This window comes from Cervus elaphus, chromosome 12, assembly GCF_910594005.1.
Source record: "Cervus elaphus chromosome 12, mCerEla1.1, whole genome shotgun sequence".
NCBI classification, from domain to species: Eukaryota; Metazoa; Chordata; class Mammalia; order Artiodactyla; family Cervidae; genus Cervus; species Cervus elaphus.
Genome location: NC_057826.1, coordinates 80,801,969 through 80,863,679, shown reverse-complemented (window position 1 = coordinate 80,863,679; position 61,711 = coordinate 80,801,969). Strand labels below are relative to the sequence as shown.

Sequence of the window (61,711 nt, the reverse complement as noted above, 5' to 3'; positions counted from 1 at the left end):
ACGTAGAACACACCTGGAACTAACACAACATTGTAAATCAACTCTTCTTCAATAAAGTTAAAAAATCAAAGTCAGGAAGCATTAAAAAAAAAAAAAGAGAGCCTTATACAAAAGGACTAAATATTGTGTTTCCATTTCTAAGAAGTTCCAGAACAGACAAAACAATTTATGGTGAAAAAGATTATGATGTGTGCTTCGGGGGTCAGGGCTGAGGCTAACCTGGAAGTGGCCTGACGGATCTATGTGGGTGATGGAAACGTTCTGTATCTGGACAGGCACTCAGGTTAGATACGTATATAGATTTCCCAAAACTTACCATGTGGACTTGAAATTTCTACAGTTTCATTGTTTGAATGAAAATCTTTACCTAAAAAAAGATCAAAAAATGTGAAATGATCACTGTGGTAGTGTTTCAGTGATTTTCAATTATTTCTAAGGAGACCCAGGAAATGGCCTGTTCTGTTGTAACTGACAGTTACCCAACTTTTAAATACGTGCCACATACTGTGCTAATATTTTGCTTGGCATTCCTTTTTAATTAAAAACACTATGAGGGTAAGGACCATTACAGGTCTTTACAGATGAGGAAAGATGAGGCTCAGCAAGGGCACCAACATCACATGACACTTGCCATCTCAAGCCCTGCGGAGAATTCAGATTTCTTCTGCTGATGAATAATTACCCCACTCAAACTTGACAGAGTAAGAGCATGGAAACTGAATCTGCACAGTAAATATTACTGATTTTCGGTTGAATTTTTATGTCTCCTAACAGTGTTCTGTGTGCTGCAGCTTTTCCCTGAACACTAAATCAGTTTTAAGGGAATGCAAGAGTGAGTGTTAGAAGTTTTTTTAGGAAGGATCTTTTTTCACCAGGCATCCTTTCTAGTCCAGGGGATTTTCAAACTATTCTTCTTCATACAAAATCATACATGGAAACCTTTGTAAAATACAGATCAAAGCCATGGGGCTAGCAGCTCCATCTCTTCAGTTTCTCCAGTCCTTCCAACTCACTTCTGCATCATCTGTCCATCCTCGGTGACAGAGCCCAGTTAGTCTTCCCCCCCAAAGCTTAATGTGCTTGTAGAAAGGTGGGACGTTCACAGAGGGATGCATGTACATTCATACCTACATACACACACTCAAGGATATAGTTTTATAAACAATACTTAATTTTCTTATAATGTATGATGCATTTTGATACTTTATAACCAAGTTGATTTAGTGATGATTAATAGTTCAAAACCCACCTTTTGAAAAACGCCGCTGTCCACACCTCCTGATCATCTTCCTTGACATCACCAGTGAGAACTGGAGAACTTGTTGAGAGTGTACTTAAGGACGAGGGCTGCCTGTAGGAAAAAGGTCACACAGAGAGCATTGCCGCTTAGGGTTAGAACACAGATGATGAGTTATTCTGACTTTTCCTGGGAAAACAGAAATTTCTTCTCACTGAAGCTTTTCTAATAAAAACAGAAGATTGTTGAATTATTTTTAATTGCGCTTTGAGGCAGACTGATGAGGTAGCAGCCAGAGATTTCCTTAATAAACTACTTGGCTTTGAATTTCAGCCTGCATAGTTCTCTAGCCTTAAGTTGTCTTCAAAGGAGTAATCAAGCTGTTCCTTCTCAGCCAAACCAGGCAGGAAGGTCAAAAATTGAGAACGTGAGGTGGCTTTGAGATTCCAGAAGCTGCTGCTGTGAGCCCAGCGTGAATGATTACCCCTGACCCAAGAAGGCCTGCCACCAGTTGACCCGTGTCCCCACTGCTCTCTGAACAAATCGAGAAGGCTCTTCACACACATTTTCAAATTACTGGGTCATATTGGCTTGACTGCTTGCAACTAGTATCATGTCACTTTAAACCAAAGGACAGACCTATAGCTCCGACTCAATGTGATGGGGAAGACAAGATAATCAAACACCTCAACAGCAGAGGAACGTGTAAGTCACAAGTCAAGATCGAAATGATTTACATTTTATCTGGCTCCAGAATCATGGTAGAAATGCAATCAATCACAGACAGACTTAGGATTTCTGAAATGTAAGTTGTTTTTAATATATTTAAAAGCACGCTGAAGTCTCCTTGATTTATAAAAATAAATACATAATATGACAAATTTATTTATGATCCTGGGGCTCTTAGGAGGTCGAAGTCTTTAACAGATGTGATGTATCAATGTAAAACATACATGATCTGTTATACACCCAGAAGCAGATTCCAGTTGTAAAAGTAAAATTCCTTCAAGGATCAGAATGAACACAGATCAGTCTTTTGCTATAGAAAGCATGTCCAGAGCTGGGCAGTGAGGGTGGGCCCAGGCACAGCAGCCTCTGACCAGCCAGTCTACAGTTAAGGAGCCAGGGCAGGAAGGTGCAGCCCTTCAGCTCACAGCGCCACCCTGCAGGACAGCCAGGCCCCTAACTGCAGAGTGACTCGCTCCCTCAAGGGCTCCATGAGGCACCCAGCCTCTGCTGTGTCTCTGAAGCACAGGAGGGCTATTTTGTCCTTACCTGTGGCTCTGTCTTAATTTGGGAGCAGAAAACTGAGAAGGCGTACTCACTGAATATTGTCATTATAACAGTGAATGGAAATTATGATCCTGTCATGGGCACTGAGCTGAGAGGATGCAAGAACTCACACTGGGCTTTCAGAGACGGGGAGGACGGGTGAGTGAGCATGCACATCTGACGGGCAAGAAGGGAGTGCTTTCTCCAACCGACATGCTCTTATGGGCAAAGGAGTCTGGCCTAAAATACCTGAAAAGGGGGTTGGAGAATCAAGTTTTTACCCCTGCAACACACAACATAAAAATAAACGAGAACAAAAATCCAGTCTTGTTAGTAGATAGCTGAATTGCGATTAAAACCTGAAATGTTTCTGTGTAATTGTCAAAAGGCTGGAATGTATCTGGTACAGTTTAATCTGCTGTTGTTTCTTTGGCTGTCTTTCAGTTCGATCAACAGAAATGGTTTTTGACACTCTCAATCCTATTTCCCAGACCACTGAATTCCTGTCATTTTTAGGTTGGCTAGTTTTCCTTCATCAGAAAAATGACCCCAACGACCTTCCTACAAGTGAGGGTGTACTTCTGAATAGAAGAGTCCTTCGGCTGAGATGGCATCTCCAAGGCCCACAGTTCGAACAGGATCTTTACACACTAACACGGGTGTGAAGTGGAAGGACACGCCCTCCCTGTGCCATGCGACCACTGGCTCACTTGGGTTTAACACAACCTTGGAGCCGGCCTCCAAACGGGAGGTCATGAACTCGTGGGGTGCCTTCAGAGACACTCGGCGGGTGTCTATGGTTTCCGTTGCGCAGGCCTGTGTCCCAGCCACGCGGGCTCCTGCAGCCACGGCTGCCAGCTGGTTGGCCCAGTGTCCATCCACAGTCGCCAGGATGTGGTAGGCCAGCGTGTGGAAATGGATCCTGCTGAGGTCTGAGGCTCTGCTTTCACTTTTCCCATGTTCCTTCAAGATCCAAAAGAGGATGTCGCTGACCACGCCCACGTCAGGAACACCATTCCAGGAAGAAAGAGAAGAGTGAGGTCCAGATGCCGACTGGCTGAGAAATAACAGCTCCTGTTCATTCAGCCCCAGGGAAGTCACGGCAGGAAAGACCTGCTAACAGAAACAAAATGGGGGTCTCTTTCTGATGGACACCTAGCTCCTAACTCTCCTAGGACGTGGCCAGTGATGGAAGGCAGGGCCAGAGGACTTCCCTGCCCCTGAGGTCACCAAGTGACGGACCAAGGTCACTGTCCTGGCTCTCACACCTCTATCCCCACTCGCAGTATCAAGCGCAGTCACGGGGAAGGCGCAGTGATGCTGTATTAGAGCCAGCCTCCGGGTACACGCTGAGGACAAAGCAGTGTGCCCAGCCTCTGCTCTGGCACGGGCAGCAGAGCCTCTCACCACTGACGGGGCCTGACTCAGCTCCCGAACACCAGCAGGTGTTACACACGCACAGTGGAGAAGAGCCCACCCCTCGGCCAGGGTTGCGAGGAGAGTGCCCCGTGTCAGATCTAAGTTTTTTGAGCAGGTGTGGGTTAGGAAGACCGTTACGCGATAACAACACTGTGGGAAACGGCACCGAACAGGAGCCAGGTCTTCTACCTTGAGGGGAACCATGATGTCCACCTCACTCTCTGTCTGTCTTAGCACTTCCTTTCTCAGAGCAGGGACCTGCAGAAAGTGAGTGTCTTTGCAGAGAGAGGAGCCCTGTGTGTGTTTATATAAAAACCAGGGGTGCTAATGTAACAGCACTTCCATTTGCCGCATGGTCTATGTCAGATGCCAAGCTAACGGCTCTATTTCACTCACTTCTTGCTGTAACACTCTGAAGGAAGGAGGGGTTGCCTCCACCTTACAGATAAGGGGACAGAGGCTTAGAAAGGTTAGGTAGATAGCAATGCAGAAAATGAAACAAACATGGCTTTTTAAAGAAGTGAAAAAATAACCTCAAGAAGAGAAATACATGAATAAAAATCATACTGAAAAGCACCAGGCGTGAACCCTGATGTAAACTATGGACTCTACATGATGACGACTTAGTGTTGGTTCACTGACTGTGACAAATGTCCCATCTGCGGACGGGGGAGGCTGTGGCTGGGGGCGGGGGGTGCAAGAGCTATGTGGGAACCTACATCCTGCTCACTTCTGCTGTGAGCCTAAAACTGCCCTAAGCACGTTTCACATGTCAGACGGGTAAGAAAGCACATTTAAAAATCATGTTTCAGCGGCAAAGATATGAGGAAAAGAGCACTGTAAAGAATTCTAGTAGAAGTAAACCTGTGCTGTGCTCATGGATGCCAGCTTTGCAGGATCAAACTGACAAATGCTTTTTATGCCCCAATCTAGCAGTTCAACTTCTGAGAACGTATCATCCACGTGTACCTGGTCATGGGTCAAGTTAAACTCATGTAAAAGGTTATTCACTGTAGGAGCAGAAAAGGGCAGTGAGCCCAACACTCGGCTCTGGCTGGCACTAAAGACCCTGTGTGCACCACTGCTGCTTCTACCCACGTGGCGGTGGGGAGGCTGATGACAGAGAAAACATCTCCAAAATGCATCCAGTGGAAAAAAGCAAAGTGTACAACAGTCTATGCAGTGTGCCGTGCTATCTGTTGGGATAAAGAGGGATGAAATAATAAGGCTGTATTCCCTATTTGCTTACATATGCACACAATGACTCTGGAGGGATGAGACAAAACTCTTAAGGAGGTTACTAACAGTGGGTACAAGGGCAGGAGGGAGATTTCATTGTGCATCTTTTAATATTTTGTGAATTCTGAACCATATGTTACCCATGAAAGATGTTAAAAAACAAGAGGTTAACTAACCTGCCTAAGTTCACAGAGCTAGAGAGTGGCAGGCAAAGCTGGCATTCCAATCCTGGTTTTCAAAATCTGTGCTCTCAAACATCCCACTCTTGGACTTATCTGATCATTGTTACTGTCCAAAGGCTGAACACCTGGGGGCCTGACGACGAGGGAGTGTAGCGTCCCCCAGACTTCCTTTCTCTGAGCTTCCTGAAGTTCAGCTGAAAGCACTGGGGTTGGGTTTTTGGTTTTCTCCTTTGGGTTCCACTGCAAAAGGCATTCACTTCCAACCTCCACATGCTGGAAGGAAAAAGACACACTACGAACCCGCTGGTAACACGCCCGTGAAACACATCAGTAACTCCGCCAACATCAGACTGATTATATTCTTTGCAGTCAAAGATGGAGAAGCTGTATACAGTCGGCAAAAACAAGACTGGGAGCTGACCATGGCTTAGATCATGAACTAATTGCATAATTCAGACTTAAATCGAAGAAAGTAGGCAAAACCACCAGACCATTCAGGTATGACCTAAATCAAATTCCTTATGATTATACAGTGGAAGTGACAAATAGATTCAAGGGATTAGATCTGATAGAGTGCCTGAAGAACTATGGACAGAGAGGTTCGTGACATTGTACAGGAGGCTGTGATCAAAACCACTCCCAAGAAAAAGAAATGCAGAAAGGCAAAATGGTTGTCTGAGGAGGCCTTACAAATAGCTGTGAAAAGAAGAGAAGTGAAAGGCAAAGAAAAGGAAAGATATATCCATCTAAAGACAGAGTTCCAAAGAATAGCAAGGAGAGAGAAGAAAACCTTCTTAAGTAATCAATGCAAAGAAATAGAGGAAAACAATAGAACGGGAAAGACTAGAGATCTTTCCAAGAAAATTTGAAATACCAAAGAAACATTTCATGCAAAGGTGGGCACAATAAAGGACAGAAATAGTATGGACCTAACAGAAGCAGAAGATATTAAGAAGAGGTGACAAGAATACACAGAAGAACTGTACAAAAAAGATGTTAAGGACCCAGATAAACATGATGGTGTGATCACTCACCTAGAGCCAGACATCCTGGAATGTGAAGTCAAGTGGGCCTTAGGGAGCATCACTACGCACAAAGCTAGTGGAGGTGATGGAATTCCAGCTGACCTATTTCAAATCCTAAAAGATGATGCTGTGAAAGTGCTGCACTCAATACGCCAGCAGATTTGGAAAACTCAGCAGTGGCCACAGGACTGGAAAAGGTCGGTTTTCATTCTAATTCCAAAGAAAGGCAATGTCAAAGAATGTTCAAACTACTGCACAAATGCACTCATCTCACACGCTAGCAAAGTAATGCTCAAAATTTTCCAAGCGAGGCTTCAACAGTATGTGAACCGAGAACTTCCAGTTAAAGTTGGATTTAGATACGGCAGAGGAACCAGAGATCAAATTGCCAACATCCATTAGATCATAGAAAAAGCAAGAGAGTTCCAGAAAAGCATCTACTTCTGCTTTATTGCCCACGCCAAAGCCTTTGAGTGTGTGGATCACAGTAAACTGTGGAAAATTCTTAAAGAGATGGGAATACAAGACCACCTTACCTGCCTCCTGAGAAATCTGTATGCAGGTCAAGAAGCAACAGTTAGAACCAGATATGGAACAACAGACTGGTTCCAAATTGGGAAAGAAGCACGTCAAGGCTGTATACTGTCACCCTGCTTATTTAACTTCTGTGTAGAGTACATCATGAGAAATGCTGGGCTGGATGAAGCACAAGCTGGGATCAAGATTGCCGGGAGAAATATCAATAACCTCAGATATGCAGATGACACCACCCTTATGGCAGAAAACAAAGAGGAACTTAAGAGCTTCTTGATGAAGGTTAAAGAGGAGAGTGAAAAAGCTGGCTTAAAACTCAACACTCAAAAAACTAAGATCATGGCATCTGGTCCCATCACTTCATGGCAAATAGAGGGGGAAACAATGAAAACAGTGACAGACTTTGTTTTCTTGGGCTCCAAAATCACTGCAGATGCTAACTGCAGCCATGAAATTAAAAGATGCTTGCTCCTTGGAAGAAAAGCTATGACCTACCTGGACAGCATATTAAAAAGCAGAGACCTTACTTTGCCAACAAAGGTCTGTCTAGTCAAAGCTATGGTTTTTCCAGTAGTCATGTATGGATGTGGGAGTTGGACCATAAAGAAAGCTGAGCGCTAAAGAATTGATACTTTTGAACTGTGGTGTTGGAGAAGACTCTTCAGAGTCCCTTGGACTGCAAGGAGATCGAAACAGTCAATCCTGAAGGAAATCCATCCTGAATACTCACTGTAAGGATTGAAGCTGAAGCTCCAATACTTTGGCCACCTGATGTGAAGAAATGACTCCTTGGAAAAGACCCTGATGCTGAGAAAGACTGAAGGCAGGAGGAGAAGGGGACGACATAGGATGAGATAGTTGGATGGCTTCACCGACTCGGACATGAGTTTGAGTAAGTTCTGGGAGTTGGTGATGGACAGGGAAGCCTGGTGTGCTGCAGTCCATGGGGTAGCAGAGAGTCAGACATGACTTTTTAGTTTAGTTGGCTAAACTGAACTAAACGAACCCATCAGTAACTCTGCCGTCTTCCTAACTCAGCAGGAGATGCTGCTCCAGGGCAGTCCTGGCTCCTGACTTGGATCTCGTGGACCAGATCGGGGTGAGATGACACCCACGGCACCTGAGCCCCGAGTGTGGCCAGTGGGTTACCTGGTGCACGATGTTGCTCATGAGCTCCTTGTTGGTCATGCTGGCCAGCTCCAGGTGAACTGGAACACCCATAGGGATGTCAGAAAGGGAGGTCACGACCTGCAGAGACAAGAGGGGACCACTGCCATCAGAAACAAGGAGTCAGGCAAGAGGGAAGGATGGGTCCAAGAGGCAGTGCAGCCTCATGAGAGCTCCTGGCTATGTGGGCGACCACAGTCTCTGTGGACAAGGGACGCTTTGCCCAACAGGGACAACTAGGTTCTGCTGGGAGGCGCTGGGGTTAAGGACTTGGAATGCACCAGGAATCCCCCCTAAACGTTCACACAGCCAGCTTCTTCCTAGTGACCTAAACTGAGCAATCGGCTTCAACTGCTGTGTGAATCTGCAGCACAGCTGATGTGAATGAGATGATACGGAAAACATGAAGGACACAGACCACAAACACTGCAGCCATGTTTGGTTCAGCACAGGAAGCAGAGGCTCGGGCAAGATGATGTTCTGACCTGTCCTACTCAAGCTGCCGCCTGCGCCTGAAAGAACACCGTGAGGCGCCTCGCTGCAGTGGGAGGCAGGCTTCTTGGCTACCACGACCCATCCCGGGAGGCTGGGACCTAGGTCAAGGCAGTGCAGGCTGCAGAGGCCGAGAGAGGCGGGAATCCGAAGGAAAACATGAGCTGCGATCTGTGAAATTCTGTAACAGTGCCGCCATTACCTCCAAGAGCCTCTTCCTCTGGAACTCCTTGCTCTGTCCCTCCATCATGTGCAATCCAGAGAGGACCACCAGGTCTGGCTGAAACTCCTCCAGGCTAGACACAAAGACCTCCAGCATATTCATGGCCCCGTTGGAGAGGTCGTGGGAGAAGATGAACCGGTTGGCATGGGGAGCTTTTAACTGGTCCCACTCCTCCCCTAGAAAAGCCCAGTCAACACAACGGGAAGAAAAGGAAGAGGCTTTGAGTCTCCGAGATGTGTGGGGACGGCAGGGCGTCACTGGAGCCTTGGCTCGGGGCAGGCGGGCTTCTGGTTGAGTGAATCCCAGCTGCCACAGCCTAAGGGGAGCGCGGCCGTGGCCAGGACGGGGGTCAGCAATGAACCAGAAACCCCAACCCCTCAAAAACACAGTATGGGTGCTAGTGCTATGTGCCTTTGTCAAGGGCTGGCAGGGTCACGCCCCTCGAGTCTCGGCAAAGGTCTCCTGTCCCCTCAGTTCTCATACCCAGGAGCCCGTGTCCCTCCCCACACAGATCGTGACTCCCAAACACCAGTGTGCAGTATACCATGTGGGCCCTGAATGCAGGACAGGCTGCCTTTCCTGAAGCAACTTCCGCCTCTCAGGAGCGCCCTAGCATCTGTTATTTCATTGGGACCTAAGGAGGCTGGAATTCCAAGAGCCAGGCTGACCACACCCGGCCCCCAGCCTTGCTGCCCACTGGTGATTTCTGGGCATTTGATCTGGAAGCTAAGAGTAAATGGCTGCTCTAGCCTCTTGTGAGCAAGCTGCTGTGGAATAATGACTGTAATAAGGAATAAAGGCTCTGTTCACATGCTATTTCCTCCCTAAATGGTTGAGTGTAGCTGGCAGCCCCCCTGTAGATCCCGATGTGCAGTTAGGTGGTGAAGTACCAGTTAAGACGCCTCCCCCCGCCCCCCAATACACAAGCTGCCAAGCCCTCGAGGGGAGGGTGCTAGTGCCTGAGTCCTCAGGGAGGGGGTGGTGTGGGGGCAAGAGGCTTTTCCAAGCTCATTCTGCACCATACCATGCGGATCCCACACTCCTCAAAGTCTTGAAAATCTCAAAACTCAGCCTAAGGGCTGCCTAGGCAATTCCTTAGAGGCCAGGGCCCCCTGAGCACCAGGGGGAAGCAGTCACCCCCAGCCTGGGGTGCTGCCAGAAACTGGCATGATTTATGACCCGGGTTTACACAGCTTTCCTTCCATGTGAAGCATCTGTCCCATTTACAAAAGTGAAGTCCATATGATGGAACCTAGTTTTTCATTGGTTTCATCATTTACTGGCTCTTCCTTCAGAAAGTTTTTCCCCAAGGCAGACTAACCCTGGAGGAGGATCTGCATGCTGCAGGCTGATCTGTCCCCTGGGTCAGCGCCCCATTTCCTTCCTTCCTCCACTGGGCCTCTTGTTTTTTTTTTTTGGGGGGGGGGGGGCGGTGGCAGCCACCCTCCCCTTGCTCTGAGTTCAGCTTTACTGAATCCATTCCTCTGAAAAACATTTTATATGTGGGACATGTGTACAAAAATCTATGAAAGCAGGAAAGAAAACATCACCAATTTCCTAAAACCTGATGTAATGGTTGTATTTGTTAAAACACCACATTCCTTTCTTAACTCCTAACCCATATCTTATTATTTGTCCAAAGAAAATGCCCCATGGTGATCCACAGAGCTGATGGCAGCAGCCCCCTCTGCTTCATCTCTGAAGACCCAATGCAGGGGGGCCTCACTGAACTGTCAACCTCCGAGCAGACACAATTCCGGTACCTTCTTCCCTGGGCCACTGCTGTATTAGAGGACTTGGCATGTGACTGTGCAATCATTTATTCAAGAGTCCACCTCCTGTAGTGATGTGTGGGCTGAGGAAAGGGCCTGTGTCTTCTTTTACCAACACACTTCTACTGCCTCACACCACACCTGGCATTTAGCCACAAGACGGAATCAGCAAAGGAACAAGTGAGGAAGAGGACAGATCAATGAGCAAGTGCCCATGACACAAATGATGTGGGGTATGCACGCTAAACCAACACCTGCCCAACCAACAAGATTCTGTACAATGGTAAAAACATGCAACCCAGGTATTCTCCTCAGGACAAGACCTGGAACTGCTACTCAGAGCAAAACTATGCAGAAGCATGACCTAACTTAACCTAGGAGAGAAGAGCCACACAGCATTCAAAACAAACTAATTTCCTCAGCAAAAAGGAGAGGGAGGCAAAATAAACATGCTTCCGCAAGGCAAAGACAAGGAGGGATGTGGAGAGCCGACCGCTGCCGGTTTCCACAGGACTGATGGAGCGGCCCGAGAAGCAAAACGACTGAAACGCAGACAGGGTGAGCCTCTGTCTCTCTTCTTCTAAGGTTTGAATTTATTTCCTTAAGTGATCCCTTCTCTCAGTTTATGATCCTGCCCTTCAGCCAGTAAGTCAGCAAAACCTATGCAGTGACTCACTGGCCAAAAGCCTGAAAATAAGCTTCTCTGAGGAGGTCTGGTAGGAGAGAAGGAAAAAATGTTGACAAATCCCCTCTGGGAATTTACCCATCTAGGTTAGAGAGATGCTGGGGATGGATTTATGTTACGAGAGCTGACCTGAGGGCTGCTGCCACCAGACTAGGTTTCCTCCAGAGGCTGATGAAAATATAACTTCCCATTGAGCTGACTGGAAGGCCACCGCTTAGTACTAAGAAATAAGGCATGGAAAAGAAAAACTAAAGTGGGAAGCTTGTAAACCCAAGGATGGAGGCAATCTCTTCTCAAGATAAGCTGTGCTGTCTTCTTTACCACATACAAGGCACAGCTGTCAAAGGCACCAAAGGCTTGGTGCTAGTTCTCTCCACTCTGCCATCACCAGGGAAGATGACGGGAACAGGGACCACAGGTTCTGAATGGAGCACCGACGAGACGGATATGGAACTAGCAGCAGTGGCAGTAGCACCCCAAAGGCACACCTTCAGCCATTCTAGACCCTTCCGGCCAACAGACTGACTCACGCCTTTCACCAAAGCGGTTCACTGCTCACCACTACCTTCAGGCACTAAAAGCCATTACTCTGCTTTCCCATGAAAACTGAGAGAAACTCAAAAACTGTGCAAATGGCAACTGCCCAGTCCAACATTCTGGCTCTAATTTTCAGACCCTGCCTTTCCTAACCCCCTCAATTCTAATAAGCCTCCAAAAGAGAAACAGAAACAATTCTCTTTTTGTACTTGGAGGAAGGTGTAATTTTTATATCTTAAAGTCAATTACTCTAGTAGGTAAGGGTTTCTTAAGCATCAGACTTGGAAGTACTTCGCTAATGCTTATTAACTAAGTACTGCTTTAAGGTACCAATTAGTCTATTTAGATGCTTAAATCTTTACCTTGATTAATGATGTGATGAATTGGAAATTCAAGAGTTCTATGCACAGGAAAGACACACCAGCAAATATATGGACTCAGATGAGCAATTAAAATACATTCAGGTATTTAGGATCTCTCAGAAATCAGATCTGTGTTCTGTGTAACACATAAAATCTAGTTGGGGTAGGGTAGGATCGGGTGAATTTGGAGTTATAAATCTTACAATATTATATAATGGGAAATAGTGTGTTGTTAAATATAAAACACTTCCTTCCACTAATGCACCCAAAGGAAAGGAAAATCCTTCAAAGGAAGTTTGTCAGAGGCCTGGAATTAATCCTGAGCAGCCTGGAACAGCTGGCCAGCAAGGCCAAGGGCAGAATCCGGCACAGAGCTTAGAGATGTTACCTGCCCTTCTCTTTTCTTTGTAATGAAGGAAAACTTTATATACATGTGCTTCACACATTTTCATTTAAGGTGCCTGCTTTCCTACAGCCTGATTTCTCTTGGGTTCAGATCAATCATACTTGAGGACCTGGGAACTTTATTCACTGTTGTAATACTCCCCATTACTCTCCCTTGAGACAAGGGCCTGTATCAGCTCAATAGGACCAGGGACCAGGAAACCTGTGGTAGGACAAGAATAGGGCCCTGCCAATTTACAAAGAAACATTTCTAGCACATTCATACCCCCACCTGACAACACACAGCCTTCTGACCAGGCTTAGGTCATTACTTACTCATTTCCTCTTACCTGCTTGATACTCTAAAATGAGGTGGAACTCATCCACTTCCTGCAATGACTCTGGTGGGACAAATACATTGTCATCAAGAAGCTCATGCAGCTTTGGACCAACTGGGCCACAAAGAAGAACCTGGAGAAGCAATATGGAGTCTATCAGGAGATCTGCCCCCTTTCCCGTGAAATCTGTTCAGTAAGGCACATCCAGCGCTTTCATTTGTTTCAACAGAGAACACTGGACTCCAAATCCAATTCTGAAAGCTTTTGGTTTGGAGGTATGGACTGGAAGAGCTACTACTAGGGTGCAGGCCTGGAGGGTATGGACACAATGTAGCCAGAAATGAGAGGCTGACAAAAGACCCTTGTCAAGCATCAGGCCTGTTACACAGGCACTCATGCCGCTGCGAGTCCCATGCACTCCCTTAGGGGCTGAAGGTCTGTTCCCCACCCCACCCCCGCCCCCCTGGTTGCCATGTGGAAGTCTAACCGTCAATGTGATGATACTGGGAAGGGTTTTCAGGAGGTAAATGAGGTCATATGGGTGGGTTTCTAATTCAATCGGACTGGTGGCCTTAGAAGAAAAGGGGGAGAGAGAGAGATTGCTCTTTCCCCACTACATCCATTAAAGAAAGGCCCTGTGAGGACACACAGGCAGGCAGCTGCCTGCAAGCTGCAAAGAGAACTCTCGTCAGAAACCAGACCCTGCTGCAACTGTGATCCTGGGGCTTTCCAGCCTCCAGAACTGTGAGAAAATAAATTTCTGTTGTTCAAGCCACCTGGTCTACAGCATTTTGTCATCAGGGCAGCCTGAGAAGACTAAGATGCACTGTACCTCACTTTCTTTTCTTTACTGACTCATATCCTGTGTAAGCAAAGAGATACAGGGTGCTGTCTGCTCAAAGCTGCCAGACAAAAGCAACCGGTTGACTTTTACACAGTATAGAAAAGAACCTCCGGGTCACAAGACTCTAATCAACCAGTGACCTAACTGGTCAGGGTCAGGCTCCCTACTATACTTAGCTGCCTTGTGAACAAGACAGACTCCCCAGCAGAATTAAAAAGCGCTTCAGTTCATAAAGTTTCGGGGGAGGTATGCTGCAACTTTTAAAAAACATTTTCTTCAACTCCAACCTGGCCTCTTCCTGGCAGTTCCCTCTAGAAGCCATTTCACCCCTTCTGCTGTTTCTGCCATGCCAACTCTGGCCCTACTCATGACCAGGCTACCTGACTCAAAACCACTGAAGCATGAAGGCTTGGACCAGGAATCAAAGGAAAGTCCTCAGAGATGATCATCACCATTTCAGGTTTAATATGCCCTACCAGAAGCTTCCAAAAGTATTTTTTTACTTGCTAATTAATCACTTGTTTGTACAGAGGCATTTTCAGGTATTTAAGAAATCCCAGCTTCTGGGCAAAAAGTACATCTCCCTCTCCTTGACACATGTCTGCTATTTGCCAAATCTGAAAAGTCTCACCCCTGTAATTTTATTTATTTTTTCTAATTCTTGGCTAGAATTTTGGCTTCCAAGGTGAGACAACAAGGGCCAGATTTACCCTCCTGCCTGAAACATAACAAAACAGATAAAATACATGAAACAACGGTTTTCAGAACATCTGGGCACTGGGCAACAAAGGACAGTGATACCTATGAAACAGAAAAAACTGAGTGAGCCCTACAAATCCCTCTGCAAGTGAGCCCAAAAGAGTGTTCACATGGTCAATACTGAAATCAGACTGATTTTAGTCTTTACAGTTGAAGATGGAGAAGCTCTATACAGTCAGTAAAAACAAGACCTGGAGCTGACTGTGACTCAGATCATCAGCTCCTTATTGCAAAATTCAGACTTAAATTGAAGAAAGTAGGCAAAACCACTAGACCACTCAGGTATGACCTAAATCAAATCCCGTATGATTATACAGTGGAGGTGACAAACAGATTCAAGGGATTAGATCTGGTAGAGTGCCTGAAGAACTATGGAAGGAGGTTTATAACACTGTACAGGAGGTGGAAACCAAAATCATCCCACAGAAAAAGAAATGCAAGAAGGCAAAATGGTTGTACAGAGGAGGCCTTACAAATAGCTGAGGAAGGAAGAAAAGTGAAAGGAGAAGGAGAAAGGGAAAGATATACCCATCTGAATGCAGAGTTCCAGAGAAGAGCAAGGAGAGTTAAGAAAGCCTTAAGTGAACAACGCAAAGAAATTGAGGAAAACAATAGAATGAGAAAGACTAGTGATCTCTTCAAGAAAACGAGATACCAAGGGAACATTTCATGCAAAGGTGGGCACAATAAAGGACAGAAATGGGAAGGACCTAACAGAAGCAGAAGATATTAAGAAGAGGTGGTAAGAATACACAGAAGAACTACACAAAAAAGATCTTAACAGCCCGGATAACCACGATGGTGTGGTCATTCACGGAGAGCCAGACATCCTGGAGTGTGAAGTCAAGTGGGCCTTAGGAAGCATCACTACGAACAAAGCTAGTGGAGGTGACAAAATTTCAGATTAGCTATTTCAAATCCTAAGATGATGCTGTTTAAGTGCTATACTCAATGTGCCAGCAGGTTTGGAAAACTCAGCAGTGGCCACAGGACCAGAAAAGGCCAGTTTTCATTCCAATCCCAAAGAAATGCAATGCCAAAGAATGTTCAAACTACCATACAATTGTGCTCATTTCACAAGCTAGCAAAGTAATGCTCAAAATCCTTCAAGCTAGGCTTCAACAGTGGGTGAACCGAGAAATTCCAAATGTACAAGCCAGATTTAGAAAAGGCACAGGAAACACATCAAATTGTCAGCAACCATTGGATCACAGAAAAAGCAAAAGAATTCCAGATAAACATCTGCCTCACTGACTACTCTAAAGCCTTTGACTGTGTGGATCACAATAAACTGTGGAAAATTCTTAAAGAGATGGGAATACCAGACCACCTTACCTGCCTTCTAAGAAACCTGTATCCAGGTCAAGAAGCAACAGTTAGAACCAGACATGGAACAATGGATTGGCTCAAAATTGGGAAGGGAGGACGGGAAGGCTGTATATTGTCACCCTGCTTATTTAACATCTATATAGCATCATGAGAAATGCTGGGCTGGATGAATCACAAGCAGGAACCAAGATGCTGGGAGAAATATCAATAACCTCAGATATGCAGACGACACCACCCCTGTGACAGAAAGCAAAGAGGAACTAAAGAGCCTCTTGATGAAAGTGAAAGAGAAGAGTGAAAAAGTTGGCTTAAAATTCAACATTCAAAAAACTATGACCATGACATCTGGTCCTATCACTTCATTGGAAACAGATGGGGCAAAAGAAGAAACAGTGTCAGATTTCACATTCTTGGCCTCCAAAATCAATGCAGATGGTGATTGCAGCCATGAAATTAAAAGATGCTTGCTCCTTGGAAGAAAAGCTATGACCAACCTAGACAGTGTATTAAAAAGCAGAGATATCACTTTGCTGACAAAGGTCCATACAGTCAAAGCTATGGTTTTTCTAGTAGTCATGTACAGATGTGAGAGCTGGACCATAAAGAAAAAGCAGAGTGCTGAAGAATTGATGCTTTTGAACTGTGGTGCTAGAGAATACTCTTGAGAGTCCCTTGGACACCAAGGAAATCAAACCAGTTAATTCTAAAGGAAATCAATCCTGAATATTCATTGGAAGTACTGATGCTGAAGCTCCAATACTTTGGCCACCTGACACTGGGAAAGATTGAGGGCAGGAGAAGGGGACGACAGAGGATGAGATGGTTGGATGGCGTCACCAACACAATGGACATGCGTCTGAGCAAACTCCAGGAGATAGTGAACAACAGGGAAGCCTGGGTGCTGCAGTCCATGGAGTCATAAAGAATCAGACGGGACTTACTGACTGAACAACAATGAGATATACAGAATCTGAAAGAATTAATCACCAGCAGACCTGCTCTACAAGAACTATTAAAGGAAATCCTTCAGGCAGAAGGAAAATATCAGAAGGAAATACTAATCTAAACAAACAAAGAATGCCAGGAATGGTACTCTGTATAAGTACATAAGGTCTTTTTCTGATTATTTAACTGTCTTTAAAAGACAATTAACTATTTGAAGAAAAGTCCTAACAGCATAGTGTGAGATGTACAGTCTGTCTAGACGTAACAAACATGCCGACAGCGGTATGAAGACTGGAGGGCAGAAATGAAGGCGCACGACTGTAACGCTCTCACATCTTGTCTGGTGGTTTAATAATGTTATTTGAAAGCAGACTGTGATAACCTAATAATGTACATCATTAGCCCTCAATCAACCACTAAAAAAACAAGAAGCAAGCTGTGAGATTTAAATTTAGCCTGATATAACAACAATGACACTAAATGAAAATGGTCTAAATACCCTAATTAAAAGACAGGGAGAACTTCCCCGATGGTCCAGTGGTTAAGAATCTGCCTGCCAATGCAGAGGACATGGGTGTGATCCCTGGTGGGAAGACTCCACACGCTGAGGGACAACTAAGCCTACGCACCACATGCCCTGAAGCCCTTGCTCTGAACCAGAGAAGCCCGTGCACCCCAGCTAGAGAGCAGCCCCTCCTCGCAGCAACGAGAGCGAGCCCGAGCACAGCCAGAAAAAAAGATAAGGAATGTCAAAGCGCATCGAAAATCAAGCCTCAACTGTATGCAGCCTCACAAGAAACATTCTAAATACACAGACACAAACAGGTTAAAAGCAGACGAATGGGAAAAGATATATCGTGATGACACTAATCGAAACTGGAAAGCCTATTTTAATCAAAATTGATTACAGAGCAAAGAATATTATGAAGTTATTTTCTTTATCCCTGGTAATGATAAAAAAAAGTCATTTCTAAACAGCTATGCATCTAAAAAGAGGCTTAAAAACACATGAACCAAAAGTTACAGAACTTCAAGGGAAACAGACAAGTCCATAATTATTGTGGAAGATGTCAATCTCTCTCTCAATAGTAGATAAATCAGGTAGACTGAAAATCAGAAGACTATAGAAGACCTGAAAAACATTATCAATCAACTTGGCCTAACAGACATTGATACAACACTCTACCCAAGTGCTCACCAAGATATACTATATGCAAGGTCATAAAAGTCTCCATAAATTTAACAGGAATCAGAAAAGCATATTCTCTGATCACAATGGAATTAAAATAGAAATCAATAATATAAAAAGACGTGGAAACCCTCTCAATATTCAGAAACTAAATAACACTTCTAAGTATTCCACAAGATAGGCTATTAAATACCTCATCTCAAGAAATCAAAAGGAAATCAGAAAGCATCTGGATTGAATGAAAATAAAAACAGAGAATCAAAATCTGGAGGATAGAGCTAAAGCAGTACTGAAGAGGACATTTACAGTACTAAACACCCTGCATCAGAAAACAAAGGAAGTTCTCAAATCAGTGACCTTTGCCACGATTTTAAGAAGCTAGAAAATGAAAGTTAAATTAAAAGCAAATAGAAACCAATGAAATAGAAAAGAAAAAAAACACAGAAAAAAATCAATGAAACTGAAAGCTCTTTTTTTTGGAAAGCTCTTTATTTATTGGAAAGATCAATAAAATTGATAAACCAATAGTCAAACTTATCAAAGAAAAGGAAAAAGATATAAATTATCAGTATCAGGAAAGATAGACCATCACTACAGATTCCACAGACTTAAAGGAGTAAAGGAACATTATAATTAACTTCAAGCCAATAAATTCAACAGTTTAAATGAAATAGACACATTTCCTGAGAGACAAAACTACCAAAGCACACTCAAGAAGTAGATAATCTGAATTTCTTTTTATCAAATCATTAAACACCTTCCCACATCAAAAACTTCAGGCCTCTACATGAGAAAAAAAATTTAAAAAATAGTTAATATATGTGTAACTGATATACTTTGTTGTATACCCAAAACTAACACCACATTGCAAATAAACTATACTCTAATAAAATTTTTAACCCCCACTCCCCAAAACAACAACAAAATGAAATGGAAAAATAAAACACTAAAAACCAACCAAACAGCAGAAAAACCTTATGCCTAGAGGGCTTCAGTGGTGAATTCTACACAAACACTTTTTAAAAAAAATCTAAATACTCCCCAATTCATTCTATTAGGTCAGTATTACCCTAATATTAAAATCAGACAGACATATGAGAAAAGAAAAATACAGATCAATATCCCCCAGGGAAATTGATGTAAAAATTTTAAACAAAATGTAAGTAAACTGAATCCAACAATACATAAAAAGGGTAATACATCAGAAGCAAGTGGAGCTTATTCTGGGATACATGGTTCGTTTGACATTTGAAAAATCAGTGTAATTACCATTTACCAAAGTAAAAAGCAAAAACCACACAATCATCTCAACAGATGCAGAAGCAGCATCTGACAAGATCCAACATCTCCTTCTTGGCTAAATTCCAAAATACATTTCATAAAGACACTGCTCTCTTCTGCTATCTGGCTTCTATTTCACCTTTCCATAACATCTGCCTTTATTATATTCACCAGGGTCTATTTCTGAGACACAACATAGTTTGCTTGGAAACAGCTTGGACTCTGGAGCTAGACTACTTGGGTTCAAATTCCAGCTTCACTCCTTACTTGGTATGTGACTTTGAACAGCTTTAACTTCTCCATGCCTCATTTTTCCTATCTACAAAATGGGGATAATAATAGACTTCCCTCACAGGGTTTTCTGAGGATCAAATAGGTTAATATAAAGTAAAGCACTTAAGACAGTGCCTGGGAAACAGAACTATGAAAATGTTAATGATTATTATTACCTATGGAAAATGCTGCTGCTGCTGCTAAGTCGCTTCAGTCGTGTCTGACTCTGTGCAACCCCACAGATGGCAGCCTACCAGCCTCCTCTGTCCCTGGGATTCTCCAGGCAAGAATACTAGAGTGGGTTGCCATTTCCTTCTCCAATGCATGCATGCAAAGTCACTTCAGTCGTGTCTGACTCTTGTGACCCCATGGAGAGAAGCCCACCAGGCTCCTCTGTCCATGGAATTCTCTAGGCAAGAGTACTGGAGTGGGTTGCCATTTCCTTCTCCTTAATCTGTGGTTGTTTATAGATGATCACTTTGTCATGTTGAAAGGCATTTCAGCAAGTTAAATTGATCCTGAGATAGCAGTATAGGTTGCTGAGGTCAAGGCAGAGCCTGGTGTTTGAATCCTGGCTTTATTATTTTATCACCCACCATCAGCTGGGTGACCCTGGGCACATTACTTAACTGCTCTGGACCTCCTTTCTTTAAAAGGATGGTAATACCTAAATTCATCAGATTATTGTGAAGACTATAACCATCTGATGAAGGAGTAACAGATACCGTTTTCTTTCCCTCAATCTTTTACTAAGATCAGACTCTTTTATTATTTTTTTTGTTCCCTTCCCCTTTTTCTTACCAGAATACTTTCCAATTGGACTGGTCTCAGGGCCAGCTTCTCCAGTGACCAACAGCAAATACTGGTCTCAGAGGAGGAAATACTGAAAGGAACATCTAACTTAGAACTTCCAGGGACAGAATTAAATTACTTCTCAGGGTCAAGAGGGTGTTCTTTTAGGGACCAGATCAAATGCCCAGGATTCTGATGCAAAGGGCCTGGGTTCTCTCCAATGAGCTTATGATTGATCTTCTCTTCCATCCATTAGCTGGCAATACTTCTAAAGATCAGCTCTGGAACTTCTAATATTCTTCTTTTGGGAGTTTATTACTATCTATAAAGATAATGACTCTTAAAAAAATTTCCCACTGTAATCTTTTATGAAAACTTTAATCCTTATAAAAATGTGAATGTCCATACTTTAAGATGCTCTCTATATCTAAGCACATCCATCCCTTGGTGTATGCTATGGGTCCATATGAATTTTGTCCCCTCAAACTGTTGATCATTTATCTGTGTTTCTGGGTCCGTCTCTGCACTTTTGATTCTGCACCCCTAAGAACTGTTGGTTCCCTCTCTCCATCGTCAGTAGTCACATCTATTCTGCACTTCTCAAGTTCACTTACTTCAGAACCATCTCTGTTAAACTTACCTTATTTGTCCCTACATATGGTCTATCACCAAGTGATTCCACTAGGCTTTAGATAGACATGTTTCTCCTCTTCTGGTTACTCGAGCCAAAGCCAGCAAGGAGGTCAGTGCTGTAGTCTTGCTGTAAAATGATTGCTTTTACAAGACGACAGCAATAACCTCCTTGTTGGCTTCCCCTCTCAGACCTATTCCACTTGCAGCAAAAGAACTTCTTACTCGGAAGCTATTTTGAAAATAGCAGTAATTTTAATTCTATTTAAACCAAATGATTTAAGACTTAAAGACAGGACCCTAACAACCCCCATCCAGTGGCCTTTAACACTCTGGATCCAGCCTCAAGAATCAGTCAACTAAGTCTTTTCTCATCACTGCACAATCCCCAGCCTCAGGCACTGACTCCAGAGCCCACACACTCTTAATGATTACATGGTAAGGTACTCGAGGACATGGACTCTGGGGTCCTAGGTTACAACTGTTCTATTTGTTCAATACAGTTGTTCTAGCTGTAAACCTAGGTCTCAAGCTTCACGTAGAAAGCATGACAACGAGAGTACCAACAACAGTACCTATGACCTTATAGGTTATTGCAGGGATTAAATGAGGTAATCTGCATCACACACTGGAGACAACATCAGACATGTAGTAAACACTTAAAAATCATTAGCTACCAACTCCTCTCCTTTGATGACTATATTCCTAACAAGAGTCCCAGGCAAGCTGAATCAAGGAACAGACAGGTACTCAGTATTGCCCCTAAAATTACTGAAATACTAGTGAAGGACATAGGTTTTAATCTGGGAATCTGACTTACCTTTAAATCTGAGTTGGCTGCAAACTTCTGTCCAATTAAAGCTGCATTTCCTCCTACATAGTGCTGTAAGACAGTTCAGTGCTATTAGGCAGTTTTTTAGCATAACTATGCTACTCAAGCTTAATAATGTTTTGATTTAATTACAGTCCATTTTTTTTCCCAAAAAAATTTGAGGTGACAACAAGTACACACAGATGGGGTTAATAAAAACATTAACCCCACAGATGAGGAGACAATGAGTTATAAGGAAAGGTGAAAAAAAAAAACAAATTGCTACCTTTGGAAAACAGTATAATTGCCTTAACTGGAGATCAACCTTGGCCTTGAGCTTCCAGGCCGCCAGAACAGATAAATGAAACAAAAGGAAATATGACAAGTATGGAGAGACTTTATCTTCTGCACTGTGATCCTTCTAAAATGAGGGTAGGACTATGTCAGTTTCCTCCTGAAAATCATTCAATATTACAATGATCTAAAATCCAACTCTCAATTTTTTTCCTGATGTATATTTGATATATAAATTACAACGGTACAATGTAGTGATTCACTTTTTCAAAGTTATATCCCATTTATAGTTATTATAAAATATTTTCTATATTCCCCATATTGTATAATATATCCCTGTAGCTTATTTTATACCTAACAGTTTGTATCTCTTAATCCCCTAACCCTTATATTGCCCCTTTCCCCCTTTCCCTCTCCTCATTGATAACCACTAGTTTGTTCTCTTTATCTGAGTCTGTTTCTTGTTATATTCACTAGTTTGTTGTATTTTTTAGATTCCACATATCTAAGCAATATCATACAGTATTTGTCTTTCTCGGACTTTATTTCACTAAGCAAAATACCCTCCAAGTCCATTCATGTTGCTACAATGGCAAAATTTCATTCTTTTTTATGGCTGAGTAATATTCTATCACATGCATGCACACACACACACACTACATCTTTATCTGTTGATGGACACTAAGGTTGCTTCCTTATCTTGGCAACTGTAAATAATGCTGCTGTGAACACTGGGATGCATGTATCTTCTTGAATCAGTTTTAAAATCCAACTCTCAAGTGAGGTACATAGGTCTGTCTTTATCTGTCCCCTGCCTTCCTTTCTGCTTCCACCTGCCTATAGCTCTCCAAGTCTGCTTTCCTCTCTGTGTCTATGCCTTTAAGCACATGCTGCTTCTTTGACTAGGATGCCTCCCCTTTCTCATTCACTGGTCGGGTGATCACTTTTCAAATATCAGCTGTAACGTCACTTCTTCTGTACTGCTTTCTGTTGCCATTTTCCTATGGTCACCTCCATCTCCACAGTCCTCCTGCTAGAGAGGATTACAGATTCTTTGCTACTTGCCACCTCTAGACTCAGAACAGACCTCCACTACAGCCCTTGTCCTCTTGAGCTAGTGTCATCTGGGGACATGTCTAGCTCCTTCAGGGAAAGGACTGTCTTCTCATAGTAAGTGCTCAGTAACTGCTGCTAGATTTTGAGAAAGGAAGAAAAACACATTGATGCATCAGGAATTATAAAAGCTTTCCTGGGAGTAAAATTCTAAAGGTAACGGGTTCTGAAAGAAGACACACCACATCTCTCAGCTGAGGACCTAATAAGAGTAGAGCAGAGAATTCAAGTCTAGTATTCGTTTGTGGCAAGGATGGATTCACATGTTCTGGAAACCTGACAAACAGGAAATAAGGCTGATGCTCTATTATGTAAGCTGAGAAACTTTACCAGTAGCTCTGTCTGGGAGGACTGAATGCTATCACCTTACCTCTCTAGTCCCTAGTCCCATGCAGAGGCATAGACTAAACAACTCAATTCTAGATGCTCAACAACACTTTTAGCCCAACCAAGTTTTGTATTGACGGATCACTGGATTCAGATAGGATGTTGATGGCTTTCTATAGATAAACTGGAAACTCTGTGATATACAGGCTGAAATTTGCCCTTTTAACGTGTTAGCCTTAGTTTTTTATGTAACTCTGATGGCTAGAAGAATTTACTAAAAATCCCAGGGGAAACAGTAAGATTCCATGTAATGGATTTGAGAGTTTTCATATGCTAGTTATTATTAACTGCTGTTTATCAGTCCATCTGCCTTATAATTTAAAGGAGTTTGACAAGGTACCAAATGAAGTGCCACACTAGTGGAAGATAAATAACACATTTTAGGTTTTATAATGTTAAGAAATAATTTAGATGATGTAAAAGATAAAATTTCTGTAGAAAAAATGTTTGCATTATGAAGCAAAAGGCCAAAGAGACTAGAACAGAAAGCAAATTGGTGTTTTAGATACTACAATCTTAAAGACTTTTAAGCAGTCGATTTGCCATCTTGTTAGAACTATCAAGACTATTTCATAAGCGATCAGAATCCTGGGAGTTCCCTGGTGGTCCAGTGATTAAGATTGCATTGGGGGAGTGAGATCCCACAAGCCATGCTGTGTGTACAGAAAGGAAAAAAAAAAAGATCAGAATCTCACTACCAAACTCAGCTATCAAAATGACTAACTGAGGTTTTAACAGCTTGCTGTCTCCTTGAGAAATTCAGCTGAGAAAGGCCTGTGCCCACTGCTAATGTTCAAATGGGTGGCTTCCAAAGGAATAAAAAAACTTTAAGAGCTCCCCAAGTGAGAAGTACACCCAGACTGGGGTGATGGGTAAGAGAAGATTTTAGGTAAAAATTGGGGATGAGATGCAGTGGGCATTGGAGAGAAGCTTAAACAACAAAATCCTGCCCTTAAGAGGTGTGAGGGCAGGGGAATTGGCAGGTGTGTGAGCCTTGAGGAAGTGTCTGGACCATGTAGGCTCCAGAGCCTTGTTCATGATCACCAGGTGGGCGTGGAGACTCCTAAGTTCTATCTTTGACAGTCTTTACCCTGTAGACTAATGGTTCCCAGAACAAGGTGGTCAGAATAGCATCCACATAACCAGAACTCTGGAAGGGCGGCCCAGGAATCTGTGTTTCAACACCTTTCACATGACTCTGATGCACATTCAGGTCAGAGAGCCACCAAACGAGACCAGTGGTTCTCAATCAGGGTGATTTTGCATCCCTTCTCTCCCTGACCCTGGAAACATCTGACCATGTTGGGAGACATTTTTGACTGTTGCAATATGGGAAAAGGGGGAGTGATACTGTCACTATTTCTCTGCGGGTTTGGCCTTTTCTGGTTTAGGAAGAACTGAGCCATATTAATATTACTGCAAGGTATCAGCCAAGCAGTACCCAAACAACTCTGGAGTAGACATTTTCCTACTTTAAACCTGAGTAACATGAAAAAAGAGCAATTTCATGGATAACCAGGACTAAAATTTTAGTAAGTATGCCTCATTAATGTTGGATGAATTGAAATGACTAGCAACAGCAGAGTTAAAGGAAGGTCAGATACACACTTTTCCAAAAAGAGAAAAACACTGCAGAATTGTATTGCCAACAATCATCCCCTATGGGCGAACTGGAGAAGAGTTGCTTGGTTGCTTCTAGAAACCATACAAAGTGTCTTTTCCCACCCTATCTTAATTTACCACTGGTAGACAGACCTGGGCTTCCGGGAACTCTGATGCAATCTGGGCGATGTCATGGAAAGTTTCCTTATCACTGAAGAAGCGTTCAGCAGCTGCTCCCTTCCCCATGAAGTGAACGAAGGCTTCTTCTAGATCATTCCTCGAACGCAGCTCGCTGTGATCTCTCCCGTTCCCAGGGCTCAAGCCAAGTGCCCGCAAGAGCTTCACCCCTGACAGCACGACGTCTACACATGCGTTGACGCTGGAAGGAAGGAAGGAAGAGACGGCGTGAGAGACCGAAGCACTGGGGCAACAGCTTTGCATTTAACAGCAGGGAAATGTTTCAGAAACCTGACCTGGAAAGCAAACAGCATATGGCGGAAGGAGGATTACTTTATGTATTACTATATGTATGTCTTATCCTGGCAAGAGCTTGGTAGGCTTTTACACTCGTTACAAAGAGAGAAGACAGGTGCTCAGCATTTCAGAACAAAGTATCATAACACAAATATACCATTTCTGAGAAAATAATGGCAGAGCCAAACTGTTTGGATTAACCCTGGCTGTGTGACCTGGCCAAGTCACTTTCTTTGTCTTCAGTTTCCTCCTAAAATCGTGTAATACGAGTATTTAACTCATAGGGCCATTGTGAGGATTAAATAAGATAATACATGTTTAGGAACACTGCTTGTTACAGAGAAAGCAAAGTAAAAGTTTTGGTCAAGAGCCACCTTCCCTTAAAAGACACCTGAGGATTGTGGTAAAATATACGGACTACTTCCAGGTGAAACTCTGAGCGCTGAGTGATGTCTTAAAGACCTAAGCGCACCTGCAGCCTTGTAACAACTCAACACTTGGCAGGTGTTCACCATCATGGACTTTACAGACTAGTCAGTCAGTGTGGTGTCACCTGGTTAATGCTTACAGATTTATAAAATACACATGAGGCTGTCTGGTCCCACCTCTCCCATGCATGCATGTAGAAGCTGTGGCTTACATTTTCAGTGGTTTGTGTGTGTGTGTTTTCCAAAAGCCATTCCTTTTTAAAAAAAGAAGTTCCAAATACTTTGGGCAGGGGGATGAGGTCCCCGGGCACCTTTATTCCTGCCTCTGCCATCCCTGCCAGTGGGGTTGGATGACCAAATGAAACAGCTTTGGGTGAAAAGGGTGGCTGCCCATCCAGGCTAGTTCCAAGCAGTTAGGAAACCAGAAGTTGTGTGCTTCCCTGGTAGTTCAGATGGTAGAGAGTCTGGGTCGGGAAGATCCCCTGGAGAAGGAAATGGCACCCCACTCCAGTATTCTTGCCTGGAAAATCCCATGGAGGGAGGAACCTGACAGGCTACAGTCCATGGAGTCACAAAGAATCAGACACAACTGAGTGACTCCACTTTCACTTTTCATGAAACCAGAAGGTAAATTCATCAACCAACAAGGCCCAGTGGATTGGATTCTGGTGTATAATACATAACTACAATGTCTCCCTTCTAGTCTCCTTTAAAAACCTCTTGATCACCAACTGTTAATGGTAGCCAGCTCTAAAGATGAGGAAAGAGACTGCAGTAAGGGAGAGGAATTTTATTTTTCATCAGATGTATTTTTAATATTTATAAGCATACATTACTTTTAGAACTGAACAAATAATTCTTAAAAGGTCCTCATGTGGGCTAGATATTATTTACATCACTCAAGGGAGGTTTACAAGCGCCAGAAGAGACACAGCCCTCCTCACAATACAAAACTGACTACATTCTCGTTAAGATTCTATTATTAACTCTTCCCCTATGAATCCCAAATTTTTGAAAAGGTTTTTGCCTACCATACAGCATTTAAATACTGGAATGGTCTTATTCTCTTAAAGTCAAACATACATAATTACTCTGATCAACTGGGAAAGCATAACCTCAGAGTACGTATACCTTTCATACAAAGCACATAAAACACACTGACATGCACGTGGCAGGTTCTTACTCATATAAGAATCTTTCACAGCCTACATGATACGAACCAACATATCTTGTAAAGTGGTCTCAATGCCACCTCACACGGAGTGTCCTTTATTTCTACTGGACGTCACATTAGATGTCTGAAGGGTAGACGCTTAAAAGGAATACGGGTATCCCTGGCTCTCAGACTCCGGAAGTTCAGACAGTGAAAGTTTGGATAGTGTGGGACATTATTTCCATGAAGTAACTAAATGGATTTGGGTCCTGAGTCTGCATAGCAAAGGTTCAGATACCAAGGGATGTACCCGTATTTGGAAATAACGACTTCAAAACAGACGTCAATAAACACATCACTTCCATATCTAGTTCTGCTGAGAACTTAAGCAGAGTTTGATTTCTTAAAGATGAGAATGGAGGAAGTTCCAGTTACAAAAAACAAAACCAAAAAGAACAGTTTATTTAGCACATTTTGCAGCATGAGACAAAACCCAACTGAACTAATTTTGAGTTAAAACAATATAACTACCATAGGAACATTTTCCATCCCCCACCTAATCATGCCATGAATACTAAAGGGGAAAATCTTAAGAAAAAATTTACATGATAGCTATTAAAATAAAATAATTGTGCCCTACTATGTGCCAGATACCGAAGTACTTTTACCTCTGCTTTCTAATTATATTTTATAATACTTCAAACAGAACAGGAATCTTTCTCTGCACTTACATCAATTCAGCAGCATACTAAAATGTAAACAAGTATGCTACTCATAGGGAAAAGAAGTGTGTGTATGTGTGTTGAGGGGGGTGGTCAGGGTGGAGCAAAAAAAACCAGAAGACAAAATTATGTTCATTTGACATGCAGAATTTCACAGAAATGTATCAAAGATTACAATGTGAGTTTTGAGAAAACAGACACAGATAAAACAATTGGAAGGTAAAATGAGGGAACAGATGCTGAATGCCTACACAAGTGGCGATGCTAGCAGAGGGCGCTGGGAGCCAAGGCTGCCAGGCATATTATTAGAGATCTGGGGTTGGGGTGGGAAAGAGGAATAGTTTCTTCTAGTCTGTAAATTCCTTAAAGACAAGAACGGTGGTTCTTATCACCTCCCTTCTGTTTTATCATCTGTAAAACGTTTCTTAAGGTTCTTTTCAGCTTTCACACTATGCCTAAGATAGTATGAAAGCTAATCATAATCACTCTAAGATACAGAACCACAGAGAAGAGAAACCCAAGAGGGCAGGATCAGTAGTCCTTGGGCCACACCCTAGATGATGCTCTGGACAGAGAAGAAGGCAGGCATTTTCAGACAGACCACACCAATCTGCAAAACATTCTAAGACAGGGAAATAGTCATCACTGCTTTCAGCTGAGAAAAGTAAGACTGGGGGTTAACTAACATTCCAAGGTCAAGACTGGAGGAGCCTACATTCAAACCCAGATTTATCTGATATTGAAAGCCACAAGGAGCATGCACAAGCAAAGACGCAGAAGGGATTAACCTTGTGTTTGGATACAACAGGAATGGTGATCCAGTTAGGAGAGTCTGAACATGGTCTGAGAAGAGCAAGGCAGGTTTCAAAGGTCAGAGTGAAGACAGGTGAGGGAGAATGAGTGCTAAAATGAGGGGTTTACCATGCACCCAACGAGTCTTAGACCAGAGCCCGATTCTGAAGCAGAGGCAGCATACATTTTAGAAAAATGTGGCTGTGGGCTTGCCATTGACCATCTTCTTGAAACCATTCCTTTATTTCTCTGGTCCTTTCCCACCAGGCCCTTACATGGCAGTGCCTGGCCCCTCATCCCACCCATGCCATTTACCTTCCCCCTTCTTGTTCTCTTTCTGGGTGATGCTATCTAGCCTCTGGCCTCAGTCTAGGTGCTGGAGTCCCTATACTGCGACCATGCTCCTCAACTACAGCCTCTAGCTGTCAGTAGCTGAGGGCTCAGCTTGCTCTATGATCCTACAGGAATGTACATTTCTCCCCTCTGAAACCAAACTGGTTACCTTTCACCACAAACTTGTTACTTTCTTATTCTCTCTTCATGGCAACAACCTGGCACAGAGAGCCACAAATGGGTTTCAGCTGCACCTCTGGCATTGACAACTGTGAGATCATGGGCAAATCAGTATTTCCAAGCCTCAGTTCACTCTCCGTGAAAACTGGATGACAATATTTATTGTTGCTTTAGTTGCTAAGTTGTGTCTGACTCTTGTGCGACCCCATGGACTGTAGCCCACCAGGTTCCTCTGTCCATGGGATTTCCCAGGCGAGTATACTGGAGTGGGTTGCCATTTCCTTCTCCAAGGACTGAACCCACATCTCCTGCATTGCAGGCAGGTTCTTTACCACTGAGCCACCAGGATAGCTTGACAATATCTGTATCTGCCTACATGAAGTTATAAGATCCCCAATACTAAGAACCTGTCATTTGCAACTGCCTCTATTTACTCTACCACATCTAACCTCTTGTCAAATCTCACCTGTTCAGCACCAATGGCAAACAAGAAAAAGCTCTATGGCTTCAGAGCTAGTGTCAGGGTCTCAAGACTTTCCTCTTTATTAGTCTGTTACCCACAAAAATAATGTGAAGCAGTCAAACAGGTCAGAACCACTGCTCAAATTTTCCATTCCCCCAGTTAAGTCTGTGAAAAGAACTTAGCATCATTTGTGTGTGTGCACGCCCATTCATGCTCAGTTGTGTCCAGCTCTTTGCGACTCCATGGACTGTACCTGCTCATAAACTTTTATGGTTTTCCCATCACCCACACTGACACACAAGGCTCCTTTCAGTATCATCTCGACATCTATCATAAAGTCCTTGCCCTAAACACAGGATCAACCTGCTATTGCCAAACAAGCCAAATACCTTTTCACATTTGGTTCTCTCTTCCCAGGGGGGCTTATTTCCCAGCCTTCTTGTGGATAAATTCCTTTTTTCTCCAGGGCCTGACCCATGCAAGTCACTGTAGCAGAATATATTTTCCAAGACGGCCACAAGGTGCCCCGTCCCACACGTTCATTCTACAATGAGACGCTGACACTCCTCTCTCCCAGGTGTGTTCCATGTCCCCTCTGCTCAGAACCATTTGGACCTGGGCCTGTGAGAAGTGACACTGTGTGCTTGTAAGGTTAGGTCGTAAAAGGCATTAATGCTACTACCTGGTCCCTGTGGTGAATCCCTCCCCTAGTCCAGTCATCCTGAGGTGAGAAAGCTAAATAGTTACAAAGAGAAACCACCTGTATGCGTTCAGGTAAAACCACAACTGAGGTCACAGCTGACAACAACAATCAATACCTTGAGATGAATCCCAGGCCCGGCCATCACCTTCCTGAAACCACACGAAACCCCAAATGAGAATCGCCTAGCTGAGCCCAACTGAACCTCAGAATCATGGAATAAAATGACACTGGTTTAAGCGAAGTTGTGGGGCAAGGTGTGATGTAGCAACAGTAAATGGATTGCCAGCTTCTAGATGGAGCTTCTCTTGAAACCTCATCCTGGGAAGAATTACTATTCTCTGGGACACAAGAAAGCACTTTTCAGAATTGTTATGGACAGTATTGTGTCCCTCTCCCCCACCCCACCCCCCCATTCATACTGAAGCCCTAACCACAAATGTGACCGTATGTGGAGATAGGGACTATTTAAGGAAGTAATTGAGGTTAAATGAGGCCATTATCCAGGATTCCCAGGTGGTGCAGTGGTTAAAAAAAAAAAAAATTGCCTGCCAGTGCTGGAGACAAAGGAGATGAGGGTTCGATCCCTGGGTTAGGAAGATGCCTTGGGTCAGGAAATGGCAATTCAGTCTTCTTGCCTGGACAGAGGAGACTGGTGAGCAACAGCCCCTGGGGTCACAAAGAGTCAGACGTGACTGAGTACACATGCACAGTCATTACCCAATAGGACTACTGTCAGTTTAAGAGGAAGAGACACCAGAAGTGCTCATGAGTGGAGCAAAGGCCATCTGAGTGCACAGCGAGAAGGCAGCCATTTGTAAGTCTGAAAGAGAGGACTTCCTCTTGGATTATCAGCCTGGAGCACTGTGAGAAAATAAAGGTCTGCTATTTAAGCCCCCAGTCTGTGGTCCCCTGTTACGGCAGCCTAAGTGGACTAATACAATAATGAATATGTTTGTTTCCAAAAAATGAGGCTGGGACCTTGCTTCATCCATCCTTGGATCCTTAGAACTTAGCATGGACCTACATACTATGTAGTTAATGAATATTTATTGAAAGTGTGTGCTTAGTAATGTCTGACTCTTGGCAATCCCACAGACTGTAGCCCACCAGGTTCCTCTGTCCATAGGATTTGTCAAGCAAGAATGGCTCCAGGGGATCTACGCAACTCAGGGATCGAACCCATGTCTCTTGCGTCTCCTGCATTGGTAGACAGATTCTTTACCACTGCACCACCTGGAAAGCCCATGAATTGAAGACTCACAAAACCAGGGAGGACAATTCAGCTGATAAGGATACAGGTGAAAGTGCCTGAATTTGAAAGAAGAGTTAAAAGAAAATGCACCTGAAGAAACAATAAAAGTGTTATACATACATATATATATAAAACCACTACCTAACATTAGCTGTCTGCTCTTTAAAGCAGACACTATGCTAAACAACAAAGATTATTTCATCTTCATGATAACTCTGCTTTACCTTACCCTTTGTGGTTCCGATACTCACAGGAACTAGTAGCGTACTTGGTAGAAGATCTGCTTTTGTGGCAAGATATTCGAGTCGAACTTAGACAAGAACTAAAATTCGTAGAGGGAATAACTTACTTACAGGCGACAGGAGAATATAAAGAAAGGAGGCACTGTGATTTGTGAGAATCCTAAAATTGCAATGTCATTGAAATCTGGGGAAGAAAAGAGTTTCAAGAAGGCATGCTTAACGTGTGGAAGGCTGCAGAAAGCTGACAGTGAAGACTGAAAGTGGAAGCTGATTATGAAAACCCACAAGGCTTAGATAAGCTTTCAAAGAGACGTTTCAGTAGAATGGTGGTCTCCAGACTCAGGAGCTAAAGACAGCGACCACACCTTCAAGTAGTTCAGAAGCAAGAGGGTGTCGCTAAAATAGAAAGACCAAACATTTCTGACTGCAAAAGAGTAGCCTCCAGAAGAGCAGAGATTGGAATGAAAGCGACTTGAACTTTACGGAGTCAGGCTGAGAGGGATTTCCAAGAAGCTATTAGGCTGGTTCTAGGGGCTGGTCCTACCGAGACGAGGAGGGTGTAGGGGCCAGCCGAAAGGAAAAAGCAGTCTGGTGAGTCCCGGCAGCAGTGACGAATGGGGCTCGTCCCAGACGTGCGATGCTTCTCGCCAAGCAGGCAGCGTGGACACCAGCACCGAGGGGCCTCCAGGGGACCTCTAGGAACCTGTTTCCACGCCGGCTCTACCTCCCAGCTCCCAAGCCGTCTGACCTCCGCCAAGGTGGCCCTCAGAGGCCCGGAGACCCGCACCTCCTGGAGACAAGCAAAGAGGCAGGCCCCGCAGGCACTCACCCCACGGCCACGCGGCGCCAACGCCGAGCCGGCCGCACGATGAGCGCGTCCCAGGCGGCTGCCAACCGGCCCTCAGGGGAGCCGGCTCCGGGGGGCGCGGGCGCCGGCCCCAGCTGCAGCGAACTCCACAGCGAGCGCAGGGCCGACCCTGGCAGCTGTGGCTCCAGCAGGAAGACGCAGCCCACCGCGAGCGCCAGGAAGCCAGCGTACGCGGAGCCGCGCCACAGCGCCATGGAGACAGAGGCGTGGAAGCGACAGAGAACACCTCCTTGCCCGGCCCTCGCCTCTTCCGGGCTCAACACGCGCCGACGTAGACTCGCGCGCCACGTCACGCCTGCGCGCCGTGGTCCCTCGGATGGGCGGGGCGCGGCGGGGCGGTAGACGTAAGAGAGGGGCGGAGACTCCTCTTCCTTGGTCGGAATCTTGGCTCTTGGGGGCGCGCGCGGTTTTGAGGCTCTGAGGGAGGTTGGACAAAGGCCCTAATGCCTGTCCAGGCGCTGTACCCTTTCCCAGAACTCCATCCGTACCCAAAAATAGAGAGGCAAGGATCCGTTTGTTTTCCTAGTAGGATGAACCAGACCGATTTTGAAGAAGCGGGTAGACCGCATGTCAGTCTTTGAGCCGGTCGGTGTTCCAGTTTGAGCTGAACTAGCAGTTCCTCAGAGGGGCACAAATCTCACTCCCCCTGTTTTAATCTGCCCCTCTGCCAGTCTGTCCATCCTCCATTGTTAACTAAGCTCACCGTCTTTCAGACCCGGGGCTTGGCGCTCCCCAGAGGAATACGATGGCAGCAGCGCTGCCTGTGAGCCCTTGGGGACACGAGTGGCAGGGGGATTCTGTCCCTTTGGACGGTGACCGAGACCTGCAGCTGTTTGGGGGCGTTTGCCCTGATTGAAGGGAGTCCGCAGGGATTGTCCTCGCTGGATGATCAGCCTCGAACCTTAAAATAACCCTTTGGGGGCGCTGTTCCCTTTAACAACCTCAGAACATGCACAAATGCACACAATCTTGTGTACAACACAAGGGGTTTTGGACCTGCGTTAAGAAACCCTAATTTCTCCTCGTCTCCCCTGGTAACATGACTTAAACCCAGCAGACCCTGTCTTCACTATGACTCTTCTGTGTGTGAGCCTCCGTTGAGAGTCAGTGAAGCTAGGCTTGCTGCCAGCTCATTCTCAGCAGTCGTCTTGCCAGGCCTGGTCTTGTTCCTGGATGGTTTCCATTTTTCCAGTTCTGCTGGCTCCTGACCTTGGCTCTGTGTCTGATTTTCCACTCTGCTCCTGACCTTTGGACTTGGCAGTGGTTCTTTATTTCTCTAGCTTTGATCTTGGGCATTTGGCTTCATTTACCCCCAGCATTTCCCTATCCTGGTCATCTACCCTCCCTGTCTCACCCCACCCAGCCCACCTGACCATAACATTCCTTTCAAAGGAGATGTTCACACAGGAAGAGATCCGGGATATTACAGAAAAGAAAGGAGCCAGTGAGATCTGTGTGAAGCTGTCTTCACTAGAGTTACCTGTCCCTTCTCTCACCTCAGGGAGACATGTCAGTTAGTTCCCAGAGAAACTGCTCCCCCACATGACCCCCAGTGAGCAGGTTTTCCTGCCACCCTATAAGTGACTGAACCAGCATGTAATTCAAAAGCAGTGAATTCACTGACTGGCCAGAGACCATGTCTCTCCACTGAGAATTTGAGCCAAGAGTCAAGAGTCTGTAGCTAGTTGGTTTGGGTTGTGGACCTGCAAGGTCACATAACGTTGAAGGTTAGATAGGGCCAGTTAAATATATTCCCAAGGTTGAGTTTTAGGGGGCAGCTGAGGAAGCTGAACTGTGGGAAGACCATGGAGTAAACAAGCTTAGAGGAAGAGGAAAAGCGATGTAAAGAGAAAGCCACCTGGGGCCTTCCCTTCTGGCTCCCAGGAGACTTGCTAAGCTGCCAGCACTTTGTACTGAATTCTTTTGCTTTTTCCTAGGCTTGCCAGAACTTTCCCCTCCTCTAGTTTTATTGAGATATAATTGACATATAACATTGTACAAGTTTAAGGTGTATTACATATACATTTTGTGCAATGATTACCACAATAAGTTTAGTGAACATTTATCACCTACATAACAATTTTCTTTTTTTTTTTCTTGTAGGACTTTTAAGATCTACTACTCTATTAACAACTTTCAAATATATCATACCAGAATTTGAGCTTTACTCACAGAGGCAAAACTGAGACAGGCTGGAATCTGGGACCCTTTACTGCAGTGCTTTTACCTGGACAAGTGTCTCCTCCCCTCCTCCTGGAGAATACAAAGAAACTATGAGGGACTAAAAATAACTGCATACTTGGGGAGTCAGGCAAATTATGAACTATAAAATACAAAAAGGCCAAAACACAACTGCCACTTCTTTTTTTAATTAATTTTTAAAAATATATTTTTTATTGAAAGTGAAAGTGTTAGTTGCTCAGCGGTGTCTGACTCTGTGACTCCATGAATTGAGGCCTACCAGGCTCCTCTGTCCATGGCATTTCCCAGGCAAGAATACTGGAGTGGGTAGCCATTCCCTTCTCCAGGGGATCTTCCCTACCCAGGGATCGAATCCGGGTCTTCTGTGTTGCAGGCAGATTCTGTACTAGCTGAACCACCAGGGAAGCACCCCCTGCCCTTTTTAAATTGAAGTGTAGTTGAATTACAGTGTTGTTTTAATTACTCATACACAGCAAAGTGACTCAGTTATACATACATAATATGTACATTCTTTTTCATATTCTTTTCCATTATGGCTTACCTCAGGATATTGAATATAGTTCCCTGTGCTATACAGTAGGACCTTGTTGTTTATCCATCATATATACACCAGTTTGCATCTGCTAATCCCAAACTCCCAATCCAACCCTCTTCCATTCTCCTCCCCTTCGCCAGCTGCCACTTCTGAGGTGCCGGGAGCCAAACCAGAGTGCTGCATGTGATCCCTGCACACAGCACCATGAAGGGGGTGGGCAAACCACCCCCTTCCAACCAGACCCACCAATCCACCCTTACCCTCACCCCCCCTTAAGGGACCAGCTCACCTGTCCTCCCTTAGAGAGCCAGCAAAGGCATCTGTTACTAGTTTTCACTGTCTTATGCTACATCATGAGTTCCAGTTTCAGGCAAATTCCTTGCCTGAATTTCTTGTCTGGCCTCTTACTAATTTCTGTTGATTAAAGAGTTCAAGAACCCAGGCTGGTAACAAACAACAGCAGCTTGGACAAAACGGAAGTTGATTTCTCCTGTAAAAGTCCAAACGGGACTTCCTTGGCGGTTCAGTGGTTAAGACTCTGAGCTTCACCATGCAGGGGGCTTGGATTGGATCCCTGATTGGAGAACTAAGATCCCACATTCCATGAGGTGCGGCCAAAAAAAAAAAAATGTTCAAACAGGGTGCTAATACTCAGGGCACCAGCAGCAAGCTAGAGATGCTCTGTGGCTCCTATTGGTTGGTCGTTCAGTGTCAGTTTGCACTGTGGGTGGTGATGAGGTGGGACATGGTGCTCACCTAATTCTAACTGAGATTCAGAGGCAGGAGCTGCAGGAATTGAAGAATATGAGTGAGCGTTGCCCGTCATGGTGGAGCCTGTTGTGGCTTCTGGTCTCATAACAGTCACAGGGGCCTTGATTCCTTCTGCTCCTCCCTAGGGGCACAGGGGCAGGCATTCGGTGTTCTTGGTACTACAGTTCCTCTTGAAAGATTTCATTAGTGAGCAATAGTCATTTCAGATTTTGATCGTCGATCTGTTTAATGACTCTGGAATGCTTTACAAGCCAATTGTTTTTCTTGAAGTTAGATTTCTGGGGAAAGTTATACAAAACAGCCCTAAGTGGATAGGTGAGGCTGCCCGTCCTGAACAAAGAGAAAAGGACTGTACAAGCCTCAAGGCACCCCTCCCCCAACCCAAATTGCTTCCAGACATGGCCTTTGTTATTGGTTACCTCTCTGAGGACCTTGAAATGAGAGCAAAAAGCAACTTTTTTTCAGAAAGTTCAGAGACTCTAGACGGAGGCTACAGGTGTCCTACCCAAGACCCTGACTGGGAAGGCCAAGGAGCAGATCTCATATTTATATAAGGAGTTAGCAGAGTCCTGTCAGTCCCAAATTAGCTTAAGGCAAGGTCTTCCTTGATGGCTCAGAGGGTAAAGACTCTGTCTATAATATGGGAGACCTGGTTTGATCCCTGGGTTGGGAAGATCCCCTGGAGAAGGGAATGACAACCCACTCCAGTGTTCTTGCCTGGAGAATCCCATGGACAGAAGAGCCTGGAGGACTGCAGTCCATGAGGTCGCAGAGTCGGACACAATTGAGCGACTAACACATGCACACAGTCTTTAGCCTTGACATAAACACCAGTCCACATATAACCCATGTGACATGAAGGGTTTTAAGAAGCAAGTTTTTTCCCACATTTGGAATAGAAACTAAAGTAGGACCAAACAGGCCTCATGAAAGCTCGGATAACCCACTTTTCCCATAGTTTCAAGCCTCTAGGGTTTGATCTAAGGTGCTTGCTGAAGTCCATTCTGTGTCAAGGCCTTTGCTGATGCCGGGACATCACCCAACACAGGTCACACCCAAAGGCCAGCATCAGAGCACAGCTTTGACGGTTATAGAAGACTCCCAAGAGACAAGAAAGAAGGAATAAAGGATCCTGGGATCCGAAGAGAGCAGGCTTTGTGTCTGGAGCCAGAGCTCTCAGGCTGTCAGACATCCTCCTCCCTAAGCTGCATCAGGAGGAAGCTAGCAAAACAGAGGATGGGCTGCTGCCTGGGGCGAGGCGGCACCCTTGGAGGCACAGGAGCCGGGTAGCAAGAGTGGTGGCAGCCAAGCAGTGAAGAGAGGTATGCTGGCTCCTTGCCAGTGACCAAACCTTGCTGCATGGATTGGGAACTTCTTAGCGTGTGGGGATGTAACGGTGCAGTGGTCCTGCATTTACACTTCAGGATGAACTGCTCGGAGAGAGTGCTGAGCAGGGGAAAGTGGGAGGTGCAGTGCTTGTGTCTGGCAGGGATCCAAGAGCTTCACAGGGCAAACTAGTCAGCAGGCAGGTGAAGCACGGGCTGGTCCTATGTTGCTCTCTGGACACCTCAGGCTCCCTGGAATACTGCCATCACACTGCCTGTGGCCTTCCTTGGTGGTCTAGGGGTTAAGAATCTGCTTTCCAATGCAGGGGACTCGGGTTTGATCCCTGGTGGGGGAGCTAGGATTCCACATGCCGTGGGGCAACTAGGCCCCTGTGCTGCAGTTACGGGGCCCAGGCACCACAACGAGAGAGCCCTCACACCACAGTGAAGATCCCGTGTGCCTCAACCAAGACCCAACGCAGCCAAATACACATATAAATATTTTTAAAAATAGACAAACACTGCCTGTGCAGCCTCTTCGTGCGTACAGGCCCTCCTGCCTGGTGTTCCTCTGCAGGCCACGTCCACCAGCCCTGTCATGCATCGTGCAGTATATGCTATAGTTCTGATTTGGGTTCTGATACTCTTGCAGCATATGTTTGGAAGGAAATGGAAAGAGTGCCTTGAAACTGCATTTCCTTCTTAATTCAAGAGCTTTAACAGTTCTCAAAGCATTTTGCCTTCGAGAGTTGTTTTCCAAACTGAAAGAAAAAAATAAATGAAAGGAAGCAAAAACTGATCTGGCTGGACACCTCTGCTCTCCAGTCGTCAGGGGCCCAGACTTGTTCTGTCCTTTGCTCTGCCACCCCTAGGGGACAGCAGAAAGGTGGGAATACATCATGACAAAATCATGATGGCTTTGAAAGAATCAAATCAGGGCTCTGAAAGAAAGGAGAGGCAGTGAATGCTTGTTGCCAGGCAACCACCAGTTTCTACTTAAATGGAGAGATTGTGGGGCTTGATGCTTGTGGGTTTTTTTTTTTTTTTCCTGGTTGTTGTTTGTTTTTGGCCAAATTACGTGGCATGTGGGGGATCTTAGATCCCAGACCAGGGATTGATCCTATGCCTGCTGTATTAGAAGCGAGGAGTCTTAACCACGGGGCCACCAGGGAAGTCTCTGATGCTTGGTTTTAAAACTCCGCTTCTGCCATCCACTATCTGGGTGACCTCAGGCAAGTCATTTAACCTTTCTGTTCCTCAGTTTCTTTACCTACAAAATAATTCCTACTTTACCAAATGGTTGTGGGAGGTAGAGTTATCCTAAAAGAGCCTACCACATGTCTGCTACATGTTGACATGTGCCCAAACACTCCCTGCCATTGCTCTGATTGGTTCTTGAGAACTATATTTAATTTTCTTCTCAGGCCTCCTGGACTGCCGCTCTCTCACTTTAAGGAGGACTGGTGTCTCTGCACAGATCACTGTATAGTGACCTTTTCTAGTTTTTAGCTGCTCAGCCCACTACAATATTCCTGAATGAAAATATGGCAGTTTATTTATCAACTTTCTTGTGTGTAGGACATTTGTAATTTTCCCAGTGTTTTACTATTATGTATAATGCTGCTCTGCACACACTTCTGATATACATATGCAGATGCTTCTTTAGGGTATACACAAAGAGTTAAATTTCTGAGTCATACGCTAACCCTTGTCCTCCTCAACTTTACTAGGTAATATAAGGCATCTTTCCAAGTGGTCCATCAGTTTACCCTCCCACTAGCAGCATATGAGTTTCTGTTGCTCCACATACATACCAATAGATTCTTAAAGTTTTGCCATTCTATCAGATGTGTAGTGGTGTCTTACTGTGGTTTTGACAAGGTTTTATCTGTTAGTTGTGAATATCTCCTCCTCCACCCCTGTCACTTGTCTTTTCATTCTCTTCATAATATCTTTAGTGAATAAAGTTCTTAATTTTAATGTAGTTAATAGTTTCTTCCTTTTTATTGTTGCCTTCTCCTTTGTCATTGGTACTTTTTGTTACTGTTTTAAAAAATATTTCCTTACTTGGGGTCATGAAAATAAATATTCACCTATTCTCCTTTTCAGAGGTGTAAGTTTTTATGTTTCATGTTTATATGTTTAATCCACTTTGAAATTGATTTTTATGTGTTGTGGCAGGAATTTTTTATAGATACCCAATTGGCACAGTGCCTTTTATTGGTCATTTCTCAACAACTCTGCATTCCCACCTTTGTCCAATATCAATTACCTACATATACGTGGATCTGTTCTGAGGCTCTTTATTTTGCTCCATTGGTCTATTCATTTATCCTCATCCCAGCACCTCACTATTTTGATATGAGAATGTAAATTTTTTAACCTTAGTTTGCAAGAGCAGCTTGGCTATCCTTGGCCTTCTTTTCATTCCTGAATACACTTTCAAATTGACTTGTCAACAACAACAACAACAAAACAAAACCAAAAAACAGTTAAGATTTTCATCAGTTTCATTTGGGGAGGACTGACATCTTTTCAGTACTGTGTTGTATTTCCTAAGACTACAATATGTCTATTTATTTATTTAGACCTACTTAAATGTTTTGCATAATGTAATAGACTTTTATGTGTAGAAGCTTTGCATATTTTTAGCATGATTTACTTCTAGATGCTTAAGATTTTTAGTAGCTTTACTGAGATAAAATTAGCATACAATAAACTTCACAATAGAGTGTACAGTTTAATAAGTTTACCCTGTATACACATCCCAAACCATCACTACAATTCAGATAATAAGCATATCCATCACCCTGAAGGATTCCTAATGTCCGCCCTCTCATCCCTTCCTGCCTAGAGAATCCCATGGACAGAGGAACCTGACAGGCCGCAGTCCATAGGGTTGCACAGAGTCAGACACAACTGAAGCGACTTAGCATGCAGACTGTAGTGTGTATCAATAGTTAATTGCTTTTGGGACTTCCCTGGTGGTCCAGTGGCTAAGACTACACTCTCCCAATGCAGGGGGTTCCATTCCTGGGCAGGAAACTGGATCCCACATGCTGCAACTGAGAGTTTACATGCCACAATTAAAGATCCCACATGCTGTGATGAAGATGGATGATCCTGAGTGCTGCAACTAAGACCCAGTCAAATACATGCATAAATATTAAAAAAAATAAGTTAATTGCTTTTAAAAGAACTTTTTTCTTTGAAATAGTTATAGATTCACAGGAAGCCACAAAAAAATGGTTCAGAGAAGTCCTCTGGACCCTTCATCCAGATTCTCCCTTGGATATCTACCTGCCTGGTTGCTTTCTGCCATTCATGTGTGTGTGCATGCTCAGTCACTCAGTTGTGTCCAACTCTTTGTGACCCCACAGACTGTAACCCACCAGGCTTCTCTGTCTATGGGATTTTCCAGGCAAGAATATTGGAGTGGGTGGCCATTTCCTTCTCCAGGGGAGCTTCCCAACCCAGGGATTGGACCTGGGTCTCTTGCATCTCCTGCACTGTAGGTGGATTCTTTCATCCATCTCTCTGCTGAAATACAGTCTGCTCACACAGAGCTTCCCTGAGCAACCAATGTAATATCATGAGTCTGGAGGACTCTCTCACCTCTCCCTCTTTTACTTTATGTCTAGAACTTATTCATATCTGATTTTCTCATTTGTTTATTGTGATCTCATCCAATTAGAATATGAATTCTGTGAAAACAGGGACCTTGTCTGTCCTAGTCTGTGACTAGGATAGTGCCTGGCATTCAATAAATACTTGCTGAATAATAACAGATCTTTCAGCAACTGCACAATATGAATATTGTTCTCTTCATGTCACAGATGAGAAACTGAGAAAGATTATGCGACTTGCCCCAAACCACACAGTTGGTGGTGGTGATATGGACACTGGGTGCTGAGATTTGAATCTCTGATTTCTAAAGACACACTACCCTCTCTTCTTAAAAAAATTCTGAAACAGGAAGCAGGGCAGAACGAAGGTGACTGCATCTATCTCCTTAACAGTAGCTCTGTTTTTTTTTTTCTTTTTATAACTTTATTTATTTATTTTTATTTTTGGCTGTGCTAGCTCTTCGTTGCTGCACAAGCTTTTCTCTAGTTGCAGTGATCTGGGGCTACTCTCTAGTTGTGGTGTGCAGGCTTCTCACTGCAGTGGCTTCATTGTTGTGGAACATGGGCTCTAGGGCATGTGGATTTCAGTAGTTGTGGTGTGTGTGGGCTGTAGCGCATAGGCTCAGTAGTGGGGGCACACGGGCTTAACTACTTCTCAGCATGGGGGATCTTCCCTGATCAGGGATCAAACCTGCATCTCCTGCACTGGCAGGCAGATTCTTTACCACCGAGCCAGCAGGGAAGCCCAGTAGCTCTTCTTTATACCACAGACTTAGACCCTAGTGCCAGGCCAGGGGTAGCGAACATCCCAAGTTGTCAGTTCTTGGGGTCACTGGCCTCAGTAGCAGTGGCAGGGCCTGCAGGTCCCAATGTGGATGTTACTTTCCTATCTCCCAAAAAGCGCAGGCAATTCATCCCCCTCTCATGCTTATGTTTTTCTTTTTGTTAATGAATTTATATTTCTAGCAATTTACTTCTAAACCATTCTTTAAAACATCATCTAAATCTTTAAAGGGCCATTATGGTTCATTACAATCTATTGCAAACCAATTTCTTTAAACAAGGCATTCCTGATGCTGAAACTATCATTTTTTTTTTTTTTTTTAGTTTTTGGCACTATGTACTATTTAGAACAATAGAGAATAACTTTTCAAATAAAAACTGGGTGATACACTGGAAAAATACTGGGTAATACATTGGAAAAATTATTTTCACACGTAAAAATTCTGTATATCTTCAACTAAGGTTTATGAAAAAGTTAATTTCCAAAAAAGATACAAGCTTCATACGTCATGATGAAAGTTAGCTGGCTTTCTTGAGAAATGAAATTAAAAACAGACTGCACTGCTTACTTTTCAGCAAATTCCACTTTGCCAAATTTCAGAAGGAAAAAGCCTAACGTAATTTCAGTGTTGTCTCCTTGTCTGGGAGAATCTGGATGACTTGCTCCTCTCTGACAGCCTACTTTGTCATCACTGCTCCCAATCACAGCTGAATCCATCAACAGGACGGCTTCACATGCTGATCATGCACAGCCAAGAATGACAAGCCCAGGTTGGTGCAGATAAATCCTCTACTTCTTCATTGGATCTCAAACATTGTTCTATATGCTCCAGTCAGTTTGCATGGAGCTGGTACAAGAAAGAAACCACATTACTTACTGCATATTCATCAACCTTCTGGAATCTGGTGCATTGGTCAGTTACTTTATCCAGTACAACTTGAGTGGGTATCCAGTAGCAATTTTTCTTTCAGAGCTCCTGATCTGTGGCCAAATGCATGATCCACTAAACTGAGTCATGCTGCAAACCGTGTTATAATCAACACTTTGGAAAATGTATCATCACTATCACATTCTTCAGAAGGAGCCGCTCTTGGTGACCGTGATTCCTGTGGCTGTTCTGGCGTGGGCATAGGAAGGGCCCCTGTAATCCTCTTTCCTACTTCCTTTATCCAACTTTTTTGGCTGCTCTTTCTCCAGTAAGTGAATACTGGACTTTTTCTGCTTAAAAAGGAAATCGTAAAACAATACATATTCAGTACATATCAGCTAGAAAATATAGAAAAGAATGAGTACTTTAAAAATCACCCCTAATCCCACTGATCAATGTTCAGTGTTTTGCTGTATATCTTTGCAGACTTAAAAAAAATACTTTTATGTATTTATTTTTGGCTGTGCTGGGTCTTTGTTGTTGCACTCAGGCTTTCTCCATTTGCAGTGATTTGGGGCCACTCTTCATTGCAGTGGGCAGTTTTCTCACTGCAGTGGCTTCTCTTGTTGTGGCTCCCAGGCTCTAGAGCACAGGCTCAATAGCTGTGGCCCGTGGGCTTAGTCTCTCTGAGGCATGTGGGATCTTCCCGCACCAGGGATCCAACCCATGTCTCCTGCATTGGCAGGCGGACTCTTTACCACTGAGCCACCAGGGAAGCCCTTTGCAGACTTTTTAATAGAATGTGTGCACACAGATACATACATTTTCACAAAAGTGGAATTTTATTATTACATATTTTGCTTTGTAATGATTTTTTCTTAACAATGTAATGAACACTGTGATATCACCAATTTTTTAAATCCAATATGATTTTTCATGGCTGCATAGGTTACTAGTTATTTAATCTACTGGAAGAAAATTAGACCGTTCGCAAGTTTTTGCTATTACAAACCACAAAGGAGGAACATTCTCATGGCAGAATCTGCAGTTTCTTAAATGTCTCTTTAGGATAGAGTCACATCTACGGCCCAGGACACTTCCGATAATGTTCTCAGATTTGCCTCCATTAAAGTTGCTCTACCTTCCTCCTGCAGTAGCTAAGAATAACCCCACTCCACACACACTCTTGTTCACACTGCAGCCTTGCCAGCCCGTCCCAAGAAGGATGCTTCAGGTGACCTCTCTGGCTTCAAGAAACCGCGAAGACAGAGCATGTAGAGAGGGACTCAAACCATGTCTGAGGTCACACCTAGGCTCTCTAGGGCAAAGGATGGGGTCCTTAGGTGGAAAAAGACGAGAGAGGATGGGCCTCACGGTCCCAGAGACTCCTCTTGGTGTCCGTGGATGTGTCTTAGAATCCCGGCTTCCTTATCTGCAGAAGGAGGATGAGATCTCTCGGTAGTGGAGGTGCGCGGATGTCACCTTCAGAGATGCATCAGAACCGAGCAGGGCCTGCAGGAGTGCTCCCGGCGCCTGGAGGGGACCGAGGACCGGACAGTCTGGCGGGCAGTCTAGGAGCGCGCGTTAAGCTCGTGCCGACGCCCCCGGGCTGGCCCGGGACGGGAAGGAGAGCCGCTCGGAGCCCCCAGGGGGCGCCGCAAGCCCACCGCAAGAGCCTCACACTAGCGGGGGTGGGGACCGCGCGAGCCACAGGGAGAGGGGGGGGGGGGGGTCCCGAGCCTCGCCGCTCAAGGGCTAGGCCCCTCGATGGGTCTTCATCTCCTGGGATTTCTTTTTCCGCACAACAAACAGAAACGCCATCAGCTCAACCTGTCCGCGCTAGGAGCGTGGGCTGTTTTCATTCCCTGCCCAGTCCCGCAGCTGCCGTGCAGTTTGCTCCTGGGCTTGAAGTCTTGGCTCCAGGGTTTTCAAAGCTCAACGCGGAGGCCACCGCCTTAGGGCAGCTTTCCTTGACTCGGCAGATCTCGGGGGCGTGGCGCCTGGAGCCTGGTCCTGTCCGGATGCGACCCACTTCCCATGCTGGGCTGTCTAAGGATGGGGCTTTGGCTGCCTCCTTGAACTCGAGCCCTTATCGCAACACCTAAGCACCACAGGGCCTCTGGCCCGTGGTTATAGGAGAGGGAACCGCCTCTTCTCTCTGCGTGGCACAGTCAAGGGTCTGTGGGAAGGGATCACGCTCCAGCCCCAGCCCTTCAGCCGCTTTGCAGAATAGAACCCGTGGCCCAGTTGTGTGTGTGTGTGTGTGTGTGTGTGATGGGTGGGTCTTGCATCTGTGTGGGAGTTTTTACATGTCAGCAGAGTGTTTGTGCATGTGTGTGATTGTGTGGATATTTGGGAGAAAGCATTTTCTAAATGAATGATATTCTATATGGAGTTAAATATATGTCAGTGCGGACAGGATTTCAATCCTTGTTACTTGATGGTATAGGTAAAATGGACAAATTTGAGGGCCGGGATGTGTGTGTGCTCAGTTGTGTCTGACTCTGTGACCCCATGGACTGGGGCCTGCCAAGCTCCTCTGTCCATGGGATTCTTCAGGCAAGAAGACTGGAGTGGGTTGCCATTTCCTCCTCCAGGGGATCTTCCCAACCCAGGTATCAAAACAGTATCTCTTACATCTCCAGCTTTAGCAGGCAGATTCTTTACCACTGCTCCACCTGGGAAGTCCTTGAGGATTGGAGGTTGGTTCTATATTTGCAACCACAGGCACCTAACCTTGGGCAAAACTCCTCCTCACTGTCTCCACTTTCTTAAAAGATTGTTGTTTAGAAGGAAAAATCATAACTCATAAATATACAACATGAACACGTGTGAGATTTTAATTAATTAATGAGGAAACCAGTGATGTGTTAAACATCTCTTCAGAGGACAATACAAAGACCAGTTACACATACTGGCACTCAAGAATAATGAAATGAATTTGTTAATTGATCCAAAATTGGCTTCTTCCACAGTAGGGGGAAATCAATTGTATCTCCACCTGAGAAAATTCGTTTGCTGCTGTGGACAAGAATCATTTGTATAACTTTCAGTTTTCTACAACTTGTGGACTCAAAGACAATGACAGGTGAAGACTAGTGTGGAGTCAGATAACCTGGAATTTCCACTAGCTCAGTATTTGCTAGGGTACTTTTCCTCCCATTTCAGAAGACTTTCATGATTTTTCCTGACTGTACAGTAGGGTTGGGTGACAAAGAGTTTCTTCAAAATTTTTGTGGAACTCTTTTCTAGGTGAAATCCTGCAGGAAACCCTAATATATTTTTTTTGTCTCAGTTAAAATAATTTATTATACAGTTAGTACATGTTCACCGTAAAAATGTCAAATAGTACAGAAGATTCTTAAGTAAAAAAATCAGCCTCCCTTCTGTTCCCCTCCCTCCCTCTCCCCTTTCAATTCCAGACTTATCTACTGTAACAGTTTCCTTTATACCCTGTAGGTACCTTCTATGCATGCACAAACGTGTTTTTTAAAATACAAATGGGATAAAAAGAATTTGTTCTTCTGTACTTTACTTTTTTTTTTCAATTAAAAAATATATTGTGGGAAAGCATTAAGGAAGTTTCTAAAAAAACTGAAAATAGAACTGTAATGATCCAGCAACTCCACTTCTGGAGATATATCCAAAGAAAATGAAACGCTAAACCAAAAAGATACATGTACCCTGATGTTCACACAGCACTATTTACAATAGCCAAGACAAGGACACAACCCAAGGGTCCATAAACAGATGAATGGATAAAAAAGATGTGGTATATCCAATGGAGTATATATGCAATGGAATATTGGTTCGTGGTTTAGTTGCTCAGTCGTGTCTGACTCTTGCGACCCCATGGACTGTAGCCTGCTGGGCTCCTCTGTCCGTGGGATTATCAGGTAAGAATACTGGAGTGGGTTGCCATTTCCTTCTCCAGGGGATCTTCCCAACCCAGGAATCGAATCTGGGTCTCCTGCATTGCAGGTGGATTCTTTACTGAATGAGCTACAAGGGAAGAAATGGAATATTATTCAGCCATAAAAAGAATGAAATAATGCCATTTGCAGGAACATGGATGGACCTAGAGACTCTCATACTGAGTGAAGTAAGTCAGACAGAAAAGGAGAAATACCATATGATATTCCTTACATGCAGAATTTAAAAAGAAATGGTACGAATGAACTTATTTACATAGCAGAAAGACAGAATGAACTTATGGTTGTCAGAGAGGATGGATGAGAGAAAGAGACAGGGAGTCTGGGATCGACATGTACACAATGTCATATTTAAAATGGATAACCAACAAGGTCCTACTGTATAGCACAGGGAACTCTACTTAGTATTATGTGTCAGCCTGGATGGGAGGGGAGTTTGGGGGAGAATGGATACATGTATATGTATGGCTGAGTCCCTTTGCTGTCCCCTTGACTATCACAATATTGTTAATTGGCTATATCCCAATACAAAATAAAAAGTTAAAAAATGAAATTTTGCCATTTATAACAACATGGATGAATATGGAGGCTATTATGCTTAGTGAAATGAGTCAGAGAAAGATAAAACTGTATGTTATCACTTCTTTGTGGAATCTAAAAAATAAAACAACATAGTAAATACAACAAAAAAGAAACAAACTCAGATAAAGAGAACAAACTAATGGTTACCAGTGGGGAGAGGGAAGGTGTGAGGGGCAAGGTAATGGTAGGAGAGTAAGAGGTATATTGAGAAGGAAATGGCAACCCACTTCAATACTCTTGCCTGGAGATTTCCATGGACAGAGGAGCCTGGCGGGCTACAGTCCATGGGGTCACAGAGAGTTGGACATGACTGAAGCGACTTAGTACAAGTAGTATCCCATGGTTTGTGTACCCTTAACTTTTTAAATTTAACTTTTATTGGAGTATAGTTGGTTTACAGTGTTGTGTTAGTTTCAGGGGTACAGCAAAGTGAATCAGTTGTACATAAATCCACTTTATTTAGATTCTTTTCTCATATAGGCAATTACAGAGTATTGAGTGGAGGTCCCTGTGCTCTACAATGGGTTCTTATTATTTATTTTATATATAGTAGTTCGATACCCTTATTTGACCAGTTTTTTATTAACAGATTTTGTTAGGTGTTTCTAATTTTCTGGTTTGTAAACAAATACTATAATGAACCTCCTTAATCAGTATTTCTGTATGGTGATATTTATCTACATATAAGGTAAATTTTATGAGTGGAATCACTGGGTTTAAGGTTAGCTACATTTAACATTTTGACATATATTGCCAAGTTACCTATCCCAGAAATTGTAATCTTTTTTTTTTTTTCCCTACCAAATGACCTATCTTTACACCCCCACCAACACTGGATATTATCAAACTTTTAAATCTTTGCCAATCTGACAGAGGAAAATGACACCTCATAATTTCAGTGCACTATTCTACAGTTATCTCTAGCAGTTAAAAATCTTCCCTTTGGTGGGAAAATTGCTTCATTATTTGTGTGACTTCTTTCTGCAGAATAATTCACCTGGCATAATTTGAAAACCCGTGAGCTAGACTGATTCTCTGGGACCTCGTCCTCCAGGAGGCAGTTTCTGAGTGAGTGGGGGTTGGGCCCTGCTGTGTCCGCGTGGAGTTTGCATGTCACCTGCGTGCGTCTGTGTCTGATGCGTGTCTGAGCACAAACGTGTTCCTGTCCGTGAGTGTCCACGTTTCCCTGGCAGTGGAGAACAGAGGTCATGCAGGTTACAGGGGTGGGGGGCAGTTATGGCCGGGAATAGAGAACTCTCCCTGCTGGGAAAAAAAAAAGAACAGCCGGGCCTTCTGTTACCTAGAACTGGAAATGGGGAAAGGGCGGAGGACAGAGGCAACTTCATGCTCTCTGTCTCCATCACCACACTCTGCTTCTCCTGGGATGTGCTCCCGTCTCTCCGTGGACTCATAAACTTGCCCAGGAGCCCAGGGCAGCCACCTCAGTCTGAGTTTGCTTGCCTTTCAGCTGAAGTGGCCATTGCTATCTGTAACAACAACTCGGTTTCCCAAGAAATCAACCTTCCAGTGTGACAGGGGAAAAGGAGACAGCCACCAACAGGCTCTGTTTGCAGGGGCTTGAAGGAGTGACTCTATGCTTCATCATATACTCCATTATTTGGAAAGCAGCTGGAAGCTCAAGTCACTGTCCGTGGACAGTGCCCCCAGTGTGTATGGAAGAGAGAGTAGGAGCTCGGGAAGGAGATAGACCTGGGTTCCAGTCTCAGCTCTTGCTAGCTATGTGACTGAGGGTGGGCCACGTGACTTCTCTGAGCCTCCAACCCTCACCTATGCATGTGTGTCTGTGCATGCTCAATCATGTCAGACTCTTTGTAACTCCACGGACTATAGCCCGCCGGGCTCCTCTGTCCATGGGATTTTCCAGGCAAGATTGCTGGAGTGGGTAGCCATTTCCTCCTCCAGGGGAGCCCTTATCTGTAAGTTGAGATTAATGGCACCCCCACCATGAAGTCATTGTGAGGATTAAATGAAATAATAGATGTCATGGATCATAATGTATACTTCAGTCAGCACTCCCTGGAGAGTGACATTTTGATAATCACACTTTTCAGAATGAGGATCTCAGAGAAGGTCCTCCAACATCGGAAATGGAGGGGCTCTTTCCTCCTTTTGTGCACCCATTCAGCAGAGGCCTTGTGCCCGCAGTCTCTCGCAAGAACTGCGAGAGCTGGTTCTGTCTGCCCTCCTGTGCCTCTTGCTGCTCACACTTTTATTTATTAAAAAAAAAAAAATTTGGCCATACCCTTCAATAGGTGCAATCTTAGTTTCCTGACCAGGGATTGAACCTGCATCCCCTATGAAGGAAGAGTCTTAGCCACTGGACCACTGGGGAAGTGCCACTATTCACACTTTTAATTTTAGCCAAACCATGCCACTTCATGCCTCTGCTCCTGCAGGCCCGTCAGCCTGGAGTGCTCTCCCCAGCCTCACTCCACCTGGCAGATGTCTACTTACACCTCAGAACAGAGCAGGGCAAAAATATATATTATTTAATCTAGCACATCTGGCTATTTGTCTGAAACAGAGTCAGAGTGGACTCCTATCTTATCAAATACAGGAATAAAACTCCAGCTGAATTAAGGGCTTAAAATGTAAAAAAGAAAATATTAGGAGTCTGGTAAGACAAACCACAGTGCCACAGTGGCATGTACCTACCTAATGAAAAAGTCAGATGATACCAAGTTCTGGGGTGGATATAGAACAACTAAGACATCTCTTACATTACTGGTGAGGGGGTAATTGGTACCACTACTTCGGAAAACTGGCAATACCTACAAAGGCTGAATGTACACATATCCTGTTATCCTGAAATTACATTCTTGGGTAAATATCCAACAGAAATGCAAACATAAATTCACCAAAATTATGTACAAGAACATTCATAGCAGCACTGTTTGTAAAGGCTGCAAGCTGGAAGCAACTCAAAAGTAAGACAGATAAATAAAGTGTGGTGTATTTATGTATATATGAATATTATGTATATTCATATATATATATATATTCAGTATTCAGTATTATGAATACTGCACAGGAATGAGAATGAGTGGACTACATGAATGAATCTTATAAACACAGTGTTGAGTTAAAGAAATTAAACACAGAAGAATACATATGGATGATTCATTTAAGCAAACTTTTGACACTGACCTATGATTTTAGAAGTCAAGGTAGAGGTTAATCTTTAGGGAGGGTGTTGACTGGAAGGAGACATGAAAGAGCTTCTAGGGTGCTGGGAATGTTCTGTTCCTTGAGCTGGGTCCTTGGTTGCATGAATGTTTTTACTTGTGAGATTTTATGGATCCACAAAAATATGTGTACTATTTCATATGTATGTTATGCTTCAATAAAATTTTTGGCAAGGAGGCCTCATATAAACTTAGGGTTAGAAGACCTTCCCAGCTAAGGTTGGAAATCTAGGGGATAAAAAAGATAGCTATTTTTGTATATAGATATTTTAAAATAATTTATATGGGGAAAGATACTGCAAGCAATGTCAAGAACAAGCATTTAGATTTGGAAAAAATATTTGTAATGCAGGTGATAGTCAAAGCTCTAATGTGTAAAGCACTCTTACCCATTGATAAGACAACCCAATGGAGAAATAAATAAAATGATACAAATGCAAGTCAGAGAAGAAAATTATTCAACTATATGGAAAAATGCTTAAATTCATTAGAATTCTGGGGAATGTAAAAGTAGTAATAAGATTACCAATTTGTAGCCTTTGGGCTGGCAAAATTATAAAGAGCTTCTATATCTATTGCATATGGGGGAAAAGTGTGCACTTAATCATTGCTGGTGAAGATGTAAATTATTACAACCTTCTTGGAAATCAATCAGGAAAAATCCATTGAAATTAAAAATACATATGCCCTTTGACCTAGCAGCCCCACTCCAGGGAATCTATTCCAGAGAAATGAAAGTCTCCACCTAAGGGCCCATGTACAAGGGTGTTTATTGCAGCATTGATCATAGAGGTGCATGCATGGCGCCTGTGTGTGCGGACACGCATATACACACACCCTCCCGGGAATGAAGCAAATGCCTCTCAGCAGAGAAGTGGTATAAATGATACTGCTTTCCCTCAGGGTTCACAGTCCAGAGGCCTCAGGGTAAACTGTGATCTTTCAGTCCATAGGAGGTCTTCACCTTGAGTGTGGGCGAGGGTGGACAGTTGTGGATGATCGAAAGCCTATTTCCTCCTGTCCTTAAACAGCAGTTTGGATTCCAGAGCAGGACTTGCAGGAGTGACCATCTAGGACAGTGGCATCCTCTCTCAGCAGGGCTCAGATCCTGTCCCTGCAGGATCAAAGAAGGGACACCCACAAAGGAGGATCACAGAGGTGGCTTTTATGGATATCCACTGTCAGTCACACCTACAGTGGCTTTTTAAAGTCAAAGTCAGGCAAAAATCTCTACTAACTGAAGAATAAATGAGACATGAGACCAATTGCAAAGAATTATTATCTAAAAGCTATGTTTCCCTTCAGATGTTTGCATTCAAGTCACGTCTCCATTCACCTGATGCTCCCTCTCTTAAAGGAATTAAAGTTTGAACCGAGCTCACTAACCTCCATTCAATTGCTGGGCAGCCATGGCTTAGCTCAGGAAGACAACTCTAAGCAGGTCTCTATACTAAATGGAGGCCCATGTCATACATGGGTAAATATTTAAAATTATAAGCCAAGCCAATCAACTATTAGATAAAAATATTTTATCCTTCTATCTTGAAAAATATACCTTCATAAGATAGAAAAATTAGTTACAGTATAACACTGTGGTTTTATGTAAATGAAAGTTGGCAAGCCAGTGAAGATTACAGAATTTATTTTTGCACATATTTGGATATTCTGTGTGAATATCCAAATATGGATATGACTGGCTGGTGATGTTTAGATAAGTAATAAAATCAGGATCTACATAAATCATAAATTATTGTGTGGCTCAGCAGTAAAGAATCTGCCTGCCAATGCAGGAGACACTGGTTTGATCCCTGGGTCAGGAAGATCTGGAGAAGGAAATGGCAATGCATTTTGCTATTCTTGCCTGGGAAATCCCAAGGACAGAGGGGCCTGGTGGGCTATAGCTCATGGGGTCCATCAGGACTTATCAAATAAATAACAACAACAAACTTTTCATTAACTTTATTTTTCTTTATTCCTTTATTGCAGAACTACTTAATCACCATTGTGCAAGATTTTTGCACAATTTATGCTCTATTGAAAATGATGACAAATTAGACTATCTTTTTTGAATCAATGCAATTCTTAGATAAATTTAAAAATTCATTTCAATTTGGAGAAAGTTCAATAATAAGTGAGATTGTCATCAAAATCTTAAAAACCACTTTTATTTATTTTTTTTAAATTTATTTCTTTGGCTGCTCTGGGTCTTAGTTGCAGCATGTGGGACCTAATTCCTTGACCAGGGATTGAACTCAGGCCCCCTGGATTGAGAATGTGGAGTCTTAATCACTGGACCACCACAGAAGTACCCTAAAAACCATATTTAAATTTTGCAAGTGAACCGTGAGTTGTACAAATCCTGTTCAAATATTTTAACAAAGTTAAGATAAATCATATTATTGCAGAGAATATTATAAAATATTTTAATTTCACAATGTAAATTTTTACCTCTTACACTGTAAATTTTACTGTCTCTTAAAGGAATATCTAGGTTCATGCAGTGATGGGAAGAATTAGTGTCATGTATCTATATTTAACATATATACTGTTTTGAAGGTAAAATAAAGTGCGATTAGTGTAAAATGTTCCTCAGCCGCCACGTGAAACTGTGTAAACCACACTAATTCATGAGTAGCCATTGGACCACAAAGTGGAGCACAAAATGAAGCATGAAAATGGACGGATGGACCTCCTGGGAAACGGTGCTAAACCCTGCAAGAAACTACTACATTCATGCCGTCTGAGAAAAAGGATTTGACAAGTTAATTAATTTGTCTTTTTTTTTTTTTTTCTTACTTAAGTGCTTCTGCCACTCAAATCTTCCTCTTATTCTGAAGCAGTGTCTGTCTCCAATGTTGGCAGAGGCACAGCCCTGAAACCTTTTGACATTCAGACATTGCTGCTCTTTGTGTCTAGGGCAAAGGAAAGTGGTGTTTCCTGGGGCCTGAACTGTGTCACCTGCAGGCTGCGCTCTGCCCCTGTTGAGCGCCAGATTCCAAGTGCTCCTTAATCCATTTATTTTTTGTGTATTTGTGATGTGTGGGAACTTCTAAAACAGGGCTTTGCAAACTTTCTGCGGTACAGGATTGCTTTTTAATTTTCCAATCCAATCCAAACCAATTCTTTTGTAAAAAATCCAATAAAAATAAATCACTAGAAAAATGAAATTTAAAAAATCCATACCAAATACAAGGCTGAATTTTTACAGATTCAACAGACATGAAATTACTCTTGGTTTCTGAGTGTACTCATCAAGAATCAGTAACAGACTGTGGACAGGCGCTGGTCCATGGACCACATTACTCAGAAAGTCAAGGGACTCCGGGTAGGGGCCACTCTTGCTTCTAAGGGTGGCACCAAGAACCAGCAGCTTGAATCCTACCCCACAGTCTTTTTCAATATCTGTGTGAGCTTTGCCCTAGGTCATGCAGCTCTCATTTCAGGCCACCATCATCTGTTCTGTCACTGTCCTGACATAGATGCAAATGTCCAAGGTCCCATCATTTCCATGAACCTCTACAGCTCCTAATTCTTCCTGAGTTACCTCACATCAGTGTATGAGGGGCCTTGGGTGTTAAGCCTGGGGAGGGGCTTCTAAGTCAAGGACCACGCTGAGAGTGTGATGTTGCCTTTGACACAGCCAGGACCTCTCCTAGGCCTCTCCCCATATTGTCGGGATGAGGGTCAGGCTCAAGAGGGCTTTTTTGCCCCTTGAACTCAGGCAATGTGGTTACTTCTCTGCTCTGACAGGGCCAGAGGGTAGGAGCATTTCTGGAGCTGAGATCAGGCTATTTACCTGTCTTTACTTCTAGGGGCTGAGGCCAAAATTTGAGACTGGATTGTTTCAGGTATTATGCCTGCTAGAGTAATCAGGGTCCTACATCCAGGGCAAATGGTAACCCATGCCATAGGTAACAGGAGATGTTTGGATGTGAGGTGTTTATGACGATCAGACCATAAAGAATCCACCTGTAATGCAGGAGACCCCAGTTTGATTCCTGGGTCGGGAAGATCCCCTGGAGAAGGGAACGGCCACCCACTCCAGTATTCTGGCCTGGAGAATTCCATGGACTGTATAGTCCATGGGGTCACAAGGAGTCGGACACGACTGAATGACTTTCACTTTCATTTTCAGGATACTCTGGGTTTTCTCAGTGGAGGTAGGAACTTCCATTAAGCCTGGAGTTGAGAACTCACAACTTGCTTCCAGAAATTCTACATGCGACAGATATAAGCCTCTAAAATCAGTCACATGTTTTTTATCACCCACATATTTTTTTTATGACCCAACTCAAATTTTCTGTCTGTCATTTAACCTTCTTATAGATAATTTTTTGCGGTGGGCTTAGTTTTATTCGTTACCAACTACTGACGGTCCATCTAAACTTTCTCCTTGAATGTTTTAAAATTACAGAAGGAATTCAGAAACATACAAAACCGAAGTCTATATTCATCATACCCACAATCCTGTGCTCTTCAATCCTCAATTCCATTCCCAAGAGTTAAGGTGTTTTTTTTTTTTACCAACTGTTAATGGTATGTCCTTCCCAATTCCTGCCTACATATTTGCAAATACTGTCTCTTTCTGCATGATTGGGGAAGCTCTGTAATGAGCAACCTATGGAGGTGCCCAAGTGGAGAGGAACTGAAGCATCTGGCCAGCAGCCATGTAAGTGAGTTGAGACTCAGGTCTTCCAGTCCTCACCAAGCCTTCCGATGGGGCTGCAGCCCTGACCGGCCAGGACCACTTTGAGAAATTCCTCAGAAACTGTGTGAGATCATAAATGTTTGTTAACATTTTTGAAGTTATGGGTTATACGGCAATATCATTAACACAATGTTCATTTCTCCCCAATTCCTGTATCATTGTTTAGTTCCCTCTGATAGCAAAACTCTTCAAAAGAGTGGTATTGGGTTGGCCAAAAAGTTTGTTTGGGTGTTTCCATGAGAGAGTCCAGGAAAACCTGAAGGGATTTTGGCCAACCCAGTATTTACCCATCGTCTTCTTTTCCTCGCCAGCGCTTTTATCCCACCCAACCCCGTCTGTTCTAATGTGTTAGCCAGTAACTACTAGCTGTGTGCCCAGGACAGGGCACTGACATGGTCAGATCAGTCAGAATGTTCCCATGGGAGGCTCCTATTGCAGACCCTGAGGTGAGGGGTCACATGTAAGAGGTTTATTAATGAAGAGCTCCTGAGAGAGTTGGAAAGGGAGTTGGGGAAGCAGTACAGGGAAGGGGAAGAGGAGGAGCAAGAGTGAAATCTCAGGCAAAGTCCAGGTCTTGGACTGATCCTGATGGCTTTGGAGACAATGACATCTTATAGTTTGTTCTACCTGGAGGCAAGAGAGCTGGGCTTTCCTACTGCTAGCTGGTCATTGGATGGGCAACCCTACAGGACATCAACTCCCAGACTCTTCTGGCCATCTGCATATACAGACAGAGTAACTCCATTAATCCAAGGGCAATTAAGGATCCAAGGGGAGCTGGGCAGAGTATAGTTAATATTTGTTTCGGCAGTGCTTTATTTACTTATTTACTTATGGCTGTTCTGGGTCTTGGTTGTGGTGTATGGGCTTTGTTACTCCACGGTATGCGGGATCTTAGTTCCCGGACCAGGGACAGAACCCTTGTTCTCTGCATTGAAAGGCAGATTCTCAGCCACTGGACCACCAGGGAAGTCTTTCAGCAGTACTTCTTAAACTTTAATGTGCACTCAACTCATCAGCAGTTCTTGTTAAAATGCAAAACTCTGGCTAGGGAAAGTTTGAGATGGGGCTGAAATTCCGTGTTTGTAACAAGCTTCCAGATGGTCCTCAAGCTTTGAGTAGCAAGGAGCCACAGTACCATTCCTGGGAACTTAATGTTATAGGAGCTACTCCTTCAGTGAAGGAACATCAGGCACGTTCTGGGCATCTACTGCTGTGCATCAGGTCCCCCCCCCCCCCCCCCCGAACAGAGTGATTTACTACCAAGTTATTATTCTAGTGGGTTGATTTGGCTTAGCTCAGTGGGGCTCAGCGGACATCTCTCATGAGGTTGCAGTCAGATGTTCGTTGGAGCTGTGTGGTTTTCTGTGTGGAATGTCCAGGAGGGCTCACTCATGTGGTTGGCCGCTGACCCAAGGTGTTGTTAGGGAGCTCAAGTGGGGCCACTGATTGTCACACCTCCGTGTGGCCTGGATATCTCATAACATGGTGGCTATTCTAAAGTGTACCCACGGGACTTCCCTGGTGGTTCAATGGTTAAGAATCCACCTTACAATGCAGGGGGTTCAGGTGTGATCCCTGGTAGGGGAACTAAGATTCCACATGCCACAGAGCAACTGAGACGGAGCGAGAACTACTGAGCCTGTGCATCACAACTGAAGAATTTGTGTAGTACAAAATGTCCTGTGTGCCGCAACTAAGACCCAAGGCAGCCAAATAAACAAACACATATTTTTTAAAAGGTGGGGACTCCCCTGGTAGTTCAGTGTTTAGGAATCCGCCTGCCAATGCAGGGGACCTGGGTTCAATCCCTGGTCTGAGAAGATTCCACGTGCTGCAGAGCAACTAAGCTGGTGTGCTGCAACTATGGAAGCCTGCGCAGCCTAGAGCCTGTGCTCTGCAACAAGAGAAGCCGCTGAAATGAGAAGCCCGCACCCCACAACTTAGAGAGTAGCCCTTACTGCAACTAGAGAAAAGCCGGAGGGCAGCGATGAAGACCCAGCAGAGACATAAATGAATAAGTGAAAAGCGCACCCAGATTTGTTTTCATCAGGTATGGTAAGACATGCAGACGTGGGAATGACTGTCACAGAGGAAGACGTTTACACTCGCAGACCTCTAGAAACAGGGGGCATGTGTGCCATGCAGGGCCACGTGGGGAAGCACTGGGGTTGGTCAGGAGGCAAAAATCAGGGAGAAGAGGGCAGGATCAGAGTCTTTATTAGGGTTTTCACGGGAAGGCATGGGCGAGACAGGGTAGGCACAGTGAGTAAGTTCAGGACTGGATGGTTCAAATCATCTCAGTAGGCTCTGGCTATAGGGGTGGTCCTCAGTTGTCTGGCACGTGGCCCTGGAGTGATTTAGGGTGAGGAGGATATTGGCTTAGTGTACAAGAATATGATAAAGGAAGTGTGGGCTCTAGATTTGTTGGAAAGAAAGAAAGAAGGAAAGAAAGAGAAGTCACTCAGTCGTGGCCGACTCTTTGTGACCCCACGGACTGTAGCCTACCAGGCTCCTCTGTCCATGGGATTTTCCAGGCAAGAGTACTGGAGTGGGTTGCCATTTCCTTCTCCAGCGGACCTTCCCGACCCAGGGGTTGAACCCGTGTTTCCCGTATTGCAGGCAGACACTTCACTGTCTGAGCCACCAGGGAAGCCCAGATTTGTTGGCTTTTGTATCAAATCACACTCATAAGGGAGGGTCTAGGAATGAATGAACCCTGGCAGGGACGTTATCTCTAGGATCGAGGCCTCGAATGTCAGAGCATTAAGAATATGGAAAATAAGAAAATATAGTCAATAGCTCAGTTCCAAAACGGACCCAAGAGAGAGCATTCCAGAGGCAGAAGGCAGAAGCTACTAGGCCAGTTAAAAGCTATGTCTAGAACTGATGCAGTATCACTTTCCCTGGATTCTATTGGTTGAAGCAAATGTTGAATAACTTAGATACAAAAAGGGATATAAATTCCACCTCCTGATAGGGGAGTGGCAGGGTTCCATCACAGAAGGACAGGTGATATTGCTGTGGCCGTCTTTGGAAAGTTTGATTGATCAGATGTATGTCTTAATCAATGTAAATATCCGTACAAATATCTGACAACAGCCAACTTGGGGGATCCTGCAGGTAAAATGCTCTCACACCGAGACAGTTCAATGTATCAAGGCTTTGTATCCCCACCAATCTGAACAGCAAGATGTTCCATTCTTCAAAGTGTTTCCCTCAGTGTCTCCAAAACTTCCAGTAAAGCCAGAGTTAGCCTACAAACTCTTGCTCATCGCTGCCCCCTGCTGGTGAATCAGAAATTCAGGCACTCCCTACCAGCCACTGGCTCCCACCTTCATCGTAAGGTCCAAGTGACTCTCTCTATGTTACAGGCTTAAATATAAGTGCCATTAAGGTGAGCCCTTCTGAAGGGTTCAGAAATGAGACATATATCTGGGGCTTTTCCAGTCCATTAGACATGTTTTTCTATCCTCTGTTAGGAGTGGTACTTATTTTTTTTCCCCAGGGCAACATGTGAGTACAGATACTAAAAACTCAGCTGGACTCTTCTGCCAGTAGTTTTCAGGCCCACCCCTGTGCAAACAGCCATATTCGGTTACCTAAGTCAGATTGGCACAGCAGCCCTGGCTTTCCCAGGTGGAAATGGGTGGGCAAGGCTTGAAGAAGAAAGGAAGGATACAGCTATTTCCTTTTCTCAAGATATGTAGGAATGCAGCAAACACCCAATCAGAATGTCCTGTGACTTTAGATTTTAAAGTTTACAGAAACTGCCCTTAGGCAATTGAAGCCCGGGCATCGTTTCCTGTCAAGATCTACTATTCCACTTTCATGCTTTAGTCTGGGTCTCTTTTTCCTGTGGTCTGATGAGGTCTGTGCAGCCCACTTCTGGGTGGAACAGCCGCCCCTGCTAGGGTCTTCAGAAGGTCTCAGAGCAGTCTGGAAAGGAAGGCCCACGTGGTTTTGGGAAGGTCCAGTGGCCAGAATAACCACTAAAGCTGCTCACTCATCCTCAGCCAGGCCTCAAACTGTGCTCCCCGTGGAGTTCTTACAGTCATTCATGAGGGAAAAAGGTTTCATGTGGAAAAATATGTTTGTTATTTACAACTCCCCACTGCCTCCTGAGAAACCTGTAGGCAGGTCAAGAAGGAACATTTAGAACCGTACGTGGAATAACAGACTAGTCCAAAATTGGCAAGCAGTATGTCAAGTTTGTATATTGTCACCCTGCTTATTTAATTTATATGCAGAGTACATCATGCGAAATGCTGGGCTGGATGAATCACAAGCTGAAATCAAGCTTGCCAGGAGAAATATCAACAATCTCAGATATGCAGATGATACCACCCTAATGGCAGAGAAGAGGAACTAAAGAGCCTCTTGATGAAGGTGAAAGAGGAGAGTAAAAAGCTGGCTTAAAACTCAATATTCAAAAAACTGATATGGCATCCAGTCCTATCACTTCATGGAAAATAGATGGGGAAACAATGGAAACACTGACTGATTATATTTTCTTGGGCTCCAATATCACTGTGGACAGTGAATGTAGCCATGAAATTAAAAGACGCTTGCTCCTTGGAAGAAAAGCTATGACAAAACTAGACAGTGTATTAAAAAGCAGAGACACCGCTTTGCTAACAAAGGTCCATCTAGTCAAAGCTATGGTTTTTCCAGTAGTCATGTATGGATGTGAGAGTTGGACCATAAAGAAGGCTGAGTGCCGAAGACTTGATGCTTTTGAACTGTGGTGCTGGAGAAGACTCTTGATAGTACCTTAGACAGCAAGGAGATCAAACCAGTCAATCCAAAAGAAAATCAACCCTGAATATTCATTGGAAGGACTGATGCTGAAGCTCACTGGAGCTTTGGATACCTGATGCAAACAGCCGACTCACTGGAAAAGACATTGATGCTGGGAAAGTTTGAGGGCAGGAGAAAGGGGTGACAGAAAATGATATGCTTGGGTGGCATCACTGATTCAATGGACGTGAGTTTGAGCAAACTCAGGGAGAAAGTGAAGGACAGGGAAGCCTGGTGTGCTGCAGTCCGTGGGGTCACAAAAAGTAGGACATGACTGAGCGACTGAACAACAACTGTCTTCTAAAGAAGATGAAGCTCAAAGACTGTTGAGTGGGGTCATGGGACAGAAACTCTAAAAATGGAAGCAAGACAAGAAAGAGAGTTATATGGGGTGGGTGGCAGGAGGAGAGGCTGAAACTTCCTGGAGAAGAGTTAAGGGGGAGGAGAATAAGCATGGTTGATAGAAACTTTGCAGGGAGAGAGAGATGTCTAATTGAAATTTCTGTTGCATTTGCTGCATCTGCAATGTGACATTCTACTCTGTCTTCCCTGTTGGAACTTCAGAGCAAAACCAGTTTTTTACTTTAATGCGTTGTGCGGTGGCTTTTCTTTGGAGGAACAAAGAGGGTACCTGAAGGGTTGGTGAGGGTGGATTGGAGGCTCCCACTACTGAAGCACCAGGCCTAGGTTCAGGGCTACAGAGTACTGGGTACCTCTAGACTATGTTCTCCGATCTGACCATTCCCTTCTTTTTTTTTTGGCTGTACTGTTGGTCTTTGTGGCTCAAGGACTCTTCGTTATGGCTTTCTGTAGTTATGGTGTGTGGGTTTAGTTGCCCTGCAGCATGTGGGATCTTAGTTCCCTGATCAGAGATCAAACCTGGGTCTCCTGCATTGCAAAGTGGATTCTTAAGCACTGGACCACCAGGGAAGACCCCTGACTTTTCCCTTCTTGACAGAAAAGGACATTTAAAGTAGAGGGCACAACTAGGACAAAAAAGTGAGTTTGGAGAATGAAGAGGCTTGAAGGTTGGGGATTGTGAGCTGGGAAGGTACAGAGTGGCAATAGCTGAGTTAGGGCTCTCGGCAGAACCTTGCTTACCTTCCGCATGAAGGATTCTCCCAGCTACTCTGCTAGTCAAAATCTTAGGGTAACTAAATAAATCTCAGCACTCCATGTGTTACTGACTTGAGTACTTGAACTCTTTAATCAATGGAAATTAGTAAGAGGCCAGATGAGGAATACAGACAAGGCTCTACTAGGACTCACACATGGGCTAAAACCAAGTAACAAGTGCCCCTGCTCGTTTTCTGAGGACGGCTGGCTAGTTCTTTTAGTGGGTGAGGGTGGGAGCACATTGATCGGTTGGGGCTTGAGGGGTGGCTTGGGTGATCTGCCCATTCCCTTGGTGGTGCTCTGTGCAGGGATCATACCCTGCTTTTGCTCCCAGCATCTCAGAAATGGCTGTTGGTTTTGACCTTTTTCTATCTTCTTGTGCGCCACTTTCCTGATTGCGCATGCGTGCAGTTGTTTTCAGTCCCTTGTAGTATGGTTGTATTCTGTTGCTCCGAGACCAGATGTTTGTCCAGGTGCAAGCACTTTGGTAAAGGGTCCCAGGTCCCAGCTTATCTCACCTGTGGCCCAG

The 61,711-nt window shown here is 44.1% G+C and overlaps 1 protein-coding gene across 2 annotated transcripts; it reads right to left on the bottom strand.

Moving 5' to 3' along the window:
- Positions 1 to 2,026: 2,026 nt before the first annotated feature.
- Positions 2,027 to 33,005, bottom strand: ADPGK (ADP dependent glucokinase). 2 transcript variants are annotated; one of them, XM_043919678.1, is made up of 7 exons: positions 32,689 to 33,005; positions 25,271 to 25,496; positions 21,731 to 21,793; positions 12,881 to 13,001; positions 8,770 to 8,966; positions 8,058 to 8,156; positions 2,027 to 3,625 (listed from the first exon to the last, which is right to left on the bottom strand). In XM_043919678.1, exons 1-7 carry the CDS (start codon positions 32,919 to 32,921, stop codon positions 3,071 to 3,073), a joined length of 1,494 nt encoding a protein of 497 aa, XP_043775613.1. In that variant the 5' UTR covers positions 32,922 to 33,005; the 3' UTR covers positions 2,027 to 3,070. The 2 variants fall into 2 exon arrangements, with proteins under 2 accessions (XP_043775613.1, XP_043775614.1); XM_043919679.1 differs by having other exon boundaries at positions 2,027 to 3,622.
- Positions 33,006 to 61,711: the final 28,706 nt, after the last annotated feature.

Bases quoted from the DNA above. Each gene is read 5' to 3' on its own strand.
- ADPGK (XM_043919678.1), bottom strand. From the start codon at position 32,921: ATGGCGCTGTGGCGCGGCTCCGCGTACGCTGGCTTCCTGGCGCTCGCG. The intron at 13,002-21,730 runs GTAAGTCAGATT...TTGCTTCTCCAG, and splicing joins CAGCCAACTCAGATTTAAAG to GTTCTTCTTTGTGGCCCAGT. The intron at 8,967-12,880 runs GTAAGAGGAAAT...GGGCTTTTCTAG, and splicing joins CATTTTAGAGTATCAAGCAG to GGGAGGAGTGGGACCAGTTA.